Raw genomic sequence first — 55001 nt, 5'->3', positions numbered from 1 at the left:
GAGAAGGCGAGAGAACCACGTGCCTCCTTTGCATAAGGAATTTTTTGCCTTTTAACCCTTGCTTAACTCTGCTCAAGTGATCATAAAGATAGTCTAAAGGAGGCACGTGGTTCTCTCGCCTCCTCCTGTAGTTAAGCACTAAGGAGAGTCATCCACTGTGACTCTGGCAGCAACTACCTCAGCCTTTTTCCTTTTACATTTGTTTTTCATTTTCATGATGACAGTGATGAAGCCCTGCCTCCCCTGCCTCCCCTGACTGCACATCCCTGGTCACTTGATACTTTCTCAGTTGCTTTCATGTTTACATTCCATAAGGCTATTTCCAAGGATTCTCACCTGCCTCTTGGTATGATATCCACCAAGACCAAACAGCTTTTGATAGACCTGTGCAAATCATTTGAAAAAGGCGGAAATCATTTGCAATTCATTTTTCAGTGAGATATACATAATTCTAACTTTCTCTGATTGTTCTTTAGAATGTTTCCTTTGTTTCCACATATAGTATGTGTAATGCATATCTATATTCTTTCCACAGATTCAGAAACTGGGACTTTTGCACTGCCTGAACCCCAATTATTTAAATTTTGGGATCTTAATCAGAAATACTTCTTTTTGGTGGAGAACAAGTTAGTGGCAGATGTGAAAACTTCTAATTCACTAGGTATAAACTAAACTACTTATCTTGTGCTTGAAAATTGCAGTCTTCTCTTGGCCAAAATTATTGGTGGGATGCCTTGAATGGTGAAAAGCTGATGGCGGATATTATCAGGACCAATGGTGGGTTGCAGGCAGTATGCCCCAGTACGGGCGTACTGGTGCCTGCTAGGAGCACTGGGTACCCTACTGGTACAATGCTCCGGAGGGTCTACTCGCCCACCTGCCCCCCTTATCTGTATTTGAGCTCTTCGGTGCTTCCGTGCATGCACACGGATTGTATGGCGCTTGCGCGATGCTCCGCCAAGCAGCTGGAGCATCGAGGAGGTGTCGCAGAGGTGGTAAGGATGCATGCGTGTGCTGCGCACGTTCATGTGGAGGACGTCAGGTCCTGTTGCAGTGTACTGGTTGCAACGGGACCCGGAACCCACCACTGATCAGGACTCACTAGACTGATGGCCACGTTTAACATTGTTGTATTATTAAAGTTGGTTTTTTAAAAATGACTTATTGCATATTCCATTCACTAATCTTGGTCCTTAACATTTCTGCCTTGAGCATCAATGTACCGACAGACATAACACCTTGCCTTCTGTGATGTTTTAGAGAAGAACGATTTAATTTGGAAACAATAACAAAATAAAGGGAAAATATTACATGCAGTATTCAAAAGGTCCTCTGTTTTTCATATACAGGTACTCCTTACAACCATTTGTTTAGTTCAAAATTACAACGGCATTGGAAAAAGGGACTTGCACCTGTGCTCACATTAGCAATCATTGCAGCATCCCCTCGGTCACCTGCCAAAAACAGTCATTTCGCAATTGGCATACATTTATGACCGTTGCAGCATCCCAGGCTCATGTGATCATCATTTGCCACTTTTCCAGCCAGCTTCCAACAAGAAAAATCAATAGGGGAAGCCAGATTTGCTAAACAACTGTGTTATAAACTTAACAAGTGTCCATGATTTGCTTAATAACCATGGCAAAAAGGTGGTAAAATTGGATGTAACTTACTTTACGACTGTCATGCTTAACAACAGAAATTCTGGTTTCAATTGTACTCACAAAGACGACCTGTATGACATAGATATTAGGGATCCTTGGTGCTTTTTGAGCTTGCTTATTATCTTGAAGATGTTTCATTACCCAGACTAAATAATACCATCAGTGCGAGAGTGGAATGAGTTCCTCTCTAGCATTCCCCTCTAGCCCTGATGATGTTACCTATAGAAATGCAGATGACAGACTCAATAATTCCTCTGTAGAAATTATTGTGATTGACTTTTGCTCAATGCTTTGTTTGTAAAACTGACCACCAGCCTAGAAAAAGATGAGGTTAAATTACTATGACAGATATCAAACTAGGAAGCTATCCCGTATGAATTTCACAATATCAGTGTTTACTAATATCTAAGCTTAATTAAGTGGAATGTGAACTATTTGGGGGTTTTCTTTATTGATGTACACAGGATTAGCACAATTTCGTCCTGTTTTCAATATGACACAACTTGCAGTGGTGGGTTCCTACTGGTTTGGACCGGTTTGGATGAACCGGTAGTGGTTTAACAGCCTGGATCGTTGGAACCGGCAGTGACCTAGGCCTGCAATGCCCAGAACTGGTTCTCCCGGCAGCGCCATAGATGCCACCATCTTGGTTTTTTGCTTCTGCACATGTGCAGAACAAATTTTTTTGCACTGCATGTTCTAGCTGGGAGAACGCGGTCAGACAAACAGAGGCGACCCAGGACTTCAAGTAAGCTAACAGTTTATTTCTAACAGGTTGCCAAATTTATTTATTTTATTTATTTATTTGACTTATATACCGCTTCATAGGGCTTTCAGCCCCCTCTAAGTGGTTTACAATTTTTTTTTAGCAAATTGAGTCAGCAACTTGCCCCCACAGTCCGGGTCCTCATTTCACCCACCTCGGAAGGATGGAAGGCTGAGTTGACCTTGAGCCGGTTAGATTTGAACTGCTGAACTGCAGATCACAGTCAGCTAAATTGGCCTGCAGTACTGCACCATAACCACTGCACCACCTCGGCTCTTTTGCAGCACTTCACATTTCGCGCGTTTTAGCTAACTGGCAACAGCTGAGTCCTGTTTCACAGCTCTTTATATACCCCAGCTGTCAAACAGGTAACCAGTCAGAAACAAGGACACGGCCCTCTAGCCAAACGGACCAGTGAGAAAACTGTAGTACACAACACAGAACAAATTTTTTTGCACTGCACATGCGCATACAGTACACATCAAGCCTGCGTGCGCACGAAGCACCCATGAGCGAACCAGCAGTAGCGACTGCTGGAACCCACCCCTGACAACTAGCTGAAATAGGTTGAAGACCACTAAATCACCTTCTGACGAGCTTCAGTCGCTCGCTTTGCAAATCATTCTTCTATATGAGGGCTGATATTTTTCCCCAGAGGCATTTTGTTTCATAAATCAACTTTTTATTAATATAAATTATATTTATATAAATATAAATCAAGCTTTTATTAACTCCTTGATCTTGTTTCTTGTTTTTTACTCTTCTCCAGAGCAGTTAATTGCCGTCCTTCCAAATAAAGCTCTAGATTCAGCACAATATCCCATGTTTATGGCCCCTGAAAAAAAGAACAGCTGCCTGTCCTGCGTGAAGTCTGGGACTGGCCAATATCAGATAGAGTTAAAAGTGAGTGATTGATTTGCATTACAAAGATATTTTTCTTTCTCTAGGGAAATGGTCCTTTTTTATTTATCCCTTTATTCTCAGCGATATACTCTGAACTATCATTGGATACTAGGAAGACTTCTAGAAGCTTTAGATGATGGAATGCAATAATAAACCTAAAATGGGGCCATAATTTATCTGGTAATGATCCCCTTCCATTGGCTCACTTGTTATAGAACACTTACTGATTGATTATATTTTATATATTTCCTGGTATGTGGTTTCTTTTGACAAGATTGGTGAAAGGGGTTGTCATTTTTGAGAAAGGTATGAGAATTACATTTTTGAGAATGTAAATTTGTGGGGGTCCTTGGTTCTCTCTGAGCTTGTTTGTTTTCTAGTAGACATTTCATTACCCTAGATTAGCACTGATGAAGTGACCTAGTTTGGGCAATGAAAGATCTGCAAGAAAACAAGCAAGCTCACAGAGCACCAACACCTCATGGATAGAATCTCTTTCTGGACACTTAGACATTCAATAAAGTTTAATGGTTGACTTGTGTTAATTTAGAAGTAAAAATGGAAAACATGAATTCCATCTCGATAGACTGTAAAAATCTTCTCGGGGCTGCTAACGATCCTTTATGCAACCTGCAACCAGGTTGACCTGTTCTTACATAACTTCTTTTTCCCTTTTTTTTCCTAGGAGAAAGATATTAGGGAACTTGAGAAAGATCCCCAAAATGCCAAAGCTTTCACTTTTTATAGTAAGCAGGAAGGCAACGGTTTTAAATGCACTTTTGAATCTGCAGAGTTCCCTGGTTGGTTCATGAGCACTTCTTCAGAAGCAGGAAAGCCTATTGGACTGAGTCAAAAAGGAGGAACTCAGAACATCCTGTTTTACTTTGAAAAAAAAATCACGAGTCAGAAACACTGTTCTGCATCTATGTGACTAATAGACCTTGTGCATACAAATTGGAATGGAGCTAGAATGTATGATTAGGCCAATGAGTAGATTTAGATAGTATCCTTCAAAAAACTTTGGAAGAATTGTCTCATATTTGTGGGAAGGTGCAATACATCTTATGGATAAAATGGACTTGGTTGCATGGTCTTTATTTGTATAGAACAATATGCTTTCGAACAGATTTGTTTGCCCAGGGGAATTAAGTTGGTTGGCTGAGAGTAAGAAGACTAATCTTTTGGTAACGAGATAGCAATAGCAAATTTATGTACCACTTCATAGTGCTTTACAGCCCTCTCTATGCTCACCTCAGCAGGATGGAAGGCTGAGTCAACCTTTAGCCTGTCAGGATCAAACTCCTGGCTGTGGGCAAAGTTATAGTACTTTACGATATTATTGTGGGGGTGTCCAAACTTGGCAACTTTAAGACTGTGGACTTCAACTCCAGAATTCCTCAGCCAGTCAGCCAAACAAGTCTTAAAGTTGCCAAGATTGGGCAGGCCAGTACGATTCCCTGTTGTTATTCGAATCAGTTTTCTCCACTACCATCTGGTTCATTGTTTAAGAAGAACAACTCATTTTCTCCAGGGAATGGAAGATTTTGCAGATGATCCAATCTTTCCCAATGAGAAAGGGTGCTTAATTAATTGTATAATGAGCATTTTTTAGCTACTTCAGATGTGGCAAATGGATCCTTAGGAAACTAACTCAGTTTAATAAGAGAACCAACCACAGATGCTGCAGTAAAAAATGAGAGGAAGGTTAATCTGCTCCATACTCTTGTCAAATCCTGAAAAAGTTATTCAGTGGGACTCCCATTAACTTTTGGCTTGATGCACTCCTGATGAAAAAGTCTCCATCGTTCTCACTATCACTTTCATCATCATTGTTATCAAATTACCTTCTAGTTATTCTTCCATTATAGTGTGATGGACATATCTACACTTTGACTTTGATCTATGACAGAGAGGGTGATAGTTTCCTGTTCTGACCCCCTCCTCCTTCAAATAACAAAAGCCAAGACAAGCTTAACTAGAATGTACTTTTAATAGCAAGAAGCCAAACACTCGGTGGCTGAAAGCCAAGCAAACAAACAGATAAAGACCTTGGCAGCAAGTCAGACAAACCTTGGCAGCAAGTCAGATAAACCTTGGCAGCAATCCAGCCTGCCAAGTTAGTTACATTCTCTTTAGTCAATGCGTTGACTTCTGCAAGAGGGGAGTGTCACAAGCAGTCTTTTTTATAGTCTGGAGAGGAGCCTAATGACCACCAGCTGAGCGCAATTACCTCCTGTAATTGCGTAATTGTTCCTGATGCCTAGTAGCTCTTCGATGGCGTGCATCCAGGAACAACTCACTGCTGGCTTCTGGATCACTGTCCCTTGTCTCCTCCCCACTGGTCCAAGGCACAGGCGCCACCTGGTGGCCAACCAGTCTCTCTGTGCTTTGCTCGGAGTCGGAACCCTGTCCAGGGTCCTCCACATCCTCCATAGCCAACTCATAGGGCCCCTTGCTGTCGGAGTCTGGTGGCAGCTCCAACTGGGCCACAACAGTTTCCTGAGTGCAAGAATGGATGGCATCTTTTTCCTCCCATGCCCAGCCCATTGCAAATGCCTCTCATGCCAGTGTTTCCCAGCTCAAATTCAAAACAGATGCTTTCTGGCCTGAACTGCCTTGGTCTTTATGGGCAGATGGTCTCCAGGCTTTTGCTCTTGCCTGGCAGCAGCCACAATCTCTGATTGATAGCAAGGTCCACACAGACTCTCTCTATATTGGAGAGTTCCTGTCCTGTGCAGCCATTTCATCCTGGGCTGCCAGGCTGCTACGGTCTCTGCTGGGTGGCAGCTGCTATTTTTTGCTACAGCAATTTTGCAGTTGATCCACTTATGGCCTGTTAAATCAATGACACTTTCTGATGATGTATCCCTTTCTGTTTCTGTTCAAGATGGGTAAAGCATGCTCCCTATTGTTTCCTAGCTTAACCAGAGCCCTGTAAAGATTTCTTCCCCTTGTCTCATCCTGAGACAACCTTGAGCTTGTCAGGATCAAACTCCTGGCTTGGGACAGAGTTACAGTACTAGTTACAGTACAGTAACATGTTATTCCAGGAGTGTCCAAACTTGGCAACTTTAACATTGTGGATGTCAGCTCCCAAAATTCCTCAGCTAATCAGGCTGACAAGTCTTAAAGTTTTCAAGGTTGGGCACATCTGTGTTATTTCATACTGTTATTCAAATCAGTTTTCTCCACTAACATCTGGTTCATTGTTTAAGAAGAAAAACTCATTTTCTCCAGGGAATGGAAGATTTTGCAGAGGATCCAGACTTTCACAATGCGAAAGGATACTTTAAAAATTGTATAATGAGCATTATTTAGCTACTTCAGATATTGCAAATGGATCCTTAGGAAGCTAATTCAGTGTCGGCATTCCTAATATCATCCAGAATTAAATCAGAGTTCAAGACATAACTTTTATCAAGGTTCCAATTTAATAAGACAGACATGTTGGCATATCTGTGGAAACCTGAATCTGAAGGTTTCCTGGGTTTCCACCTAGTTGAAAGTTCATGAACTTGTCCCCACACCCACAAGTCCATCACATGGTCCAATCGTCCTCTGCCATGTTGGCATTTCCACCCATCTAGTTCCAGTCAGATGTAAAGGTGAAGAGACAAAGAATGACCTTCATTTCTAGAAAGGATTTTTTTATTTTGAAAACAAACACATTCTATTCCCACGCCCTCCCAATTCCCCACTAATGAAACAGCATGGTAAAGAAAGAGAGAGAGTGTGTGGCAGGCCAAAGATCCTAAAAGTAATATGATTGCAGGCCTGACAGTTTAATAAGAGAACCAACCACAGATGCTGCAGTACAAAGTGAGAGGAAGGTTAATCAGCTTCCAGGCTGTCAGTCTTGGGCAATGACCCCCCCTCTAGGATCAAATATTATAATTCTCCAAGAGCCAAAGAGCCCCTAATTCAGAGCCACTCCATATTGCTAGGGTTCAGTTTTAGACTAATGCTCCCCCTCCATAATACCTGAATAGCCTCCAGGAACAGGGAAAAGGCAAAACAAAGGATTGCTTAATTCCTCAAGGGCAGAGATGTACAGCTGAGTAGCATCAACATAGCATCACACCGCTCCCTCCTGATCAGAGGAAGAAATGAACGAGCCCAACAAAGTGCCCTCCACTTCCAATCCCTGCAGCCATTCCAGAGGATGGCATAATCAATAGTATCAAAAGTCACTGGGAAATCAAGTAGAGTGAGATTGAACGAACTACCTTCCCATCTCATTTCCATCATATCACTGCCATTAGGATTTTTCCTCACTTCATCATCTTCTGGTCCGATTCCCAAGTGGCATCAATAGATCCCTGTAATCTCCCACTACTAGAGATATCTTTGTATGAAACAAGGAGAAAACAAACCAGCCTGTGGGGGAAAGAAAGGTGTGGTTTGTATATCTGGTTAGATTGCATCCCTTCCACTTTCTCTTCTGCAAAGTGAGAAGCAGGATCTGGGGAGGAGAAGGAAGAGAGTGTGTTTGGCTAACACTCTGAAAGACACATGACATCGATGGCTGCAATGCCAGGAAAAAATGGGCGTCTCTAATTGTGACCTCGATTTGCATGTCCTGGTTGCTTTCAACATCCAATTGCTAGATTGTCAGTGGAAGCATGAAAGGAGGGCAAGAATTTCCCAGAATTGGTACAGCATTTGTCACGAGTATCACAAAATTTGCATAGGAAATATTCACTATTAAGGAGAATCTTAGGCCAGTAAACTGAGTGAATTAAGGAATGAGGTTGGAAGACTTCTACCTATTTGTGTCCATTTTATTTTAGGTAATATGTCCGGTTCATGTGGAACTTGCGGTGCCCCATGTTTAAAGCCCTTTATTTCATGTGTTAAGGAGAAATTTAACCTTTCCCCTCAAATCTCTTCTAAATATGGAAATATGAATTACAGTTTGAAATACAGTGCAGCAGATTCTGAGTTGTTTGCTCAACTCTTGTGAGTAATTTGATCAGGACAGATGTGATGTCATGCATTAGTTGAAACAAGATCAGGGTGTTAACCTTGATTAGCTATTGGGGTTAAGCAAAACTGCAGAGACAGGAGATTTTGGACAGCCGGATGTAGTGATAGATGGTCTCTTACAGTAGTCATAAGGGCAGTCCCCAGATCATTGATGGACACATCAGGTAACACCCTCTGATATATATAAAATCTTATGTCAGATCCAGAGAGGATCAAACAGAAGGAATCTCCAGCCCAAGAAGGAACATCTCCACAGGTATTGTCACCTGATTTATTGGGTTAGACTATCTCCTCCTATGACCTGCTCCTACTTGCATAGAGACGAGGACTTTTTATTTTCTGTCTAAGAGTCATTGATATTTTGGTACATTGAGACTAGATGATAACAGCTAGATCTCCTTTTAAGAAAATTACTTTGGAGAAGCCCTGCTATTTACTGATTTAACTATATTTAGCTCACTTTTCTATTTAGCAGTTTTTAAAAACATCTGTACAGCTTGTTTATATTTGTTCTGATTCCATTTTCCTTTCTTAAATTTGAATATTTTAAAAAAAAAATTAAAGCAGGGATGCAACTTATTAAAACCATGAATGAAGGTGAATGTACATGTCCCAAGATAATGTTGCAGCACCCAATCTGGGTTGGTCAATGGGACTAGAGGTTTTTCGAGTCATGCTTGGAAGACAAAAATTCTGGTCTTGGTGACCAACCCAGATTGGATCCTTATTAAAATCATGCACGGTATGTTTGAAGAAAAAGAGTTTTTTACAGATATTTGCTGTAAGTATATTATAAAGAAAAATAATGAGCAATAATTAATAATCCTAATTCTGATGGTGGCGATAATTTAATTTGTTTTGGGTCTTGTCCATTCAGAAGAGGGAAAATTGTAGCCCTAGATTTGGAATTTGGAATTTTGAGGGGAAAGTAAATCTTTTTCAGCAGGTTTGGAATACTAGGATGCTTTACAGTTTTCTAAATTTCTATGTCTCCATCCTGTTCACTGATATCTACCTTCTGTTCCAGTGGTGGGTTTCAAAATATTTTAGAACCTCTTCTGTAGGTGTGGCCTGCTATGTGGGAGTGGCTTGCCGACCATGTGACTGGGTGGGAGTGGCTTGCCAGCCATGTGACTGGGTGGGCGTTGCCAACTTGTAAAATGTGATGAAACTCACTTAATAATGCTCTTGCTTAGCAACCAAAATGTTGGCTCAGAAACTCTGGAATATGAAGCACACAAGTCTTAAAGCTGTCAAGTTACAAGACCCTTGCACCCCTAACCCTTTAGAACCCCCCCCCGGGGTATTCAAACTTGACAGCTTTAAGACTTGTGGATTTTGACTCCCAGAATTCCTCCTCTCGCTCTTCATCTTGATGATGTGCGGACGGGCGGGGGGAGGGAGCTGGAAACGGTTCTAAACGGCACTGTAGATTTGTGGAACCTCTTCTATAGAAGAGGTTAGAACTGGCAGGAACCCACCCCTGTTCTGTTCCCTAATCAATGGAATGACTGTCATGCGTGCATGTGCGCGGGTGTGTGTTTTGCACATTGCATTATGGGTGCGGTACGACCCCCCTGTTTTTGGCATGCGAGCCAAAAAAGGTTTGCCATAGCTTTTATAGCTTATGTGAGTTTTCCTTGTATCTATGGCTGGTCTTCCATATGGTCTTTTCCTCAAGTCTTCAGGGATGAGGAAGGGTTCTCATTTTTAAAAGTCCTCTCATACAAAACTGTTTCTTTGGTTTTTTTTATTTTATTATGTTTGCCATTTGTGGGTACTTTATTTGCTCTTTTACATTGTATTTGAGAAAATCAATCAACCAACATTGTTTGATATCCTTCATCTTTTGTTTGCAAGGAATTTTAATTTAAAATATTCCCTTCTTCTGAAGAACGTAGAGAAACCTGAAAAAGTAGAACGGTTGGGGAGATGGCAAGTAAGACTCATAAGAAGACTTGGGATGAAGAAATGGCAGGTTCATTTCATATTCCTGCAGGAGGTGAGAAAAATGTAGTTCTGTTCATTTGCTGCTTTGGAAACATTGCCCTTTCATGCATATATCCCTAATTATTTGACCATTGTAAAAATGAGCTTCATTTGTTCAATCCTACACAAATACAATCTTCAGGTTTTTTACAGTAAAAAAATTATTACTACAGTACTTCCAGTGGTGGGTTGCAGGAAGTACGCCCCAGTATGGGCATACTTGAGCCAGCCCAGAGCATCAGATACCGTTCCAGTACGGTGCTCCGGAGGGCCCACCCACCCAAGCTTCCTACCTGTGTTTTAAAGCTGCTGTGCTGTGTGACACACCACAACCCTAACCCTAACCCTAACCCCAACCCCAACCCCAACCCCAACCCCAACCCTAACCCTAACTCTAACCCATATCGATTGGAATGGGATTTGAAACCTACCACTGAGTGCTACCCTCTGGAGGAAGCTTCCCAAATGCAATATATTGTGTACATATGAATACAGAAAATGTTCACTTTATTCATTAGTTCACTGTGTAAGTATATCAAGTACAGATAGCCCTCGACTTATGACAGTTCATTTAGTGACTCTTCAAAGTTACAACAGCACTGAATAAAGTGACATGAACATTTTTTCCACACAACCACTAAAGCATCCCTATGACACGTGATCAAAATTGGGATCCTCCGGCCATTGCGTCATACTTTATGGTGGTTGCAGTGTCTGGGGGTCATGTGATCCTCTTATGGACAAGCAAAGTTCATGGGGAATCTAGATTCACTTAACAACCATGTTACTAACTTAACAAATTCAATGATTTATTTAAGAACGGTGGCAAGGAAAGTAAAAAAATGGGGCAAACTCACTTAACAAATGCTTTATTTAGTAACATAAATTTTAGGCTCAATTGTGCTCATAACTCGAGGACTAGCTGTACTGTGGTCAAATTTGGGTTCTAATCTCCCTCCACCCTCTCTCATACACCCACACCCACACCTTTATTTTTTTTTTAAATCCCTGTACAGCAATTAGATTTTTTAAAGCTTCCATTGATGATGTTCTTCTTAAAAGTCCAATTACGGCACACATTTTTAAAGTCTTCTCTAAAAAAAAAGACCTTTCTTATTTCAAAACTGAATTGCAAAGTTATGTGGGTTTATGATTTATGGTACAGATTTCATTGGCTGATTGATTGACTGAATATCAGCAAGGTGAAGATAAAATGGGAAGGAGGGAAGGAGAGAGAAAGAAAGGGGGGGGAAGACAATGTGGAAGAAGAAACATAGAAAAAAGGATGAATATAGAACAGATTGAATTGATGGTGACTATAGGCTATGCAATAACTACAAACAGTCCTATGATTGCTTGCTAACCATATTTTAGAGTCTGTTTCTACTCTATAGCTAGTACTATCCAGATCTCTTCCAATCATAACTCTCCACACTGTCTCTTCCTAAGGCACTTGCAATGGCGTGTGGTGAGGTTTACAGTTGGTGAGGCAAGAGCGCGGCGGTGGCGAGAAGCAGCGTCCCCGCCGCTGTCCCCGACAGAGGCGTCTCACGTTTATGTCCGCCATAGACGCGAGCTGTGCTGCCAGAGCAGGAGAAGGCGAGAGAACCATGTGCCTCCTTTACATAAGGAATTTTTCGCCTTTTAACCCTTGCTTTACTCTGCTCAAGTGATCATAAAGATAGTCTAAAGGAGGCATGTGGTTCTCTCGCCTCCTCCTGCAGTTAAGCATTAAGCAGAGTCATCCACTGTGACTCTGGCAGCAACTACCTCAGCCTTTTTCCTTTTACATTTGTTTTACTTTTTCATGATGACAGTGGTGAGGCCCTGCCTCCCCTTCCTCCCCTGACTGCACGTCCCTGGCAGTGATGTGCGGTGAGGTTTACGGTTGGTGAGGCAAGAGTGCGGCAGCGGCGAGAAGCAGCTTCCCTGCCACTGTCCCCGACAGAGGCGTCTCGCGTTTATGTCCGCCATAGAGGAAAGATGCCTCTGTCAGACACAGCTGCGGGGACAGAGGAGGTGGGGTGCGAGGTGGTAGAGCGCGGCGGCAGCGAGAAGCAGCATCCCCGCCGCTGTCCCCGACAGAGGCGTCTTGTGTTTATGTCCGCCATAGAGGCGAGATGCCTCTCTCAGACACAGCTGCGGGGACAGAGGAGGTGGGGTGCAAGGTGGTAGAGCGCGGCGGCGGCAAGAAGCAGCATCCCCGCCGCTGTCCCCGACAGAGGCATCTCGTGTTTATGTCCGCCATAGACAGACACAGCGGCGGGGATGGAGGAGGCGGGGGGCGAGGCAGCAGCTGGTGAAGAAAGGGGAGAGGAGGAGGAGGAAAGGGAGAGGGGAGCAAGACAGGGCTCCCGGTGGGGGAGAGAGGAGAAAGGGAAGGGGGGCACAGCAGGCAAAAGAAAGAAAGCGCCAGCCCACCAGCAGAGGAGGGTAAAAGACTTGCCTCTGCTGGCGGGCTGCCCCTCTCTTCTCAAACAAGGCTGCCCTTCTCTTCTCAAACAAGCTGCCCTCCCTGCCCCTCCCCATTCCCTCTCTTCTCAAACAAACTCTCTCTCAAAGTGAAGAAACAAACACACACGCCCGCGCAGACACAAACACACAAATTACAATAAAAAATTACTTAGAAATTACAATAATTTTGAATTCCTCCCCCCTCCCCCCTCCCTCCGACCCAGGACCCACAAACCTTTTCCAGCTGTGTCACAGAGGATTTCAACTCTCCTCTTGTCTGCCATCATGAAAATGTAAAAAGAAAAAGGAAAAGCTGTGCTGCCAGAGCAGGAGAAGGCGAGAGAACCACGTGCCTCCTTTGCATAAGGAAATTTTCACCTTTTAACCCTTGCTTAACTCTGCTCAAGTGATCATAAAGATAGTCTAAAGGAGGCACGTGGTTCTCTTGCCTCCTCCTGCAGTTAAGCACTAAGCAGAGTCATCCACTGTGACTCTGGCAGCAACTACCTCAGCCTTTTTCCTTTTACATTTGTTTTTCGTTTTCATGATGACAGTGATGAGGCCCTGCCTCCCCTGCCTCCCCTGACTGCACGTCCCTGGTCACTTGATATTTTCTCAGTTGCTTTCATGTTTATATTCCATAAGGCTATATCCAAGGATTCTCACCTGCCTCTTGGTATGATATCCACCAAGACCAAACAGCTTTTGATAGACCTGTGGAAATCATTTGAAAAAGGCGGAAATCATTTGCAATTCATTTTTCAGTGAGATATACATAATTCTAACTTTCTCTGATTGTTCTTTAGAATGTTTCCTTTGTTTCCACATATAGTATGTGTAATGCATATCTATATTCTTTCCACAGCGGATGCTGCATTGCCTGAACCTTACTTGTTTACATTTTGGGACCTTAATCACAAATACTTCTTTTTGTTGGAGGACAAGTTAGTGGCAGATGTGAAAACTCCTGGTTCACCAGGTATAAACTAAGCTTCTTATCTTGTGCTTGAAAATTGCAGTCTTCTCTTGGCCAAAATTATTGATGGGATGCCTTGAATGGTGAAAAGCTGATGGCAGATATTATCAGGAGCAGTGGTGGGTTGCAGGCAGTATGCCCCGGTACGGGCGTACTGGTGCCTGCTGGGAGCACTGGGTACCGTATTGGTACGATGCTCCGGAGGGTCCACTCACCCACCCGCCCCACTTATCTGTATTTGAGCTCTTCGGTGCTTCCGTGCATGCACACGGATTGTATGGCGCCTGCGCGATGCTCCGCCAAGCAGCTGGAGCATCGAGGAGGTGTCGCAGAGGTGGTAAGGATGCATGCGTGCACTGCGCACGTTCATGTGGAGGACGCCAGGTCCTGTTGCACTGTACCGGTTGCAACGGGATCCGGAACCCACCACTGATCAGGAGTCACTAGGCTGATGGCCACGTTTAACATTGTTGTATTATTAAAGTTGGTTTTTTAAAAATGACTTACTGCATATTCCATTCACTAATCTTGGGTCCTTAACATTTTTGCCTTGAGCATCAATGTACTGACAGACATAACACCTTGCCTTCTGTGATGTTTTAGAGAAGAATGATTTAATTTGGAAACAATAACAAAATAAAGGGAAAATATTACATGCAGTATTCAAAAGGTCCTCTGTTTTTCATATACAGGTAGTCCTTACAACCATTTGTTTAGTTCAAAATTACTACGGCATTGGAAAAAGGGACTTGCACCTGTGCTCACATTAGCAATCATTGCAGCATCCCCTCGGTCACCTGCCAAAAACAGTCATTTCGCAATTGGCATACATTTATGACCATTGCAGCATCCCAGGCTCATGTGATCATTATTTGCCACTTTACCAGCCAGCTTCCAACAAGAAAAATCAATAGGGGAATCCAGATTTGCTAAACAACTGTGTTATAAACTTAACAACTGCCCATGATTTGCTTAATAACCATGGCAAAAAGGTGGTAAAATTGGATGTAACTTACTTTACGACTGTCATGCTTAACAACAGAAATTCTGGTTTCAATTGTACTCACAAAGACGACCTGTATGACATAGATATTAGGGGTCTTTGGTGCTTTTTGAGCTTGCTTATTATCTTGCAGATGTTTCATTACCCAGACTAAATAATACCATCAGTGCGAGAGTGGAATGAGTTCCTCTCTAGCATTCCCCTCTAGCACTGATGATGTTACCTATAGAAATGCAGATGACAGACTCAATAATTCCTCTGTAGAAATTATTGTGATTGACTTTTGCTCAATGCTTTGTTTGTAAAACTGACCACCAGCCTAGAAAAAAGATGAGGTTAAATTACTATGACAGATATCAAACTAGGAAGCTATCTGTCAGCTCCTTTCCATTAATTAATTAGGAAAGAAAGACCACGAGACTCCATGTGTAGAAATCAAGTGTACTTTTACTAATTAAGAATGATTAAAGGCAAAGTGTAGCGAAGTCTGAATAATTAGGCGCGAAAGCGATTGATGTATAGAATAGCCCATTCCCCACCCCTTGGCATCATAGTCCCAGTCCAATCATAAGTCTTCCAAATGTCAGGTGTGAGATAACTTCAAAAGGCATCACGAAGATGGAATGTCGGTGCCGTTAGTCCTGGCGGAAAACACCCACGCATGCGTAGTCCGATCAGCCAGGGAACTCCAGAACCTTCCTTCAGCACAATGAGTAACCCCTCCCAAATACCAGGCCCTCCCTCCCCGTTTCATGGCAGCTGAAGCGACAGCAAAGCAGAAGCTGACACTATCCTGTATGAATTCCACAATATCAGTGTTTACTAATATCTAAACTTAATTAAGTGGGCTTCGGGGGGAGGAGCCTGCCGCCGTCGGGAGCTCAACGGAGCTCCTCTCAGGGTTCTGGTCTGTATATCTTATAAGATCTATAGATATCTCCCCTTTCTGGCAGAAAGGGGCAGGGAGAAGGTCAGTCGTTAGGATCTCTTTGTAATTCATAGCTTTTCTTTTGCTGTGAATGGAGAAGAGGTTCAACATTAGCTGAGCTTTTACTCCAGCCAGTTCTCCGCAGCTGCCTTTTTTGCAGCCCTAGGCAGATTGCCCCCCCCCCCCCAGGACAAAGCTAAGCTATTTAAAAATTAATCCGGGCAGGGACCATTCCTGAGGAATTTCTTCTATTACTATCTAAAATACCAGCTTCAACTTTGCAAAAGGCTCCCTTTTCTAGCTGCGTCACAAGATGGCGATCTTATAGCTTTTGTGTTTGATGTGACGTACTTAGTCAGCCCTACTCTCCTGAAGGCTTCTCCGTATTAACTGTTAAAAGATTAACTGAGGGGAGCAGAGACTTTGATTCTTGGCTAGCCTGATTGCTTGTCTTTTATTTTTATTCTGGAATGGCTCCCAAATCTAAGCAGAAGCGCTTCCTTAATAACATATCTCAAAAAACTGCTATGAAGCCGCTACCCTTGCCTCCTACGTCCTCCACTGGAGATTTGTTAACACAAGAATTTCTTCTCAAAACGCTTAATAATTTCAGACAGGAAATTAATCAACTGATATCGGATTTATATGATCAATTTGATGCTAAAATTGCTCAAGCAAAGGAGGATATGATCGGAGTAATGACAGTCATGACAGATTATATTGCTGAAACGGAGGATAAATTGGAACTTTTGGAAGAAACTAACTTTAATTTGACATCCAAAATTCAAACGTTACAACAGGAAATTGAAAATGCTCAAAAACAACTTGTCATGATAAATTATAATAAGACTGCCTTCGCAATAAGAGTTCGAGGACTGCGTGAAAACGAACAGGAGAATTTGAAACAGATCTTCTTTGAGGCTCTTAGCCGCTCGGTGGGAAGTCCGGGACTTAACTTTGATTGGCAGATTCAAAAAATTTACCGCCAGAATTCGTGGGTAGCAAAACAGCGACAGCTTCCGAGGGACATAATTATATACTTTACCACAAGGGAATCCAGAAATGTGATAATACAGAAGCTTTACAACAAGAGGTTGAGAATTGATGGACAGGACTTGATTGTTTTTAAAGAGATACCATCTCAAATATTAAGAGCAAGGAGAGATTACATTTTCTTAACTGAAGAACTCAGAAATTCTCAGATTCCATACAAATGGGAAGTCCCAGCTGGCATTACAGTTACATTTGGCAATCAAAAACACCACATTAATTCTGTCTGTGAAGCCCGAGAATTTTATTACAAGACCCTGAAGGCGGGACTTCCTGATTCATCCGGACCTGGAGAGAGACAAGGAGAAGGAGAAGACAAGCAGCGAGACACGTGGCTACAAGGCGGAGGGTGTTGCTTTCCTCTTCCGGAAGGGCAGAAGAGTAAAGAATAAAGACTTAGCGATGTTCTTAAAACTTTATGATTTCTGCCTGGGATAAAATGGAAAAGTTGTATATCGATGATGAGACATGGAGACTGAAAGAAGCGTTGCTGATTGTGGACACATATTGTATATAAGATTTGTTTGAACTCTAACTCAAATTGCGCATGAATTATTTTCCTAGGCGAGGAGAGCGGAGATCGCGATCTTTTTGAGTTGTGGTCTGGGACGAACGGAGTTGGGAGGTGCGTGGGAGAGGGAAGGGTAGCGAAAGCTTAACTAGACTACTTGGGGCTAGAATGCAAGCTGATGTTTGTATCAGTTGCTATTTCAATATAAGGTTAAGAAAGATTAGTCAGAGAGTCTCCAGGAAGGTGGAGTAAATATGTGAGGAGCAATGGACGCGGATAAAATATATATGTGGATATGGATAAAGGCAGGGTGGAAGGTAAAAAATTTACATGTGGATGTGGGTAAGGATAGAATGGGAGGTGTTGGAAATGAAAAATGAAAGAAGTACTTGAGTTTAATGGTTTTATAGAAAGGTTTGGATATTCAGATAAAAAAGAGATAAATTAAAGGTCTGAATAGATAGATAAAGCAATGAGACTTTTAGTTGGGGAATCCTAATTGATTAACTTACCTGGCTCTAACACAGTTTGAAACCCTGCAAGTAGTAAAATAACCGAAATTTGGAATGAGCTACATTGTTTAAGATTTACAGATGATGGGAAGCTGTGTTAATGTAGTGGGTTTATTGACCCTTCTTGTTTTTCTTTTTTTTTTCTTTCTGTGTGTGTTTTTTTCTTTTCTATTTTTTACTCCCTTTTTTTTGTTTTTCTTTTATTTTTTTAACTTTAAAGTTAGCTGGCTTAATTATACTCAAGTGCTTGTTAAAGAACTATGCCGGGTATGGGACCTGGGAAGCCGTAAGGGGGTTAGGGAGGGGGGATTATAGGGGGGAGGGGGGAGGGTGGAATTACAGTTTCAATTCTTAGAACAATAAGAATTCACTTGTATACTGCGGCTCGTTTTCCTTTTTTTTCTTTTTCTCTTTTATTTTCTAAAAAATAAACTGAATAGATTAATTGTAGGGATACACCAAAGTGAGGAGAAGAGGGAAAGAAGAGGGAGAAGTAAAGAGGGAGCGAGAGGGGAATGTAAGGAGGGTGAGATGGAGGGAGGGGGAGATGTCTGAGGGGGAAGGGAAGTAGAAGAGGGGAATGCTGGAGGGGAGAAATGAAAGTTGGAGGGGGAGAAGAAAGGGTGTATGGGGGATTGAAGTGTCATGTTGGGTTTTGTTTTTTTTTATGGTGGATTTTTTCCTTTTTTTTGTTTTTTGTTACGCACAGTATATAAGTGATTGTATAAAATGAAAATGAAAATGAAATAAATAATAAAAATTGAAAAACTTGAAAAAAAACTTAATTAAGTGGAAATGTAAACTATTTGGGGGTTTTCTTTATTGATGTACACAGGATTAGCACAATTTCGTCCTGTTTTCAATATGACACAACTTGCAGTGGTGGGTTCCTACTGGTTTGGACCGGTTTGGATGAACCGGTAGTGGTTTAACAGCCTGGATCGCTGGAACCGGCAGTGACCTAGGCCTGCAACGCCCAGAACCGGTTCTCCGGGCAGCGCCATAGATTCCACCATCTTGTTTTTTTGCTTCTGCACATGCGCAGAAATTTTTTTGCACTGCATGTTCTAGCTGGGAGAATGCGGTCAGACAAACAGAGGCGACCCAGGACTTCAAGTAAGCTAACAGTTTATCTCTAACAGGTTGCCAAACGCGGCACTTCACATTTCGCGCGTTTTAGCTAACTGGCAACAGCTGAGCCCTGTTTCACAGCTCTTTATATACCCCAGCTGTCAAACAGGTAACCAGTCAGAAACAAGGACACGGCCCTCTAGCCAAACGGACCAGAGAGAAAACTGTAGCACACAACACAGAACAAATTTTTTTGCACTGCACATGCGCATACAGTACACATCAAGCCTGCGTGCGCACGAAGCACCCATGAGCAAACCGGCAGTAGTGACTGCTGGAACCCACCCCTGACAACTAGCTGAAATAGGATGAAGACCACTAAATCACCTTCTGATGAGCTTCAGTCGCTCCCATTGCAAATCACTCTTCTTATATGATGGCTGATATTTTCCCCAGAGGCATTTTGTTTCATAAATCAACTTTTTATTAATATAAATTATACTTATATAAATATAAATCAAGCTTTTATTAACTCCTTGATCTTGTTTATTGTTTTTTATTCTTCTCCAGAGCAGTTAATTGCCGTGCTTCCAAATAAATCTCTAGATTCAGCACAATATCCCATGTTTATGGCCCCTGAAAAAAAGAACAGCTGCCTGTCCTGCGTGAAGTCTGGGACTGGCCAATATCAGATAGAGTTAAAAGTGAGTGCTTGACTTGCATTACAAACATATTTTTCTTTCTCTAGGGAAATGGTCCTTTTTATTTATCCCTTTATTCTCAGTGATATACTCTGAACTATCATTGTATACTAGGAAGACTTTTAGACGCTTTAGATGATGGAGTGCAATAACAAACCTAAGATGGGGCCATAATTTACCTGGTAATGATCCCCTTCCATTGGCTCACTTACTGATTGATTATATTTTATATATTTCCTGATATGTGGTTTCTTTTGACAAGATTGGTGAAAGGGTTTCTCATTTTTGAGAAAGGTATGAGAATTACATTTTTGAGAATGTAACTTTGTGGGGGTCCTTGGTGCTCTCTGAGCTTGTTTGTTTTCTAGTAGACATTTCATTATCCTAGACTAGCACTGATGAAGTGACCTAGTTTGGGCAATGAAACATCTGCAAAAAAGCAAGCAAGCTCACAGAGCACCAAGGACGCCTCATGGATAGAATCTCTTTCTGGACACTTAGACATTAAATAAAGTTTAATGGTTGACCTGTGTTACTTTAGAAGTAAAAACGGAAAACATGAATTCCTTCTCGATAGACTGTGAAAATCTTCTCGGGGCTGCTAACGATCCTTTATGTAACTTGCAACCAGGTTGACCTGTTCTTACATAACTTCTTTTTCCCTTTTTTTCCCTAGGAGAAAGATATTAGGGAACTTGAGAAAGATCCCCAAAATGCCAAAGCTTTCACTTTTTATAGTAAGCCGGCAGGTAACGGTGATAAATGCACTTTTGAATCTGCAGAGTTCCCAGGTTGGTTCATGAGCACTTCTTCAGAAGCAGGAAAGCCTATTGGTCTGAGTCAAAAAGGAGGAACTCAGAACATCCTGTTTTACTTTGAAAAAAAATCATGATTCAGAAACACTGTTCTGCATCTATGTGTCTAATAGACCTTGTGCATACAAATTGGAATGGAGCCAGAATGTATGATTAGGCCAATGAATAGATTTAGATAGTATCTTTCAAAAAACTTTGGAAGAATTGTCTCATATTCTGGGGAAGGTGAAATATATCTTTTGGATGAAATGGACTTGGTTGCATGGTCTTTATTTCTATAGAACAATATGCTTTCGAACAGTAGATTTGTTTGCCCAGGGGAATTAAGTTGGTTGGCTGAGAGTAAAGAGAGTGATCTTTTGGTAACAAGATAGTAATAGCAGATTTATGTACCACTTCATAGTGCTTTACAGCCCTCTCTAAGCTATTTACACAGTCACCATATTTCCACCAAGAATCTGGTTCCTCATTTTACTGACCTCAGCAGGATGGAAGGCTGAGTCAACCTTTAGCCTGTCAGGATCAAACTCCTGGCTGTGGGCAAAGTTATACTACTTTACAATGTTATTGTGGGGGTGTCCAAACTTGGCAACTTGAAGGCCTGTGGACTTCAACTCCAGAATTCCTCAGCCAGTCAGCCAGACAAGTCTTAAAGTTGCCAAGATTGGGCAGACCTGTACGATTCCATGTTGTTATTCAAATCAGTTTTCTCCACTACCATGTGGTTCATTGTTTAAGAACAACAATTTAATGGGAAAGAGTGCTGAATAAATTGTATAATGAGCATTATTCAGCTACTTCAAATGTTGCAAATGAATCCTTTGAAAGCTAACTCAGTTTAATAAGAGAACCAACCAGAGAGGAAGGTTAATCTGCTCCATACTCTTGTCAAATCCTGAAAAGGTTATTCGGTAGGACTCCCATTAACTTTTAGCTTGATGCACTCCTGATGAAAAAGTCTCCATCATCATCACTATCACTTTCATCATCATCATTATCAAATGACCTTCTAGTTATTCTTCCATTATAGTGTGATGAAATAGAGGGCATATCTACATTTTCACTTTGACCTATGACAGAGAAGGTGATAGTTTCCTGAGTGGAAGAATGGATGGCATCTTTTTCCTCCCATGCTCAGCCTGTTGCAAATGCCTCCCATGCCAGTGTTTCCCAGCTCAAATTCAAAACAGATGCTTTCTGGCAAATTGTATAATGAACATTATTTAGCTACTTCAGATATTGCAAATGGTTCCTTAGGAAGCTAACTCAGTGTCAGGATTCCAAATATCATCCAGAATTAAATCAGAGTTCAAGACATAACTTTCATCAAAATTCCAATTTAATAAGACAGACATGTTGGCACATCTGTGGAAACCCAAATCTGAAGGCTTCCTGGGTTTCCACTTAGTTGAAAGTTCTTGAACTTGTCCCCACACCCACAAGTCCATCACATGGTCCAATCTTCCTCTACCACGTTTGCATTTCCACCCATCTAGTTCCAGTCAGATGTAGAGGTGCAGAGACAAAGAATGACCTTGATTTCTAGAAAGGAATTTTTTTATTTTGAAAACAAACACATTCTATTCCCACGCCCTCCCAATTCCCCACTAATGAAACAGCATAGTAAAGAAAGAGAGAGAGTGTGTGGCAGGCCAAAGATCCTAAACGGAATATGATTGCAGGCCTGACAGTTTAATAAGAGAACCAACCACAGACGCTGCAGTACAAAGTGAGAGGAAGGTTAATCAGCTTCCAGGCTGTCAGTCTTGGTCAATGTTCCCCCCTCTAGGATCAAATATTATAATTCTCCAAGAGCCAAAGAGCCCCTAATTCAAAGCCACTCCATATTGCCATATTGGTTCAGCTTTAGACTAATGCTCCCCCTCCATAATACCTGAATAGCCTCCAGGAACAGGGAAAAGGCAAAACAAAGCATTGCTTAATTCCTCAAGGGCAGAGATGTACAGCTGAGTATCATCAACCTACTGATGATATCTGATTCCATGGTGAAATGGGACCTCCCACAATACTTTCATGTAGGTGTTAAACAATAGCAGAGAAAGAAATGAAAACCAAGAATCACACCATTCCCTCCTGATCAGAGGAAGAAATGAACCAGCCCAACAAAGTGCCCTCCACTTCCAATCCCTGCAGCCATTCCAGAGGATGGGATAATCAATAGTATCAAAAGTCACTGGGAAATCAAGTAGAGTGAGATTGAATGCCCTACCCTCCCATCTCATTTCCATCATATCACTGCCATTAGGATTTTTCCTCACTTCATCATCTTCTGGTCCGATTCCCAAGTGGCATCAATAGATCCCTGTAATCTCCCACTACTAGAGATATCTTTGTGTGAAACAAGGAGAAAACAAACCAGCCTTTTGGGAGTCCTCCAGGATTGGGTGGCCTATAAATTTAACAAATGAAATCAATGAATGAAAAGAAAAGTGTGGTTTGTCTATCTGGTTAGGTTGCATCCCTTCCACTTTCTCTTCTGCAAAGTGAGAAGCAGGATCTGGGGAGGAGAAGGAAGAAGGCGTGGTTGGCTAACACTCTGAAAGACACATGACATCGATGGCTGCAATGCCAGGAAAAAATGGGCGTCTCTAATTGTGACCTCGATTTGCATGTCCTGGTTGCTTTCAACATCTAATTGCTAGATTGTCAGTAGAAGCATGAAAGAAGGGCAAGAATTTCCAAGAATTGTTGCAGCATTTGTCACGAGTATCACAAAATTTGCATAGGAGATATTCACCATTAAGGAGAATCTTAGGCCAATAAACTGAGTGAATTAAGGAATGAGGTTGGAAGACTTCTACCTATTTGTGTCCATTTTATTTTAGGTAATATGTCCGGTTCATGTGGAACTTGCAGTGCCCCATGTTTAAAGCCCTTTATTTCATGTGTTAAGGAGAAATTTAACCTTTCCCCTCATATAGAAATATGAATTACAGTTTGAAATGCATTGCAGCAGATTCTGAGTTGTTTGCTCAACCCTTGTGAGTAATTTGAGCAGGACAGATGTGATGTCATGCATTAGTTGAAACAAGATCAGGGTGTTAACCTTCATTAGGCATTGGGTTTAAGCGAAACTGCAGAGACAGGAGATTTTGGACAGCCGGATGTAGTGATAGATGATCTCTTATAGTAGTCATGAGGGCAATCACCAGATCATTGATGGACACATCAGGTAACACCCTCTGATATATATAAAATCTTATGTCAGATCCAGAGAGGATCAAACAGAAGGAATCTCCAGCCCAAGAAGGAACATCTCCACAGGTATTGTCACCTGATTTATTGGGTTAGACTATCTCCTCCTACGACCTGCTCCTAGTTGCATAGAGACGAGGACTTTTTCTTTTCTGTCTAAGAGTCATTGATCTTTTGGTACATTGGGACTAGATGATAACAGCTAGATCTCCTTTTAAGAAAATTACTTTGGAGAAGCCCTGGTATTTACTGGTTTAACTATATTTAGCTCACTTTTCTATTTAGCAATTTTTAAAAACATCTGTACAGCTTGTTTATATTTGTTCTGATTCCATTTTCCTTTCTTAAATTTGAATATTTTTTTAAAAAAATTAAAGCAGGGATGCAACTTATTAAAACCATGAATGAAGGTGAATGTACATGTCCCAAGATAATGTTGCAGCACCCAATCTGGGTTGGTCAATGGGACTAGAGGTTTTCCGAGTCACGCTTCGAAGACAAAAATTCTGGTCTTGGTGACCAACCCAGATTGGATCCTTATTAAAATCATGCCCGGTAAGTTTGAAGAAAAAGAGTTTTTTACAGATATTTGCTGTAAGTATACTATAAAGAAAAATAATGAGCAATAATTAATAATCCTAATTCTGATGGTGGCGATGATTTAATTTGTTTTGGGTTTTGTCCATTCAGAAGAGGGAAAATTGTAGCCCTAGATTTGGAATTTGGAATTTTGAGGGGAAAGTAAGTCTTTTTCAGCAGGTTTGGAATACTAGGATGCTTTACAGTTTTCTAAATTTCTATGTCTCCATCCTGTTCACTGATATCTACCTTCTGTTCCAGTGGTGGGTTTCAAAATTTTTTAGAACCTCTTCTGTAGGTGTGGCCTACTTTGTGGGAGTGGCTTGTCAACCATGTGACCTGGTGGGAGTGGCTTGCCAGCCATGTGACTGGGTGGGCGTTGCCAACTTGTAAAATGTGATGAAACTCACTTAACAATGCTCTTGCTAAGCAACCAAAATGTTGGCTCAGAAACTCTGGAATATGAAGCACACAAGTCTTAAAGCTGTCAAGTTACAAGACCCTTGCACCCCTAACCCTTTAGACCCCCCCCCCTGGGCATTCAAACTTGACAGCTTTAAGAATTGTGGATTTTGACTCCCAGAATTCCTCCTCTGGCTCTTCATCTTGATGATGTGCGGATGGGCGGGGGGAGGGAGATGGAAACGGTTCTAAACGGCACTGTAGATTTGTGGAACCTCTTCTATAGAAGAGGTTAGAACTGGCAGGAACCCACCCCTGTTCTGTTCCCTAATCAATGGAATGACTGTCATGCGTGCATGTGCGCGGGTGTGTGTTTTGCGCATTGCATTATGGGTGCGGTACGACCCCCCTGTTTTTGGCATGCGAGCCAAAAAAGGTTTGCCATAGCTTTTATAGCTTATGTGAGTTTCCCCTGTATCTATGGCTGGTCTTCCATATTGTCTTTTCCTCAGGTCTTCAGGGATGAGGATGGGTTCTCATTTTTAAAAGTCCTCTCATACAAAACTGTTTCTTTGGTTTATTTTATTTTATTTTGTTTGCCATTTGTGGGTACTTTATTTGCTCTTTTACATTGTATTTGAGAAAATCAATCAACCAACATTGTTTGATATCCTTCATCTTTTGTTTGCAAGGAATTTTAACTTAAAATATTCCCTTCTTCTGAAGAACGTAGAGAAACCTGAAAAAGTAGAAAGGTTGGGGCCATGGCAAGTAAGCCTCATAAGAAGACTTGGGATGAAGAAATGGCACGTTTATTTCCTATTGCTGGAGGAGGTGAGAAAAATGTAGTTCTGTTCATTTGCTGCTTTGGAAACATTGCCCTTTCATGCATATATCCCTAATTATTTGACCATTGTAAAATGAGCTTCTTTTGTTCAATCCTACACAAATACAATCTTCAGGTTTTTTTACAGTAAAAAAATTATTAGTACAGTACTTCCAGTGTTCAGTTGCAGGAAATACGCCCCAGTACGGGCGTACCTGAGCCAGCCCAGAGCACCAAATACTGTTCCAGTACGGTGCTCCGGAGGGCCCATCCGCCCGAGCTTCCTACCTGTGTTTTAAAGCTGCCGTGCTGCGCGACACACCCCAAACCTAACCCTAACCCTAACCCTAACCCTAACCCTAACCCCAACCCCAACCCCAACCCTAACCTTAACCCTAACCCATATTGATTGGAACGGGAGTCTACTGCTATTTGAAACCCACCACTGAGTGCTACCCTCTGGAGGAAGCTTGAACAAATGCAATATATTGTGTACATATGTATACAGAAAATGTTCACTTTATTCATTACTTCAGTTTGTAAGTATAGCAAGTACAGATAGCCCTCGACTTACGACAGTTCATTTAGTGACTCTTCAAAGTTACAACAGCACTGAATAAAGTGACTTATGAACATATTTTCCACACAACCACTAAAGCATCCCTAAGACACGTGATAAAAATTGGGATACTCTGGCCATTGCGTCATACTTTATTGTGGTTGCAATGTCCTGGGGTCATGTGATCCTCTTTTGGGACCTATGGACAAGCAAAGTTCATGGGGAATCTAGATTCACTTAACAACCATGTTAGTAACTTAACAAATGCAATGATTTATTTAAGAACGGTGGCAAGGAAAGTAATAAAATAGGGCAAACTCACTTAACAAATGCTTTATTTAATAATATAAATTTTAGGCTCAATTGTGCTCGTAACTTGAGGACTACATGTAAGATGGTCCATGGATTATTTCATTCATGTACTGTGGTCATATTTGGGTTCTAATCTCCTCCCTCCACCCTCTCTCATTCACCCACACCCACACCCACATCTTTATTTTTTTTAAAAATTCCTGTACAGCAATTATATTTTTTAAAGCTTCCATTGATGATGATGTTCTTAAAAGTCCAATTATGGCACACATTTTTAAAGTCCTCTCTAAAAAAGAAAGACCTTTCTTATTTCAAAACTGAATTGCAAAGTTATGTTGGTTTATGATTTACAGTACAGATTACATTGGCTGATTGATTGACTGAATATCAGCAAGGTGAAGATAAAATGGGAATGAGGGAAGGAGAGAGAAAGAAAGGGGGGAGGACAATGTGGAAGAAGAAACATAGAAAAAAGGATGAAGATAGAACAGGTTCAACTGATGGTGACTGTAGACTATGCAATAACTACAGACAGTCCTATGATTGCTTGCTAACCATATTTTAGAGTCTGTTTCTATTCTATAGCTAGTACTATCCAGATCTCTTCCAATCATAACTCTCCACACTGTCTCTTCCTAAGTCACTTGATATTTTCTCAGTTGCTTTCATGTTTTCATTCCATAAGGCTATTTCCAAGGATTCTCACCTGCCTCTTGGTATGATATCCACCAAGACCAAACAGCTTTTGATAGACTTGTGCAAATCATTTGAAAAAGGCGGAAATCATTTGTAATTCATTTTTCAGTGAGATATACATAATTCTAACTTTCTCTGATTGTTCTTTAGAATGTTTCCTTTGTTTGTACATATAGCATGTGTAATGCATATCTATATTCTTTCCACAGAGGGTCATAAATTGCCTGAACCCCACTTGTTTAAATTTTGGGATCTTAATCACAAATACTTCTTTTTGGTGGAGAACAAGTTAGTGGCAGATGTGAAAACTCCTGGTTCACCAGGTATAAACTAAGCTTCTTATCTTGTGCTTGAAAATTGCAGTCTTCCCTTGGCCAAAATTATTGATGGGATGCCTTGAATGGTGAAAAATTAAAATGAATGAATGAATGAATTAAAAAAAAATGAATTAAAAAATGAATTAAATGAAAAGCTGATGGCAGATATTATCAGGACCAGTGGTGGGTTGCAGGCAGTGCGCCCCGGTACGGGTGTACCGATGCCTGCCGGGAACACTGGGTACCGTTCTGGTATGGTGCTCCGGAAGGTCCACCCGCCCGCCCGCAATTATATTTATATAAATATAAATCAAGCTTTTATTAACTCCTTGATCTTGTTTATTGTTTTTTATTCTTCTCCAGAGCAGTTAATGGCCATGCTTCCAAATAAAGCTCTAGATTCAGCACAATATCCCATGTTTATGGGCCCTGAAAAGAAGAAGAGCTGCCTGTCTTGCGTGAAGTCTGGGACTGGCCAATATCAGATAGAGTTGAAAGTGAGTGCTTGACTTGCATTACAAATATATTTTTCTTTCTCTGGGGAAATGGTCCTTTTTTATTTGTCCCTTTATTCTCAGCGATATACTCTGAACTATCATTGTATATTAGGAAGACTTCTAGAAGCTTTAATTGATGGAGTGCAATAACAAACCTAAGATGGGGCCATAATTTACCTGGTAATGATCCCCTTCCATTGGCTCACTTACTGATTGATTATATTTTATATATTTCCTGGTATGTGGTTTCTTTTGACAAGATTGGTGGAACAGTTTCTCATTTTTGAGAAAGATATGAGAATTATATTTTTGAGAATGTAACTTTGGGGGGTCCTTGGTGTTCTCTGAGCTTGTTTGTTCTCTAGTAGACATTTCATTACCCTAGATTAGCACTGATGAAGTGACCTAGTTTGGGCAATGAAACATCTGCAAGAAAACAAGCAAGCTCACAGAGCACCAAGAATCTCTTTCTGGACACTTAGACATTCAATAAAGTTTAATGGTTGACTTGTGTTAATTTATAAATAAAAATGGAAAACATGAATTCCATGTCGATAGACTGTAAAAATCTTCTCGGGGCTGCTAACGATCCTTTATGCAACCTGCAAACAGGTTGACCTGTTCTTACATAACTTCTTTTTCCCTTTTTTTTTCCTAGGAGAAAGATATTAAGGAACTTGATAAAGATCCCCCAAATGCCAAAGCTTTCACTTTTTATAGTAAGCAGGAAGGCAACGGTGATAAATGCACTTTTGAATCTGCAGAGTTCCCAGGTTGGTTCATCAGCACTTCTTCAGAAGCCAAAAAGCCTATTGGCTTGAGTCAAAAAGGAGGAACTCAGAACATCCTGTTTTACTTTGAAAAAAAATCATGAGTCAGAAACACTGTTCTGCATCTATGTGTCTAATAGACCTTGTGCATACAAATTGTAATGGAGCTAGAATGTATGATTAGGCCAATGAGTAGATTTAGATAGTATCCTTCAAAAAACTTTGGAAGAATTGTCTCATATTTGGGGGAAGGTGCAATACATCTTATGGATAAAATGGACTTGGTTGCATGGTCTTTATTTGTATAGAACAATATGCTTTCGAACAGTACATTTGTTTGCCCAGGGGAATTAAGTTGGTTGGCTGAGAGTAAGAAGACTGATCTTTTGGTAACGAGATAGCAATAGCAGATTTATGTACCACTTCATAGTGCTTTACAGCCCTCTCTAAGCTCACCTCAGCAGGATGGAAGGCTGAGTCAACCTTTAGCCTGTCAGGATCAAACTCCTGGCTGCAGGCAAAGTTATAGTACTTTACGATGTTATTGTGGGGGTATCCAAACTTGGAAACTTTAAAACCTGTGGACTTCAACTCCAGAATTCCTCAGCCAGTCAGCCAAACAAGTCTTAAAGTTGCCAAGATTGGGCAGACCTGTACGATTCCCTGTTGTTATTCGAATCAGTTTTCTCCACTACCATCTGGTTCATTGTTTAAGAAGAGCAACTCATTTTCTCCAGGGAATGGAAGATTTTGCAGATGATCCAGTCTTTCCCAATGGGAAAGGGTGCTTAATTAATTGTATAATGAGCATTTTTAGCTACTTCAGATGTTGCAAATGGATCCTTAGGAAACTAACTCAGTTTAATAAGAGAACCAACCACAGATGCTGCAGTAAAAAATGAGAGGAAGGTTAATCTGCTCCATACTCTTGTCAAATCCTGAAAAGGTTATTCAGTAGGACTTCCATTAACTTTTGGCTTGATGCACTCCTGATGAAAAAGTCTCCATCGTTCTCACTATCACTTTCATCATCATTGTTATCAAATTACCTTCTAGTTATTCTTCCATTATAGTGTGAGGGCATATCTACACTTTGACTTTGATCTATGACAGAGAGGGTGATAGTTTCGTGTTCTGACCCCCTCCTCCTTCCAATAACGAAAGCCGACAAGCTTAACTAGAATGTACTTTTAAAAGCAAGAATCCAAAATCTCCGTGGCTGAAAGCCAAGCAAACAAACAGATAAGGACTTTGGCAGCAAGTCAGACAAACCTTGGCAGCAATCCAGCCTGCCAAATTAGTTACATTCTCTTTAGTCAATGCGTTGACTTCTGCAAGCGGGGAGTGTCACAAGCAGTCTTTTTTATAGTCTGGAGAGGAGCTAATGACCACCAGCTGAGCGCAATTACCTCCTGTAATTGCGTAATTGTTCCTGATGCTTATTAGCTCTTCAATGGCGTGCATCCAGGAACAACTCACTGCTGGCTTCTGCATCACTGTCCCTTGTCTCCTCCCCACTGGTCCAAGGCTCAGGCGCCACCTGGTGGCCAACCAGTCTCTCTGTGCTTTGCTCGGAGTCGGAACCCTGTCCAGGGTCCTCCACATCCTCCATAGCCAACTCATAGGGCCCCTTGCTGTCAGAGTCTGGTGGCAGCTCCAACTGGGCCACAACAGTTTCCTGAGTGCAAGAATGGATGGCATCTTTTTCCTCCCATGCCCAGCCCATTGCAAATGCCTCCCATGCCAGTGTTTCCCAGCTCAAATTCAAAACAGATGCTTTCTGGCCTGAACTGCCTTGGTCTTTATGGGCAGATGGTCTCCAGGCTTTTGCTCTTGCCTGGCAGCAGCCACAATCTCTGATTGATAGCAAGGTCCACACAGACTCTCTCTATATTGGAGAGTTCCTGTCCTGTGCAGCCATTTCATCCTGGGCTGCCAGGCTGCTACGGTCTCTGCTGGGTGGCAGCTGCTATTTTTTGCTACAGCAATTTTGCAGTTGATCCACTTACGGCCTGTTAAATCAATGACACTTTCTGATGATGTATCCCTTTCTGTTTCTGTTCAAGATGGGTAAAGCATGCTCCCTATTGTTTCCTAGCTTAACCAGAGCCCTGTAAAGATTTCTTCCCCTTGTCTCATCCTGAGACAACCTTGAGCTTGTCAGGATCAAACTCCTGGCTTGGGACAGAGTTACAGTACTAGTTACAGTACAGTAACATGTTATTCCAGGAGTGCCCAAACTTGGCAACTTTAACATTGTGGATGTCAGCTCCCAAAATTCCTCAGCTAATCAGGCTGACAAGTCTTAAAGTTTTCAAGGTTGGGCACATCTGTGTTATTTCATACTGTTATTCAAATCAGTTTTCTCCACTACCATCTGGTTCATTGTTTAAGAAGAACAACTCATTTTCTCCAGGGAATGGAAGATTTTGCAGAGGATCCAGACTTTCACAATGCGAAAGGATACTTTAAAAATTGTATAATGAGCACTATTTAGCTACTTCAGATATTGCAAATGGATCCTTAGGAAGCTAACTCAGTGTCAGAGTTCCAAATATCACCCAGAATTAAATCAGAGTTCAAGACATAACTTTAATCAAGGTTCCAATTTAATAAGACAGACATGTTGGCACATCTGTGGAAACCCAAATCTGAAGGCTTCCTGGGTTTCCACCTAGTTGAAAGTTCATGAACTTGTCCCCACACCCACAAGTCCATCACATGGTCCAATCGTCCTCTGCCATGTTGGCATTTCCACCCATCTAGTTCCAGTCAGATGTAGAGGTGCAGAGACAAAGAATGACCTTGATTTCTAGAAAGGATTTTTTTATTTTGAAAACAAACACATTCTATTCCCACCCCCTCCCAATTCCCCACTAATGAAACAGCATAGTAAAGAAAGAGAGAGAGTGTGTGGCAGGCCAAAGATCCTAAAAGGAATATGATTGCAGGCCTGAGAGTTTAATAAGAGAACCAACCACAGACGCTGCAGTACAAAGTGAGAGGAAGGTTAATCAGCTTCCAGGCTGTCAGTCTTGGTCAATGTACCCCCCTCTAGGATCAAATATTATAATTCTCCAAGAGCCAAAGAGCCCCTAATTCAGAGCCACTCCATATTGCCATATTGGTTCAGCTTTAGACTAATGCTCCCCCTCCATAATACCTGAATAGCCTCCAGGAACAGGGAAAAGGCAAAACAAAGCATTGCTTAATTCATCAAGGGCAGAGATGTACAGCTGAGTATCATCAACCTACTGATGATATCTGATTCCATGGTGAAATGGGACCTCCCACAATACTTTCATGTAGGTGTTAAACAATAGCAGAGAAAGAAGTGAAAACCAAGGATTACACCGCTCCCTCCTGGTCAGAGGAAGAAATGAACCAGCCCAACAAAGTGCCCTCCACTTCCAATCCCTGCAGCCATTCCAGAGGATGGGATAATCAATAGTATCAAAAGTCACTGGGAAATCAAGTAGAGTGAGATTGAATGCCCTACCCTCCCATCTCATTTCCATTATATCACTGCCATTAGGATTTTTCCTCACTTCATCATCTTCTGGTCTGATTCCCAAGTGGCATCAATACATCCTTGTAACCTCCCACTACTAGAGATGTGTTTGTGTGAAACAAGGAGAAAACAAACCAGCCTTTGGAGGAAAGAAAGGTGTTGTTTGTCTATCTGGTTAGATTGCATCCCTTCCACTTTCTCTTCTGCAAAGTGAGAAGCAGGATCTGGGGAGGAGAAGGAAGAGAGTGTGGTTGGCTAACACTCTGAAAGACACATGACATCGATGGCTGCAATGCCAGGAAAAAATGGGAGTCTCCAATTGTGACCTCAATTTCCATGTCCTGGTTGCTTTCAACATCTAATTGTTAGATTGTCAGTGGAAGCATGAAAGGACGGCAAGATTTTCCCACAGTAGGTGCAGCATTTCTCATGAGTATTACAAAATTTGCATAGGAGATATTCATCATTAAGGAGAATCTCAGTCCAATAAACTCAGTCAATTAAGGAATGGGGTTGGAAGACTTCTACCTATTTGTGTCCATTTCATTTTAGGTAATATCATGTCCGGTTCATGTGGAACTTGCAGTGCCCCATGTTTAAAGCCCTTTATTTCATGTGTTAAGGAGAAATTTAACCTTTCCCCTCAAATCACTCCTAAATATGGAAATATGAATTACAGTTTGAAATGCAGTGCAGCAGACCCTGAGTTGTTTGCTCAAGTTTTGTGAGTAATTTGAGCAGGACAGATGTCATGCATTAGTTGAAACAAGATCAGGGTGTTAACCTTGATTAGGCATTGGGGTTAAGCAAAACTGCAGAGGCAGGAGATTTTGGACAGCTGGATGTAGTGATAGATGATCTCTTACAGTAGTCATGAGGGCAATCCCCAAATCATTGATGGACACATCAGGCAACACCCTCTCTGATAGATATAAAATCTTATGTCAGATCCAGAGAGGATCAAACAGAAGGAATCTCCAGCCCAAGAAGGAACATCTCCACAGGTATTGTCACCTGATTTATTGGGTTAGATTATCTCCTCCTAGGACCTGCTCCTAGTTGCATAGAGACAAGGACTTTTTATTTTCTGTCTAAGAATCATTAATCTTTTGATACATTGGGACTAGATGATAACAGCTATATCTCCTTTAAGAAAATTACTTTGGAGAAACCCTGGTATTTACTGGTTTAATTATATTTAGCTCACTTTTCTATTTAGCAGTTTTTGAAAACATCTGTACAGCTTGTTTATATTTGTCCTGATTCCATTTTCCTTTCTTAAATTTGAATAGTCATTTTTTTAAAATTAAAGCAGGGATGCAACTTATTAAAACCATGAATGAAGGTGAATGTACTGTACAGGTCCCAAGATAATGTTGCAGCACCCAATCTGGGTTGGTCAATGGGACTAGCGGTTTTCCGAGTCACGCTTGGAAGACAAAAACGCTGGTCTTGCTGATCAACCCAGATTGGATCCTTATTAAAACCATGCCCAGTAAGTTTGAAGAAAAAGAGAATAACTTTAAAAAATGCAGCTCACAATAGATTTATAGTAAGTCAACACACACTGTCTTCTTGAAATCATAAGAAAATTTAAAAACTTTATGACCCCAAATAATAATCAAAGAGCTTGAGTTTTGAAATGCATTAGACTGGTGCTGAAATCTGAAGTCTCTTCCCACCAAGCAATATTCAAAGAATTTTGCATATTTCTATTCTGGAGTGGCAGGATTCAAAATGTCTTAATAAACCCTCATTCACTACTCTCAAAAAATTGCTGTAATGAATAAATCTAGCCTGGATGGTTTTTACAGATATTTGCTGTAAGTATACTATAAAGAAAAATAATGAGCAATAATTAATAATCCTAATTTTGATGGTGGCGGTTTGCGTTTTGTCCTTTCAGAAGGTGTTCAAACTTGACAGCTTTAAGACTTGTGGATTTCAACTTCCAGAATTCCTCCTCTCGCTCTTCATCTTGATGATGTGCGGACGGGCAGGGGGAGGGAGCTGGAACCGGGTCTAAACGGCACTGTAGATTTGTGGAACCTCTTTTATAGAAGAGGTTAGAACTGGCAGGAACCCACCCCTGTTCTGTTCCCTAATCAATGAAATGACTGTCATGCGTGCATGTGTGCGGGTGTGTGTTTTGCGCATTGCATTATGGGTGCAGCACGACCCCCCTGTTTTTGGTACGCGAGCCAAAAAAGGTTTGCCACAGCTTTTCTAACTTATGTGATTTTTCCCTGTATCTATGGCTGGTCTTCCATATGGTCTTTTCCTCAAGTCTTCAGGATGAGGATGGGTTCTCATTTTTAAAAGTCCTCTCATACAAAACTGTTTCTTTGGTTTTTTAATTTTATTTTGTTTGCCATTTGTGGGTACTTTATTTGCTCTTTTACATTGTATTTGAGAAAATCAATCAGCCAACATTGTTTGATATCCCTCATCTTTTGTTTGCAAGGAATTTTAACTTAAAATATTCCCTTCTTCTGAAGAACGTAGAGAAACCTGAAAAAGTAGAAAAGTTGGGGAGATGGCAAGTAAGCCTCATAAGAAGACTTGGAATGAAGAAATGGCAGATTTATTTCGTACTTCTGAAGCAGGTGAGAAAAATGTAGTTCTGTTCATTTGCTGCTTTGGAAACATTGCCCAGTCATGCATATATCCCTAATTATTTGACCATTGTAAAATGAGCTTCATTTGTTCAATCCCACACAAATACAATCTTCAGGTTTTTTACAGTAAAAAAAAATTACTACAGTACTTCCAGTGGTGGGTTGCAGGAAGTACGACCCGGTACGGCCGGACCTGAGTCAGCCCGGAGCACCAGATGCCGTTCCAGTATGGTGCTCCGGAGGGCCCACCTGCCCGAGCTTCCTACCTGTGTTTTAAAGCTGCCGTGCTGCGTGACACACCCCAACGCTAACCCTAACCCCAACCCTAACCTTTATACTTTATGGTGGTTGCAATGTCCTGGCGTCATGTGATCCTCTTTTGGGACCTTTGGACAAGCAAAGTTCATGAGGAATCTAGATTCACTTAACAACCATGTTACTAACTTAACAAATGCAATGATTTATTTAAGAATGGTGGCAAGGAAAGTAATAAAATGGGGCAAACTCACTTAACAAATGCTTTATTTAGTAACCTAAATTTTAGGCTCAATTGTCCTCGTAACTCGAGGACTACCTGTAAGATGGATTATTTCACTCATGTACTGTGGTCAAATTTGGGTTCTAATCTCCTCCCTCCACCCTCTCTCATTCACCCACACCCACATCTTTATTTTTTGAAAAAGTCCCTGTACAGCAATTAGATTTTTTAAAGCTTCCATTGATGATGTTCTTCTTAAAAGTCCAATTACAGCACACATTTTTAAAGTCCTCTTTAAAAAAGAAAGACCTTTCTTATTTCAAAACTGAATTGCAAAGTTACGTGGGTAACTTTGATTGACTGAATATCAGCAAGGTGAAGATAAAATGGGAATGAGGGAAGGAGAGAGAAAGAAAGTGGGGGGAAGACAATGTGGAAGAAGAAACATAGAAAAAAGGATGAAGATAGAACAGATTGCATTGTTGGTGACTATAGGCTATGCAATAACTACAAACAATCCTATGATTTCTTGCTAAACATATATTAGAGTCTGTTTCTATTCTATAGCTAGTACTATCCAGATCTCTTCCAATCATAACTCTCCACACTGTCTCTTTCTAAGTCACTTGATATTTTCTCAGTTGCTTTCATGTTTTCATTCCATAAGGCTATTTCCAAGGATTCTCACCTGCCTCTTGGTATGATATCCACCAAGACCAAACAGCTTTTGATAGACTTGTGCAAATCATTTGAAAAAGGCGGAAATCATTTGCAATTCATTTTTCAGTGAGATATACATAATTCTAACTTTCTCCGATTGTTCTTTAGAATGTTTCCTTTGTTTGCACATATAGTATGTGTAATGCATATCTATATTCTTTCCACAGCGGCTGCTGCATTGCCTGAACCTTATTTGTTTAAATTTTGGGATCTTGATAAAAAATACTTCGTTTTGTTGGAAGACAAGTTAGTGGCAGATGTGAAAACTTCTAATTCACCAGGTATAAACTAAGCTACTTATCTTGTGCTTGAAAATTGCAGTCTTCTCTTGGCCAAAATTATAGATGGGATGCCTTGAATGGTGAAAAGCTGATGGCGGATATTATCAGGACCAGTGGTGGGTTGCAGGCAGTGTACGGGTGTACCGATGCCTGCTGGAAGGACTGGGTACCGTTCTGGTACGGTGCTCCGGAGGGTACACCCTGCCCGCCACCCTCCTTACCTGTATTTGAGCTCTTCAGCGCTCCCCTTCACGCACATGGAGTGTACAGCGCCTGCGCGATGCTTTGCTGAGCAGCTGGAGCGTCGAGGAGGTGACGCAGAGGCGGTAAGGATGCATGCGTGCACTGCATGCATTCATGTGGTGGATGCCAGGCCCCTTTGCACTGTACCGGTTGCAACGGGATCCGGAACCCACCACTGATCAGGACTCACTAGGCTGATGGTCACGTTTAACATTGTTGTATTATTAAAGTTGGTTTTTAAAAAATGACTTACTGCATATTCCATTCACTAATCTTGGGTCCTTAACATTTTTGCCTTGAGCATCAATGTACCGACAGACATAACACCTTGCCTTCTGTGATGTTTTAGAGAAGAACAATTTAATTTAGAAACAATAACAAAATAAAGGGAAAATATTACATGCAGGATTCATAAGGTCCTCTGTTTTTCATATACAGGTAGTCCTTACAACCATTTGGTTAGTTCAAAATTACAACGGCATTGGAAAAAGGGACTTGCACCTGTGCTCACATTAGCAATCATTGCAGCATCCCCTCGGTCACCTGCCAAAAACAGTCATTTCGCAATTGACATACATTTATGACCATTGCAGCATCCCAGGCTCATGTGATCATCATTTGCCACTTTTCCAGCCAGCTTCCAACAAGAAAAATCAATAGGGGAACCCAGATTTGCTAAACAACTGTGTTATAAACACAAGCTTTTATTAACTCCTTGATCTTGTTTATTGTTTTTTACTCTTCTCCAGAGCAGTTAATGGCCGTCCTTCCAAATAAAGCTCTAGATTCAGCACAATATCCCATGTTTATGGGCCCTGAAAAGAAGAAGAGCTGCCTGTACTGCGTGAAGTCTGGGACTGGCCAATATCAGATAGAGTTGAAAGTGAGTGCTGGACTTGCATTACAAACATATTTTTCTTTCTCTGGGGAAATGGTCCTTTTTTATTTGTCCCTTTATTCTCAGCGATATATTCTGAACTGTCATTGTATATTAGGAAGACTTCTAGAAGCTTTAGATGATGGAATGCAATAACAAACCTAAGATGGGGCCATAATTTACCTGGCAATGATCCCCTTCCATTGGCTCACTTGTTATAGAACACTTACTGATTGATTATATTTTATATATTTCCTGGTATGTGGTTTCTTTTGACAAGATTGGTGAAAGGGCTTCTCATTTTTGAGAAATGTATGAGAATTACATTTTTGAGAATGTAACTTTGTGGGGGGTCCTTGGTGTTCTCTGAGCTTGTTTGTTCTCTAGTAGACATTTCATTACCCTAGATTAGCACTGATGAAGTGACCTAGTTTGGGCAATGAAACATCTGCAAGAAAACAAGCAAGCTCACAGAGCACCAAGGACCCCTCATGGATAGAATCTCTTTCTGGACACTTAGACATTCAATAAAGTTTAATGGTTGACTTGTGTTAATTTAGAAGAAAGAAAGGAAAACATGAATTCCATGTCGATAGACTGTAAAAATCTTCTCGGAGCTGCTAACGATCCTTTATGCAACCTGCAACCAGGTTGACCTGTTCTCACATAACTTCTTTTTCCCTTTTTTTTTCCTAGGAGAAAGATATTATGGAACTTGAGAAAGATCCCCAAAATGCCAAAGCTTTCACTTTTTATAGTAAGCAGGAAGGCAACGGTGATAAATGCACTTTTGAATCTGCAGAGTTCCCAGATTGGTTCATCAGCACTTCTTCAGAAGCAGGAAAGCCTATTGGACTGAGTCAAAAAGGAGGAACTCAGAATATCCTGTTTCACTTTGAAAAAAAATCATGAGTCAGAAACACTGTTCTGCATCTATGTGTCTAATAGACCTTGTGCATACAAATTGGAATGGAGCCAGAATGTATGATTAGGCCAATGAATAGATTTAGATAGTATCCTTCAAAAAACTTTGGAAGAATTGTCTCATATTCTGGGGAAGGTGAAATATATCTTATGGATAAAATGGACTTGCTTGCATGGTCTTTATTTCTATAGAACAATATGCTTTCAAACAGTAGATTTGTTTGAACAGTAGATTTTTTTGGTAACAAGATAGTAATAGCAGATTTATGTACCACTTCATAGTGCTTTACAGCCCTCTCTAACCTGTTTACACAGTCAACATATTTCCACCAAGAATCTGGTTCCTCATTTTATTGACCTCAGCAGGATGGAAGGCTGAGTCAACCTTTAGCCTGTCAGGATCAAACTCCTGGATGTGGGCAAAGTTATAGTACTTTACGATGTTATTGTGGGGGTATCCAAACTTGGCAACTTAAAACCTGTGGACTTCAACTCCAGAATTCCTCAGCCAGTCAGCCAGACAAATCTTAAAGTTGCCAAGATTGGGCAGACCTGTACGATTCCCTGTTGTTATTCGAATCAGTTTTCTCCACTACCATCTGGTTCATTGTTTAAGAAGAACAACTCATTTTATCCAGGGAGTGGAAGATTTTGCAGATCATCCAAACTTTCCCAATGGGAAAGAGTGCTTAATTAATTGTATAATGAGCATTATTTAGCTACTTCAGATGTTGCAAATGGATCCTTAGAAAGCTAACTCAGTTTAATAAGAGAACCAACCAGAGAGGAAGGTTAATCTGCTCCATACTCTTGTCAAATCCTGAAAAGGTTATTCGGTAGGACTCCCATTAACTTTTAGCTTGATGCACTCCTGATGAAAAAGTCTCCATCGTCATCACTATCACTTTCGTCATCATTATTATCATATGACCTTCTAGTTATTCTTCCATTATAGTGTGATGAAATAGAGGCCATATCTACATTTTCACTTTGACCTGTGACAGAGAGGGTGATAGTTTCCTGAGTGGAAGAATGGATGGCATCTTTTTCCTCCCATGCTCAGCCTGTTGCAAATGCCTCCCATGCCAGTGTTTCCCAGCTCAAATTCAAAGCAGATGCTTTCTGGCAAATTGTATGATGAGCATTATTTAGCTACTTCACATATTGCAAATGGTTCCTTAGGAAGCTAACTCAGTGTCAGCGTTCCAAATATCATCCAGAATTAAATCAGAGTTCAAGACATAACTTTCATCAAAATTCCAATTTAATAAGACAGACATGTTGGCACATCTGTGGAAACCCAAATCTGAAGGCTTCCTGGGTTTCCACTTAGTTGAAAGTTCATGAACTTGGCCCCACACTCACAAGTCCATCACATGGTCCAATCTTCCTCTGCCACGTTGGCATTTCCACCCATCTAGTTCCAGTCAGATGTAGAGGTGCAGAGACAAAGAATGACCTTGATTTCAAAAAATGATTTTTTTTTATTTTGAAAACAAACACATTCTATTCCCACGCCCTCCCAATTCCCCACTAATGAAACAGCATAGTAAAGAAAGAGAGAGAGAGTGTGGCAGGCCAAAGATCCTAAAAGGAATATGATTGCAGGCCCGCCACTCAGTTTAATAAGAGAACCAACCACAGATGCTGCAGTACAAAGTGAGAGGAAGGTTAATCAGCTTCCAGGCTGTCGGTTTTGGGCAATGTACCCCCCTCTAGGATCAAATATTATAATTCTCCAAGAGCCAACGAGCCCCTAATTCAGAACCACTCCATATTGCCAGGGTTCAGCTTTAGACTAATGCTCCCCCTCCATAATACCTGAATAGCCTCCAGGAACAGGGAAAAGGCAAAACAAAGCATTGCTTAATTCATCAAGGGCAGAGATGTACAGCTGAGTATCATCAACCTACTGATGATATCTGATTCCATGGTGACATAGGACCTCCCACAATACTTTCATGTAGGTGTTAAACAATAGCAGAGAAAGAAACGAAAACCAAGGATCACACCGCTCCCTCCTGATCAATATTGACTGAAAATAATCTCAGAGGAAGGAATGAACCAACCCAGCAAAGTGCCCTCCACTTCCAATCCCTGCCACCATTCCAGAGGATGGCATAATCAATAGTATCAAAAGTCACTGGGAAATCAAGTAGAGTGAGATTGAATGCACTACCCTCCCATCTCATTTCCATCATATCACTGCCATTAGGATTTTTCCTCACTTCATCATCTTCTGGTCTGACTCCCAAGTGGCATCAATAGATCCTTGTAATCTCCTACTATTAGAGATGCGTTTGTGTGAAACAAGGAGAAAACAAACCAGCCTTTGGAGAAAAGAAAGATGTGGTTTGTCTATCTGGTTAGGTTGCATTCCACCCACTTTCTCTTCTCCAAAGTAAGAAGCAGAATCTTTGGAGGAGGAGGAAGAGAGTGTGGTTGACTAACACTCTGAAAGACACATGACATCAATGGCTGCAATGCCAGGAAAAAAAAATGGGCGTCTCCAATTGTGATCTCGATTTGCATGTCCTGGTTGCTTTCCACATCTCATTGCTAGATTGTCAGTGGAAGCATGAAAGGAGGGCAAGAATTTCCCACAGTAGGTGCAGCATTTCCTATGAGTATCATGAACCTTCAGCTTGGAAAAAAATCTGTGACAATTTCTAGGATGATGCTCGAACAGATATGAAGCATCTATTTCCTATTTGTATGGGAGATATTAGCCGTTAAGGAGAATCATGAGGAATAGCATCTCCTGATGCCCACATTTTATGGCTCTTTGATCAGAAAGATATGTTTCACTTGGTTGATAGTTTAACTTCTCTTTGATCAATAAAATTTCATTTGAGAGAAAGAGCCTCATTTCTAATTCAACACCAATTTCTTTAAATTCTTGCATTGACAAGTTTTGCTCCAGTATACTTGAAGTGTTTGATTTATGGAAGCAAAAAGCACTCAGGAAAAATGAGTGGTTTGCTAGTAACTGAAGGGAAGGGGAAAATTTAGGAACATTTATGAACAAGAAAGTTAAGATGAAGATCTCATGCACCATGAAGAGGGTCTTCATGACACAAACTGAATTCAAGAAAACAAATCTCGGGCCAATAAACACAAAGTCAGTGAATTAAGGAATACAGTTGGAAGACTTCTATCTATTTGTGTCCATTTTATTTTAGGTAATATCATGTCCAGTTCATGTGGCACTTGCAATGCCCCATGTTTAAAGCCCTTTATTTCATGTGTTAAGGAGAAATTTAACCTTTCCCCACAAATCACTCCTAGATATGGAAATATGAATTACAGTTTGAAATGCAGTGCAGCAAACCCTGAGTTGTTTGCTCAACTCTTGTGAGTAATTTGAGCAGGACAGATGTGATGCCATGCATTAGATGAAGCAATGTCAGGGTGTTAACCTTGATTAGGAGGCATCAGATGTTGGGGCTAAGCAAGACTGCAAAGAAAGGAAATTTTGGATAGCGGATGTAGTGATAGATGATCTCTTACAGTAGTCATGAGGGTAATTCCCAAATCAACCATGGGCCCATCAGGCAACACCCTCTGATAGATATAAAATCTTATGTCAGTTCCAGAGAGGATCAAACAGAAGGAATTTCCAGCCCAGGAAGGACATCTCCACAGGTATTGTCAACTGATTTATTGGGTTAGACCAGTGGTCCCCAACCCCCGGTCCACGGACCGGTGCCGGGCCGTGGAGTACCTGGCACCGGGCCGCGCAGCGGCCGGGGGCCATGATCGCTGCAGCGGCCGGGGGCCATATTTGCAACTTTGTAGTCCTCATGAACGCGCCCTTTCTCTGCCCCCCCCGCCGCCCCAGATGTGCGGGGCTGGGGGGGCGAGGGGAGGCCCGATCTCCCCCCCGCCCTCTTGCTCTGCTCGCCCCGGGAGGGAGGGGGCGGCGGCGGCGGCCTCGGCCCGAACTTGGGATGCTGCTGGCGGAGGCTGCCTGGGAGACGAAACTTTGTCCGTGGACTCACCCGGCCCGCCTGCCCCGTGGAATGACGAGGGGGGGGCAGGAGGGGGCGGCGGCGCTGCATTTTCCTCCCAAGGAGAAACTAAGGTTGCGGGGGGGAGGGGCGCAGCGCGGCCGTTTCGGGGGAACTTGGGGAGCTTCGCCATTCCGAGAGGCGCTTCGCGCGCAGCCCCACCCAGGTGGGAGATGTTTTCCTCCGCCGAGGCGGGGAGGGGGGGCTTTACGTAAGACTCGCGGCGCAGCTCTGCCCCCCCTCCTGGAGTGTCACCTGCCTCCCGCCCCTCCCCCCCCCCGCCGCTCCGCCGAAGCGCTTTTTGTGTCAGGCCGGCGGGGCTCTCGGGGGCCCTTCGGCCGCAGCCCGCCTTCTCCCCCTCTTCCCTTCATGGAGCGCGGCGCGGAGGCCCACCCCCTCGGAAGCAGCCGGCCTCCGCCGCGCCAGCCGCCCGCCCGCCCGAAGTAGGACACAGGGCCATCTTTTTCCCCCGCCGAACTGCAGCGAGGAAAAAGGGCTGCCCGAGCGAGCGGATCGCGGGGTCGGTTCCCCCTCCCTTCCCCCGGCGGCCGAGGAGGAGGAGGCGGGGCGGCCTCGCGGGCTGTCGGCCTTGGCGTGAAGGAAGCCCCCCCCCGCCCTGCGGAACGCGCACCCAGGATGGCCGCCTTCCCACCCGCCGGTCCGGAAGGCCGAGGGAGGCTCGTCTGACTGGTCCGCGGCGATAAAAAGGTTGGGGGCCACTGGGTTAGACTACCTGCTCCTTGGACCTGCTCCTAGTTGCATAGAGACAAGGACTTTTTATTTTCTGTCTAAGAGTCATTGATCTTTTGGTACATTGGGACTAGATGATAACAGCTAGATCTCCTTTTAAGAAAATTACTTTGGAGAAGCCCTGGTATTTTACTGGTTTAATCATATTTAGCTTCTTTTCTATGTAGCACTTTTTAAATACATCTGTACGGCTTCTTTATATTTGTTCTGATTCTTCCTTTCTTACATTTCAATAGTTATTTTTTAAAATTAAAGCAGGGATGCAACTTACTAAAACCATGAATGAAGGTGAATATACTGTACAGGTCCCAAGATAATGTTGCAGCACCCAATCTGGGTCGGTCAATGGGACTAGAGGTTTTCCAAGTCATGCTTGGAAGACAAAAACTCTGGTCTTGGTGACCAACCCAGATTGGATCCTTATTAAAACCATCCCCGGTAAGTTTGAAGAAAAAGAGAATAACTTAAAAAAAATTGCAAGAGATTTATAGTAAGTCAACACACACTGTCTTCTTGAAATCATAAGAAAAATTAAAAACTTCATGACTCCAAATAATAATCAAAGAGCTTGAATTTTGAAATGTATTAGACTGGTGCTGAAGTCTCAAGCCTCTTGCCACCAAGCAATATTCAAAGAATTTTGAATATTTCTATTCTGGAATGGCAGGATTCAGAGTCTCTTAATAAATCCACATTCACTACTCTCAAAAGATTTGCTGTAATAAACCTAGTTTGGATGGTTGTGATGGTTTTATTTGGTTTTGGTTTTCTCCTTTCAGAAGAGGGGAAATTGTAGCCCTAGATAATTTGGAATTTTGAGGAAAATGTAGGTCTTTTACAGCAGGCTTGGAATACCATAAGGAAGCTATATATTTCTCATGAATTCTTATATATTTCTATCTTGAACACTGATAGAAATCAGTGTTTTGATTTGATTAAGAGCTGAGGTGGCGCAGTGGTTAGGGTGCAGTACTGCAGGCCACTTTAGCTGACTGTGATCTGCAGTTCAGCGGTTCAAATCTCACCGGCTCAAGGTCGACTCAGCCTTCCATCCTTCCGAGGTGGGTGAAATGAGGACCCAGACTGTGGGGGCAAGTTGCTGACTCAATTTGCTAAAAAATTTGTAAACCGCTTAGAGAGGACTGAAAGCCCTATGAAGCGGTATATAAGTCTAATAAATAAATAAATAGCAATCTTCTGTTCCCTAATCAGTGGAATGACTTGTCTCCAGAAGTTATGGATCTCCAACGCTGGATACATTACATTGTATTTGAGAAAACCAACCAACCAACCAACATTGTTCAGAAGATGTTTGATATTTTCCATCTTTTGTTTGCCAGGAATTCTAAGTTTTAACTATTCCCTTTTTCTGAAGAACCTAGAGACACTTGAAAAAGTAGAAAGGTTGGAGAGATGGCAAGTAAGCCTCATAAGAAGTCTTGGGATGAAGAAACGGCAGATTTATTTCATGATTCTAAATCAGGTGAGAAAAATGTAGTTCTCTTTATCTTCTCTTTAGGAAACATTGCCCAATCATGCATATGTCCTTAAGGGATGCAATGGATGGATGCAATGGATGAAACCAATCAAGTATAGAACCAACTTAGAACTAAAGGGAAATTTGTTGTTAGTGAGAACTATAAACAGTGGAATGGCTTGCCTCCAGAAGTTGTGAGTGCTCCAACACTGGAAATTTTAAAGAAGTGATTGGACTACCTTTTTCTGAAATGGTATAGGGTTTCCTGCCTGAGTAGGGTGTTGGACTAGAAGACCTCCAAGGTCTCTTCCAACTCTGTTATTCATTTAATTAAAAGTCCTATGACTTTTTTCTAATCATATTTTAGGGCCTTTTCCTACTCTATAGCTAGAACAATCCAGACATCTTCCCCTTATAACTCCATGCTGTCTCTTCCCAGATCTCTTAGTATCTTCTCAGTTGCTTTACATTGCATAAGGCTATATCCAATGATTCTCCTGTGCCTCTTGGTGTGATATCCACCAAGACCAAACAGCTTTTGATAGACACTTGTTTAGTATACTTGTACAAATCATTTGCAAAAAGAGCAAATCATTTGTAATTCATTTTTCATGTATCTTTCTAATATTCTTGGATTGTTCCTTCTTTAGAATGTTCCTTTTATCTGCGTATATAATATGTGTTTGATGCATATCTCTATTGTTTCCTCAAATCCAGAACAGGTACCCCTCAGCGAAAGCAATCCCCGATTGTATAAATTTTGGGATATTAATCAGAAATACTTATTTTTGGTGGAGAACACATTAGTGGCAGATGTGAAAACTTCTAATTCACCAGGTACAAATTAAGCTTCTTGTTTTGTGCTTGAAAATTGCAGCTCTTCTCTTGGTCAAAATTATTGATGGGACACCTTGAATGGTGAAAAGCTGATGACGGATGTAACAATAGCTATAACACTTAGACTTAGCGTATTTTTCAGAGTATAAGACACTCCGAAGTATAAGACGCACCTAGCTTTTTGGGAGGAAAACAAGGGGAAAAAATCTGCCTCTGCTTCCCAGAAATTTGCCTCCTTGCAACAAACAGCAAACAGTACAGACAATATACACAGATTGTGGTGTATTTCTGCGCATGTGTGCCTGACCCATAGAAATAGCAAAGAATTGGAGAAATGTACATTATGGCAGTATATTAATGCCAGAAAGTTTTCTTAAATATAGTCACACTAACTCCTCCTAATTATTTAAATAGATCTACTCCAAACATGACTAAGTCGGGGTCTAATTAGACAACAGGACACTGTTACATTTCTGACTATACTTGTACAGAAGCTGTTAAAATTGATGTTGCTTTCTGGAAGTATATATTATTCTCTGCTATTTAAAAGAAGATACAGCAGCACTGGGCCTCTTTAGATCAATCATTTATTTTAAAAAGCTTCTTCATTTTGTTAAATTGACTAGAACAATAATAAAACAGTCTTTAAAAAAATAAGTCTAATAATTTGAACATTCTGTAGGCATTTGCAGCAAACAGCCTGATTAGCACATGAAAAAACTGCCTCACAGCAATTTGCCTCCTAGTAACTTTCACTTTCAATTTCAGCATGGGCCTCCAAATCATCAGCTGTTTCAGGTTGCAGTGATTGCCATAGCCTATTGCCACCCCAGCAAGCCCCATTTTTCCCTTTGCTGCAAGGAGGTACATTTCTGGGAGGCAGAGGCCAAAGGGTGGCTGACGGTTGGGTGAGGTTACATTCAGTGTATAAGACGCACCCAAATTTTCACCCTCTTTTAGGGGGGAAAAGATGTGTCTTATACTCTGAAAAATACAGTATATACCACTTTACAGTGCTTTACACCCTTTTCTAAGCAGTTTACATAATCAGGATATTGCCCCCAACAATTTGGGTTCTCATTTTACCAACAGGAGAAGGATGGAAAGTGAAGTCAACCTTGAGCCAGTCAGTATTGAAATCCTGGACTGAGCAGTGAGTCAGCATTCTAACCAGCGTACCACCATATACCAGGACTTACTGTTATGGTCTAGGACTAGGCAATTGGCCACATAGAAAAAGAAAATAAATAATAATAATAAACAATTATCCTCTTAAATTTCCCCCCCAGGAGCCTTTTGTTTTTGTAAATCATGTCCTTAATCAGATACCTGTGATTCCTCATCCCAAACATCTCCTTCAAAAGAAAAAAACCCTCTTTTCATTCTTAACTCTTTGTTCTTGTTTCTTGTTTTTTATTCTTCTCCAGAGCAGTTAATGGCCGTGCTTCCAAATATTTCTCTAGATTCAGCACAAAAGCCCATATTTATGGCCCCCGAAAAGAAGAAGAGCTGCCTGTCTTGTGTGAAGTCTGGGACTGGCCAATATCAGATAGAGTTGAAAGTGAGTGCTTGACTTGCATTACAAACATATTTTTCTTTCTCTGGGGAAATGGTCCTTTTTTATTTGTCCCTTTATTCTCAGTGATATACTCTGAACTATCATTGTATATTAGGAAGACTTCTAGAAGCTTTAGATGATGGAATGCAATAACAAAGATGGGGCCATAATTTACCTGGTAATGATCCCCTTCCATTGGCTCACTTACTGATTGATTGTATTTTATATATTTCTTGATATATGGTTTCTTTTGACAAGATTGGTGAAAGGGCTTCTCATTTTTGAGAAAGGTATGGGAATTACATTTTTGAGAATGTAACTTTGTGGGGGTCCTTGGTGCTCTCTGAGCTTGTTTGTTTTCTAGTAGACATTTCATTACCCTAGATTAGCACTGATGAAGTGACCTAGTTTGGGCAATGAAACATCTGCAAGAAAACAAGCAAGCTCACAGAGCACCAAGGACCCCTCATGGATAGAATCTCTTTCTGGACACTTAGACATTCAATAAAGTTTAATGGTTGACTTGTGTTAATTTAGAAATAAAAACGGAAAACATGAATTTCATGTCGATAGACTGTAAAAATCTTCTCGGGGCTGCTAATGATCCTTTATGCAACCTGCAACCAGGTTGACCGGTTCTTACATAACTTCTTTCTCCCTTTTTTCCGTAGGAGAAAGATATTAAGGAACTTTATGGAGATCCCAAAAATGCCAAAGCTTTCACTTTTTATAGTAAGGAGGAAGGCAACGGTGATAAATGCACTTTTGAATCTGCAGAGTTCCCAGGTTGGTTCATCAGCACTTCTTCAGAAGCCAAAAAGCCTATTGGTTTGAGTCAAAAAGGAGGAACTCAGAACATCCTGTTTTACTTTAAAAGAAAATCATGAGTCAGAAACACTGTTCTGCATCGATGTGTCTAACAGACCATGTGCATACAAATTGGAATGGAGCCAGAATATATGATTAGGCCAATGAGTAGATTTAGATAGTAGCCTTCAAAAAACTTTGGAAGAATTGTCTCATATTTGGGGGAAGGTTGAATACATCTTATGGATAAAATGGACTTGGTTGCATGGTCTTTATTTCTATAGAACTCTTGTCAAATCCTGAAAAGGTTATTTGGTAGGACTCCCATTAACTTTTGGCTTGATGCACTCCTGACGAAAAAGTCTCCATCGTCATCACTATCACTTTCATCATCATTATTATCAAATGACCTTCTAGTTATTCTTCCATTATAGTGTGATGAAATAGAGGGCATATCTACACTTTCACTTTGACCTATGACAGAGAGGGTGATAGTTTCCTGAGTGCAGAATGAATGGCATCTTTTTCCTCCCATGCCCAGCCTGTTGCAAATGCCTCCCATGCCAGTGTTTCCCAGCTCAAATTCAAAACAGATGCTTTCTGGCCTGAACTGTCTTGGTCTTTATGGGCAGATGTTCTCTTGCCTGGCAGCAGCCACAATCTCTGATTGATAGCAAGGTCCACACACTCTCTCTCTATATTGGAGGGTTCCTGTCCTGTGCAGCCATTTCATCCTGGGCAGCCAGGCTGCTTCGGTCTCTGCTGGGTGGAAGCTGCTATTTTTTGCTACAGCAATTTTTCAGTTGATCCACTTATGGCCTGTTAAATCAATGACCCTTTCTGATGACGTATCCCTTTCCGTTTCTGTCCAAGATGGGTAAAGCATGCTCCCTATCCATCCATCCATCCATCCATATATATCATCTATCTATCTATCTATCTATCTATCTATCTATCTATCTATCTATCTATCTATCTATCTATCTATCTATTTATCTATCTATATCTACCTACCTACCTACCTCATCTATCTAGCTATCATCCATCCATCCATCCATCCATCCATCCATCCATATCATCTATCTATCTATCTATCTATCTATCTATCTATCTATCTATCTATCTATCTATCATCTATCTATCTATCTATCTATCTATCTCTACCTACCTACCTACCTACCTACCTACATACATACATACATACATACATACTCTATCTAGCTATCATCCATCCATCCATCCATCCATCCATCCATCCATCCATATCTATCTATCTATCTATCTATCTATCTATCTATCTATCTATCTATCCATCCATCCATCCATCCATCCATCCATCCATCCATCTATCTATCTATCTATCTATCTATCTATGATCAATTGCAAGGTAGAGACATGGCTACTTTATAAAAGCTGAGCTATTAATTTCCCCTGCTATAGACATTCCCTGGATTCACAGAGGATTTCCTAGTCCTTTGATTATTATAGCATCAGAACAATGGGGCGGGGGTGTGGTGGGGAGAGAAAGGATCACTGTCAAAGGAGAAGATGACAGTGGAAAAGAGACAAAACTCCCCAAGCCTTCCTAAAATAAATGAATAAAAATCACTACGGTATCCCCTATGTTTGATACAAGAAAATATATTTTACACATTGCACATATCGGAAGCTCCTCTGTTGCTGTTATTTTAAACACAGACTTCATTCAAACCATGGAAGCAGAAGAGCACCATCTCAGGCCCTTGAGGGTGTGGCACAACAACTTCAGTGCAAATCCAGGCAAACCTCCAAAAGGGTTTTGCAAATTGCAATACAATGGAGAAATTAGGAAACAGATAGCTGGAAAGTGCCATACTTCCTTCCTCATAATCGGAATTGTAAACAGTTAATCCAAGGAATAAGAATCAAAGAGATTCGATGTTGAGTATTTATTATGAATGAATGTTACATAAGAATTCCGGCAAGCACCCTAGTTTCAGATGAGACACTTATACATCTCACAGGCCTATAATGAGAAAATGTAGGTCAGCCATACTCTTTCCAATTTCCATATTCTCTTTTGATGTAGAAGCAAGGTGTCAAGTCTCTTGCGAAGGCTCTACTCCTGTTCCTTGTTATCAAAATTTCTGCACCTTTGATCTGTAGGAGAAATAATTCTCACAAAGACAAATCATATTATCACTATTTCATTTGAGTTAATGTTACAATAATGATAAGTGCCATGTCTTTATGAAAAGACACAGTACTTAATTCATGTTTTATGCACACCTCCTACTATTTTTGCCCATGGCACCGAAAAGCATGTCCACCTCCTGCGTTTTTCAGAGTGAGTTTTTCTTAATATCAAATAAAGATCGTCAAGGCACCCATTACATAAGCTTCAACTTTGTAATGGTGAATGACAACTTGCCAACTCTTCAGTGTGAAGAAATAAACAAACCTGTGATAGTATCATCCAGATTGTCCTTGTGACATACAGAAAAGGAGTGACAGAGCCTCCTCCTTTCCAGATGAAGCCTTACTCATGGGGAAGAATCCATGACTTATACAATACAATACAATACAATACAATACAATACAATACAATACAATACAATACAATACAATAGCAGAGTTGAAAGGGACCTTGGAGGTCTTCTAATCCAACCCCCTGCCTAGGCAGGAAACCCTATACCATTTCAGACAAATGGCTAACCAACATCTTCTTAAAGACTTCCAGTGTTGGGGCATTCACAACTTCTGGAGGCAACTTCTGTTCCACTGATTAATTGTTCTAACTGTCAGGAAATTTCTCCTCAATTCTAAGTTGCTTCTCTCCTTGATTAGTTTCCACCCATTGCTTCTTGTTCTACCCTCAGGTGCCTTGGAGAATAGTTTGACTCCCTCTTCTTTGTGGCAACCCCTGAGATATTGGAACACTGCTATGATGTCTCCCCTAGTCCTTCTTTCTATTAAACTACACATAGCCAGTTCCTGCAACCGTTCTTCATATGTTTTAGTCTCCGGTCCCCTAATCATCTTTGTTGCTCTTCTCTGCACTCTTTCTAGAATCTCCACATCTTTTCTACATCGTGGTGACCAAAACTGAATGCAGTATTCCAAGTGTGGCCTTACCAAGGCATTATAAAGTAGTATTAACACTTCACGTGATCTTGATTCTATCCCTCTGTTTATGCAAACTAGAACTGTGTTGGCTTTTTTGGCAGCTGCTGCACACTGCTGGCTCACATTTAAATGGTTGTCCACTAGGACTCCAAAATCCCTTTCACAGTTACTACTGTTGAGCAAGGTACCACCTATACCAGTGATGGGCAACCTTTTTGGCATGGTGTGTCAAAAATCGGCAAAAAATCGAGCATAACTCGCGTTGTGTGTCACTTCGACAAAAACATAATTTTGCGCAATTTATAGTTTAAACTACAAAAATATATAATTGCAATATAATTGTATTTAATAAACCAAAAACAAATTATTTAACATACCTGCTTAGTAACTTCTTTGTTCATCAGTCACTTTTTTCAATGCCATTGTAATTCTGGTCACTAAATGTTTTCCCCCTCCTCGAGACTCCTCACTTCTTCCTTCATTCCTCTTGCTTATCTACCTTCACCTTATCTGTCTTCTGCTCTTTCCCTCTCTTCCTTCCTTTCTCCTTCCATCCTCTCTTCTTTCCTCACTCACTCCCTTCCTCCTTTTCTCTTCCTTCCTCCTTCCATTCTTTCAGCTTCATTTCTTTTGCCTATCTACCTTCTCTGTCTTTCTGCTCTTTCCATTTCTCTCTTCCTCTTCGCTTCTGTTCCTTCCTCCTTCCCTCCTTCCCTATTTCTTCCTTCTTCCTTCCTTCTGCCTATCTACCTTCACCTTCTCTGTCTTTCTGCTCTTTCCCTGTCTTCCCCTTTCCTCCCTCCCTCCCTTCTTTCTTTCTAGTTCCATCTTTTTCTTCTTTCCTCTCTCCCTCCCTTTTTCTTTTTTCCTTCCTTCCTCTTTCCTCTTTCCTCTTGCCTATCAACTTCATCCTCTTTGTCTTTCTGCTCTCTCCCTCTCTTCCCCTTTTCTTCCTACCTCCTTCCCTCTTTTCTCCCTCCCTTCTTCTTTTTCTTCTTTTTTTCTTCCATCTTCCTCTTTCTCCTCCCATTCTTTCTCCTTCCATCCATCTTTTCTCTTCCATCTTCTCCCCCCTCCTTCTTCTTTTCCTTCCCCCCTCCCTCCTTCCTTCCTCTCCTTCCCTTTCTCACACATAGGAAGGGGAGGGGAGGCTTTCTAGTCGCTTTCACAGCATAATTTCTTTATCTAACTTTTAAAAAACAGTGTGCAAATCAAACTTGAGATTTTCGTAACCTGTGAAGCACCAAGTTATTATCTTCTGTTGTTACAAATTCGCAGCTACTCCATTCTTTCCGATAGGGAACTGCATTTCCCAAGATGCCTCAGGTCCTCAAAGCGCTGAACGCGGTTTTTGCAATTGACTCCAGCGAGGCCCGGTAGCCGCCGGCTGGGGTGGCTGTCAAGGCGCTGACAGCGGAGCAGACGCGCCGTTTGGTACTGCTTCCAGCAATCGAGACGGACGAGGGAAGCGGCGGTGGCGGACGTCAGCAGCGACTGTAACGACCGCGCGGGTGAGGTGCAGAGGAAGAACGGAAGGTCCCTCCCGCCCGCGACGACGGCTCCAGCCATGGACGAGCAGGCTGGCCCCGGCGTCTTCTTCAACAACAACAACAACGCGCTGCTCTTGCCGTCACCTCCGGGTGGGAAGCAACCACGCCTTGCAGACTCGCTTCCCACTGCAGCACAGGGGCCGCACAGGTGTGGTTGCTTCCCATCCGGAGGTGGGCGGCAAGAGCAGTGCGTTGTTGTTGTTGGGGCCAGCCTGCTCGTCCATGGCTGGAGCCGTCGTCGCGGGCGGGAGGGACCTTCCGTTCTTCCTCCGCACCTCGCCCGAGCAGTCGTTACAGTCGCTGCCGACGTCCGCCACCGCCGCTTCTAATTAATATAATTCTCCCTCTCTTTTTCACTCTCTCTCCAGCACACAAAGGCAAATGCATAGGGCAGCCCACCTCACACACAGGTAACTCCGGGCGGCTTACAACATTATGATGCACGTCTCCCCATAGGAGAGGAGATGGGGAAGCCGGGGGCCCGGAGATCACCCGGGGGATGCCGAGGATGCCTTACCAATCGAAAGCCGGCGTACCTCGTCATAATGGGGGATGGATTTCTTGCCAGGAAACACGAGGGTTGGACAACGGCGGAGGCTCGGGTTTGTTTTTTTTCCCGGGAATAAAAGTGAACATAAGACTTCTAAATCCCCAGCAAGAAAAGAAATGCAACTGTAGTGGTCTCTCCCCCCCTTCCTCTAAAGAACAAATGTTATCCTGCCTCAGAAGCGAAGAAATCTCAGATTTCGCCCTTCTGCAACAGCCTCCCTCGGGATCCCGCTCCTCCGCTACAGATGCATCGCGTCCCAACAGCGGAACGTCTGGTCACCTTAGGGATGAATCCTGTGCGTGTCACCCCAAATGGCTACGCGTGTCAGCACTGACACGCGTGTCATAGGTTCGCCATCACTGACCTATACTGTATCTGTGCATTTCATTTTTGTTGCCTAAATGTAGAACCTTACTCTTTTCACTCTTGAATTTCATTTTATTAGATAGTGCCCAATGTTCAAGTTTGTCAAGATCCTTCTGTATCTTTAGCGTATCTTCTAGAGTGTTGGCTATTCCTGCCAGCTTGGTTTCATCTGCAAATTTGATGAGTTCCCCATTTATTCCCTCATTCAAATCATTGATGAAGATGTTGAAGAGTACTGGGCCCAAAACAGAGCCTTGGGGTACCCCACTACATACTTCCCTCCATGAAGATGCAGTTCCACTGAGGGCTACACGTTGAGTGTGGTTGGTCAGCCAGTTACGAATCTGTCTGGTGATGATGCTTACTCACAGATGTCTTCAACATTCATTTTATTGTAGTTTCGTGTTTCGTGTTTGTAGTTTCGTGTTTGTGTTTCGTGTTTGTGTTTCATGTTTGTGTGGGATCCCCTAAGAAACACAAGAGGTGTGATTGCCAAACTCTTGTCACATCATAACACTTGACATCCATTTTGAGCTGTCGCTGTTATTTTTTGATGTGATGTGGAAAGAAAATAACCGGCAGGAAACCAACCCAATGACAAAACTCTATGAAAATGTGTCTTAATTAAGACTTCCTCAGCTGCTACAAAACGTAGCATCTTCTGAGGAGATGACAGGAAATGAATCTTCAGACCAAGGCAGTGACATCTCCAGAGGTACTGTTTTCTGATGTATCTTTGTTGACTGGTTGCGACAAATTATTTTCTTCCAGGGCCAGATTACTGAGATGACATCTGGGTTTGTCCCTATGTGTAGTTGATTTCTTCCTGGTGGTATAGGGAGCATTAAGAAAGCATTTACATCTGTGGCCTTGTTCTCCAAGCTGAAGAATAGATAATCTCACCAGAAAAGAAAACAGGTAGGTTTTTATCCCTGAAGGGATCTAATTTGTTTTAAAATAAATTCCCTTCCCCATTCCCTGAAGGCTGGTGTGAACTTCTTGGAAGAGAAAAATGTTCAAGAAACTATATAGTATTCCCTTCCATGTATTTCTTTTAAAAAAATCAAGGTTCCCCCCTTTCATCATGGAATAGCACAGGGGTGTCAAACTCGCATTGTCATGGCGTCATCACCTGATGTGTCAGGATTTCCCCCCCCTTCACTAAACTGGATGTGGTTGTGGCAGTGGGTGTTGCCTCTGGCCCATAGTCCATGCGGTTGGACACCAATGCAATAGTACTTCAGGATTCAGAATTTGATTCAAGAAATTGAATTTTTTTTAAAAAATGTGTGGATCCTAAATTAAATGTATTAATTAAAATATACTGTATGCTTCGATTTTAATTTTAATTTCATATCAGGATGTCTTTCAAATACAACCTTTCCTTCTCTTTCCAACTTGTCTTTGAAGTGTGATCTGCCTGGGTCCTTTTTCACCTGTCCTTATAGCAAGAGATAGCTAAGCAGCAGAAATAGGGACAGTAGGAATAATTGCACTTGCTGTGGAATGACTAATTCACGGTGGGTTCCTGCCAGTTCTAACCTCTTCTATAGAAGAGGTTTCACAAATCTACAGTGCCGTTTAGAACGGGTTCCAGCTCCCTCCTCCCGCCCATCCACACATCATCAAGATGAAGAGCCAGAGGAGGAATTCTGGGAGTTGAAGTCCACAAGTCTTAAAGCTGTCAAGTTTGAACACCCCTGGGGGGGGGTTCTAAAGGGTTAGGGGTTCAAGGGTCTTGTAACTTGACAGCTTTAAGACTTGTGTGCTTCAAATTCCAGAGTTTCTGAGCCAACATTTTGGTTGCTAAGCAAGAGCATTGTTAAGTGAGTTTCA

At 41.7% G+C, this 55001-nt stretch overlaps 4 protein-coding genes across 10 annotated transcripts; all 4 read left to right on the top strand.

The window, feature by feature from the left end:
• Positions 1-536: 536 nt before the first annotated feature.
• Positions 537-21065, top strand: LOC116516444 (interleukin-36 alpha-like). Of its 3 annotated transcripts, XM_032228921.1 has the most exons (6): positions 537-661; positions 3200-3333; positions 10214-10321; positions 13628-13741; positions 19384-19517; positions 20191-21065. In XM_032228921.1, exons 3-6 carry the CDS (start codon positions 10252-10254, stop codon positions 20404-20406), a joined length of 534 nt encoding a protein of 177 aa, XP_032084812.1. In that variant the 5' UTR covers positions 537-661; positions 3200-3333; positions 10214-10251; the 3' UTR covers positions 20407-21065. The 3 variants fall into 3 exon arrangements, with proteins under 3 accessions (XP_032084812.1, XP_032084813.1, XP_032084814.1); XM_032228922.1 differs by lacking the exon at positions 537-661 and having other exon boundaries at positions 3154-3333; XM_032228923.1 differs by lacking the exons at positions 537-661; positions 3200-3333 and adding an exon at positions 7069-8575.
• Positions 21066-22566: 1501 nt separating this feature from the next.
• On the top strand, positions 22567-28777 carry LOC116516414 (interleukin-36 alpha-like). 3 transcript variants are annotated; one of them, XM_032228871.1, is made up of 5 exons: positions 22567-23614; positions 25253-25360; positions 27129-27242; positions 27600-27733; positions 28392-28777. In XM_032228871.1, exons 2-5 carry the CDS (start codon positions 25291-25293, stop codon positions 28605-28607), a joined length of 534 nt encoding a protein of 177 aa, XP_032084762.1. In that variant the 5' UTR covers positions 22567-23614; positions 25253-25290; the 3' UTR covers positions 28608-28777. The 3 variants fall into 3 exon arrangements, with proteins under 3 accessions (XP_032084762.1, XP_032084761.1, XP_032084760.1); XM_032228870.1 differs by having other exon boundaries at positions 25219-25360; XM_032228869.1 differs by lacking the exon at positions 22567-23614 and having other exon boundaries at positions 24912-25360.
• LOC116516413 (interleukin-36 alpha-like) lies at positions 28421-38319 on the top strand. Of its 3 annotated transcripts, none has more exons than XM_032228867.1 (5): positions 28421-28506; positions 34513-34620; positions 35998-36111; positions 37104-37237; positions 37928-38319. In XM_032228867.1, the coding sequence occupies exons 2-5, from the start codon at positions 34551-34553 to the stop codon at positions 38141-38143; spliced, it is 534 nt and encodes a 177-aa protein (XP_032084758.1). In that variant the 5' UTR covers positions 28421-28506; positions 34513-34550; the 3' UTR covers positions 38144-38319. The 3 variants fall into 3 exon arrangements, with proteins under 3 accessions (XP_032084758.1, XP_032084757.1, XP_032084759.1); XM_032228866.1 differs by lacking the exon at positions 28421-28506 and adding an exon at positions 32946-33018; XM_032228868.1 differs by lacking the exon at positions 28421-28506 and adding an exon at positions 32991-33018 and having other exon boundaries at positions 34479-34620.
• A 5958-nt stretch (positions 38320-44277) lies between these two features.
• LOC116516412 (interleukin-36 alpha-like) lies at positions 44278-47773 on the top strand. Its single transcript, XM_032228864.1, has 4 exons — positions 44278-44398; positions 45110-45229; positions 46657-46790; positions 47459-47773. The coding sequence occupies exons 1-4, from the start codon at positions 44329-44331 to the stop codon at positions 47672-47674; spliced, it is 540 nt and encodes a 179-aa protein (XP_032084755.1). The 5' UTR covers positions 44278-44328; the 3' UTR covers positions 47675-47773.
• The last annotated feature ends 7228 nt before the right edge of the window (positions 47774-55001 follow it).

The sequence above is a fragment of the Thamnophis elegans genome, chromosome 13, assembly GCF_009769535.1.
Source record: "Thamnophis elegans isolate rThaEle1 chromosome 13, rThaEle1.pri, whole genome shotgun sequence".
Classification (NCBI taxonomy): domain Eukaryota; kingdom Metazoa; phylum Chordata; class Lepidosauria; order Squamata; family Colubridae; genus Thamnophis; species Thamnophis elegans.
This window is presented reverse-complemented; position numbering and strand designations above follow the sequence as displayed.

Coding starts and splice junctions, on each gene's coding strand:
- LOC116516412 (XM_032228864.1), top strand. CDS start 44,329: ATGGCAAGTAAGCCTCATAAGAAGTCTTGGGATGAAGAAACGGCAGAT. Junction 44,399..45,109: donor ATTTCATGATTCTAAATCAG/GTGAGAAAAATG, acceptor CCTCAAATCCAG/AACAGGTACCCCTCAGCGAA. Junction 45,230..46,656: donor GAAAACTTCTAATTCACCAG/GTACAAATTAAG, acceptor ATTCTTCTCCAG/AGCAGTTAATGGCCGTGCTT.
- LOC116516444 (XM_032228921.1), top strand. CDS start 10,252: ATGGCAAGTAAGACTCATAAGAAGACTTGGGATGAAGAAATGGCAGGT. Junction 13,742..19,383: donor GAAAACTCCTGGTTCACCAG/GTATAAACTAAG, acceptor ATTCTTCTCCAG/AGCAGTTAATTGCCGTGCTT. Junction 19,518..20,190: donor AATATCAGATAGAGTTAAAA/GTGAGTGCTTGA, acceptor TTTTTTCCCTAG/GAGAAAGATATTAGGGAACT.
- LOC116516414 (XM_032228871.1), top strand. CDS start 25,291: ATGGCAAGTAAGCCTCATAAGAAGACTTGGGATGAAGAAATGGCACGT. Junction 25,361..27,128: donor ATTTCCTATTGCTGGAGGAG/GTGAGAAAAATG, acceptor TTCTTTCCACAG/AGGGTCATAAATTGCCTGAA. Junction 27,734..28,391: donor AATATCAGATAGAGTTGAAA/GTGAGTGCTTGA, acceptor TTTTTTTCCTAG/GAGAAAGATATTAAGGAACT.
- LOC116516413 (XM_032228867.1), top strand. CDS start 34,551: ATGGCAAGTAAGCCTCATAAGAAGACTTGGAATGAAGAAATGGCAGAT. Junction 34,621..35,997: donor ATTTCGTACTTCTGAAGCAG/GTGAGAAAAATG, acceptor TTCTTTCCACAG/CGGCTGCTGCATTGCCTGAA. Junction 37,238..37,927: donor AATATCAGATAGAGTTGAAA/GTGAGTGCTGGA, acceptor TTTTTTTCCTAG/GAGAAAGATATTATGGAACT.